A 72,089-nucleotide genomic window follows, 5' to 3' on the forward strand; every position below is an offset into this window, starting at 1 on the left:
CACGATAAACTCAACTTTTTATAGTGGCTAGATTCGAAAAGCAAGAATTTCCAGAGAAACCGGGTCTGGTATAGGAGCACATACTAAGTCTTTGCTTGCTTCATTCTTGCTAGTGTTTTACGACATGAATACTGAGAAGCACAGCCCATTAGGAGACATGAAGTAATAACCCATCTCTTGGGAGTTCTACAATATCCTTGTGAATCAGCAGAGCAACATTGGTTGTTTTTGATTCTTGGAAAGATGTTGGATTGCAAACATCATGAAGCCTCAGCTGGGCATTGGAGTGAATGCAGGTGCAGGCAATCTCAGCCTCAGAAGGCAGGGGTAGGAAGTTCACTAGTTCACACCCAGCCTGGGCTATATAGTGAGACCTTTTCCCAGAAAACAATAATAAAACGAAAGAATACTGCAGAGGGACTGGGCAGATTGCTCAGCAGTTAAGAGCACTTGCTGAAGATCTGGGTGTGGTTTTCAGCACCCATATCAAGCAGTTCAGAACTGCTCCTAACTCCAGTTCCAGGGGTTCTTAGAAGCTCTTCTGCCCTCCAAGGCCACTAGGCAATGGATACACAGACATATCTGCAAGCACTCACACATACACAGAAAATTTCACTTTTTTATTTTTATTTTTTTTATTTTTTGGAGACTGGGTCTTTCTTTGTAACCCTGGCTGTCCTGAAACTGGCTGTGTAGATTTTTTTTTCTTTTAAAGAATGCTACAGTTCTAAATACCGTGGCATTAGATTTTTTTTTTGAGACAGGATTTCATGTAGTACAGGCTTACCTCAAACTTACTATTTAACAAAAAATGACCTTGAACTTAACCCTCTTACTAGCCTCCTAAGTGCTGTGGTTACAAGCATTTTCCATGTCCCATTGCACTTGATTGTGTGGTTAAAGTGCTCGAACCCAGGGCTTTGTGCATGTTAGGCAAACACCTACTAACTAAACAGTCTATACTTTTAGAATATCAAATGGCATTAAAAAGTATAATGTGCTAAGAAAGAAAAAGTTCTAGAACAAGTATTTGTTTGGATATAAATCACCCTTTTAGTCATTGCTAATATTGATCATTTATTACATTTCTTGTCTTGGAATTTTTTTTAAAAATACGATCACTGAGTGCTGTCTTGGTTACTGTTTTATTACTGTGACGAGACATCATGAGCAAGGTGACTTAAGAAGAAGTGACTTAAGAAGGCGGGGGTGGGTGAGAACAAGCTAACATGGACTAGTAGGTGTGTGTGGGGAGAGAGAGAGAGAGAGAGAGAGAGAGAGAGAGAGAGAGAAGACAAGCTAACTGAGAATATCAGCCCACCCCCAGTGACACACCTCTTCCAACAGGGGACCAAACTTTCAAATATGTAAGTCTTTGGGGGCTGTTCTCATTCAAACCACTACAAATGCTTACTACTGAGCCGTGCATACATAGGAGACAGTTTGCTCTCCTCAGGCTTCTGCTTCACTTTGAGTCATGCACATACACACTCACACCCCTTGTAACTGTGCATCTGACAGCCTAGTGCATGTGCTGTGCACACATGTTCTCCTCCAACCAATGCCCCGAGCCACTTTCAAATCCCCCCAGCTTCCATCTACATCAGTTACATGTACTTCCATCTCTGAAAAACAGCGCTGGGACTCCATCATTTCTGGCTTTAGAAGGAACTATGGTTGTTCCTGGTTGCTCAGGATTGAAGTTTCCAGAGATACCATATTCCCACTTCTTTTTCTTTTTTTTTCTTATTGATTTTTATCTGCTCCCTTCCCTACCTCTCCCCTCCCTCTTCATCCTTTTTTTTTTTGAGACAGGGCTTCTCTGTGTAGCCCAGGCTGTCCTGGAATTCACTTTGTAGACCAGACTGGCCTCGAACTCACAGAGATTTGTCTGCCTCTGCCCTCCCCTCCACAAGTGCTGGGATTCAAGACATGCACCGCCACTGCCCTGCTCAGACTTCCAGTTCTAAGACTGAGAAAAAGTCCTAGGCAAACTAAAGTGAGTTTAATTGAGGAAGATGAAGAAGCAACTTTCTTTCTTTTTTTGTTTTTTTTTTCCGTTTATTTATTTGAGAAGCAACTTTCTATCATTGCCTAATTGGAACCATAGTCAGCAATGAGCCCAACTATTTCAGGTAAATGTAGAATGATAAAATTGCTGCAGCTGGCAACCTGTTGTGGAATATTATTTTAACTAGGCAAAGATATGTTACTTCTGTTTATGCTGTGGACTATTACCTTAACTGTGTAAAGGTGTGTTACATTTGTTTCTGCTGCATCTGCTTAATTATATAAAGATGAGCTGCATCTATTCCACCTTGCCTGCCTAAGAGCTGAATGGTCAATAGTTAGGCGAGAGAGTGAGTGATAGGCGGGGCTGCTGGGCAAAGAGAACAGGATAAATTTAGGCAGAGAAAGAAAAAAAAAGAAAGGAGAAGAGAGGGAGAAAGCGACATGCCTGGGGCCAGAAGTCAGGCAGCCACCAACCAGACATGAAGACAGTAGGAAAGTAAGAGATACAGAGAAGGGAAAAAAGTAAAAAGTCCCGAGACAAAAGTAGATAAAAAGAAACAGTAAAATAAGAGCTAAGGCCAAGCATTTAAAACTAATAATAAATCTTCATGTCATAATTTGGGAGCTCGTTGGTGGCTGAAAAGAAAAGGTCTGGTACAGTAACCATCTTCTCTTACATGAGTTTTGCAGAGACATTTAAGTCTCGCAGAAGTGCAGGAATTTATGGTGAGGTCACAATGTGCTTACAGTATGTCAGGACCAGACTCCAGATTGCCATGTTCCCGAATGAGGGCACTTCCCACTGCTTTCCATTTTGGGGCATTCTCATTTCCCATTTTATCATGCTTTTAAAATTGAAAATGAATTCAGCTGGCTTAGTTTTCGGTCACAGAACTCAACTGGGCACCACTTTCAACTCTACTTTTGATGGGCCTGTGGTGGAGGGCTGGGGCACAACCAGCTTCTACCAGACCCCAGTGGAGCAGCGTCTCGATGGCTATGAGGCAGTCATCCCTAGGTGCTATTTCTGGAGCCCACTTTAGAGCGATTCCCACATGCATCTACTTGCTCTTGCCCCAGTGCTCCCTGTGACTCAGACAGGCATGTGCAAAGAACATGTACTTACTCTTTTCACAATAGGGGGCAAGGAGGTTGTGCCCCCCTTAAGGCTGAACTCATGACTATCTCGCTTCTTCCTGTCTTATACCCAACGCACACGAACAACTTCTATGTAGCTTGTACTTGTTTAGACCACTTGATCCAAATTCAGATGGATACTACTGAATTTCACTGCTTAGATGCAGAACACGCTATAGTGATTTATGGGTCTGTGTGTGTGTGTGGGGGGGGGGATGGACGTCTGCATGCCACAGTTTGCATGTGGTGATCAGTGGACAATTCTCTCCTTCTACCATGCGAGCCCCAGGGATTGAACTCTGGTTGCTTGGTGGCACCTCCCATCCCATCTCAGCAATCTTGGTCTTCAATTGGAGATTTACTATGTAGAATGATCACTATGAGGCCTTCACACGGCAGAGGCGTCAAAATGGCGAGGAGTACATTTAATTAACTTCTGGCTTTCCTTTAGTTTTGCAAACCGGGTCTTAGTAACATGGTAACAAACATTTTCAGTGACTTCATCAACAGGTCACTTCCTCAAAAAGCAAATGATTCCAAAATAATGACACAAACTATGAAACCAAGTAGTCAGCAGGATTTTATTGAAATGTCTTAGTAAACGTCACAGGATCTCAAGATTCTCTAGTCTCTAACACCAGAGCAAGCACTGCAAAGAATATATTCCTGAACTTAGTCGTCGACATTGTAGCTCACGAAGGAAAGTTAGCCTATGAACATCTACCAGGTGAGGAGGAAAATTTTAGCTGGAGGCTAAACAACTTTGGTATATTCCTGTTTTTCTGGCTCCCCCTTTTGGCCCTTTCCATAAAGCCAGACGAAGCTGATCTGTTGGTGATTTTCCCCTTACGTTTCCTTACCACAAACAGCAAGAATCAGGAGCGTCCTGGGTTTAGACTGCTCAGGAAACAGCCTTTGTCACTTTGGTCCAACTGAAACTGTCAACTATTCAAAGTCTCTGTCTCCACTGTATAAGGCTCATTCCAGTCTAATCAGCTCCTCAGTGTATTCAGTGGTTCTCTGGATACACTAACTCGGGGCCAAGTAAAGCCAGAAAACATCCGTTCTCATTTCCGAGGTCAGCCACGCAGGTTTGGCTATAGGGGATTTACGTTTGACAATCATTATTGTAAAATCTACTGAATACATCCTTAAGCTTTGAATATCTTAGATAAAATGATGACCAATGGACTTTTGTCATGCCAACGCTTTGAGACATGTGCACACATACATTAAGCTGTCTCCATGTGGATGTGCACTGGAATGTCTTCATTCAGCACAGGCATAAACCCCCACGAAATACAGACATCACATACTTATCAAAACTAACAATTGCATAGCGTCAAACAGGACTTTAACACTTGTCTAGCCAAGACTTTACAGACAGTATGTATGACAGAGCTGAGTATCCCAGGTGATGGGACCACTTTCTTCTAAACAGTTACAAATAAGGTATTGTCAAAATGCCAGTCTCCGTATTAACATAAACGATACTTTTAACATTGATTTGACTTCTGCTGCCCTGGAGTTTGATATTCTAGAGTGCTGGCCCAGTGTGTTACTCAGATGGCTAGGATTTTTCTACCCTCAAAATTTAGGGCTAGAAATTTATCTACCAGTTTTAAGATTTACCAAGGGGGAGAGATTGTTTAGCATTCTGAATCTTTAGGTACTCAAGCAAATTATCTTCTTTGGGGGCAGGGAAATTTGGCAGGTTGTCTGCCAATATACATATAATCAGTCAGTCAATGGGTGACCTCTGCCACTTTAAATGATGCTACAGGGGACTGCCTTTTTGTTTGTTTTTATTTCCTAACACATGGGCTCAAGTCTAGCCCAGGTTGAGCTGGCACTCACTATGTAGCCGAGGCTGGCCTCAAACTTGTGTTAATCTTCCTGCTTCAGTTTAAAGGTATGAGCCTCCACACATCGCTAAAAGAGAATTTTGTCAAGAACGCAACCCTCAGTGAAATTCTCCTTCACGATGCTATTTGGACCAGTTTTTAAAGATGCTCCTAAGGGAACAACTATTTACTCTTGTATCCATTGTTTTTCAGGCCTCTCTTATCTCTACATTTTACAGCCTTAGAGATGGTAATCAGTAATTAGAGATTTAGTACTTCTGCTTACAAAGGCCAAAGAACACTTCATCCAAGCTCACTAAACAGTGCTTGAATAAATACATTTGGTGGCACTCTTAAAACTTCCCTGTTTTATGTATGTGAAAAGCAAAAATAATAATCAGTCTAAAAAATGTGAGGGGATTTCCAGAAGTTTTTCTTTTGGTGGATAACTATGCCAAGAAATTATCGTGAAAAATGCAAAGTATAGGCTAGTGCTAAAATGACGACGTCTGGGAATAAGATGATAGACAGGACATGAGGTGCATCATAAAGAATAATTCCTCTGGGATAAACAAAGGTGCACATCGATGTGATCATGAACTCACTGACTATATCCTCATCATAATTTTGGGAGTTTCAGGTAAGTTGACGGTTGTGACATATGCTCAAAGTGAAAATTAAAAGTGATAGAGCCTTATATTGTCTTCAATACGTATAATGTTTACTAAGAAAAGTCAATATGTCAGTGACCATCTTAGGCTCAATAAAATCCAATCCCAATTAAGGGCAATAATAAAATAAACCCAGCTATCAGGTTTTCCTAAAAAGCAAAAAAGTATTCAAAATGCATGACAGTATAAATTTTCTGAGGTTCCCTCCAAAGGAAAGGGTATTTAGGATTGTACCCTAATGTCCACAGGCATTATCAGGATCTATTTACACAGAAGGCTTTCATTTGAAGTCACCTTTGGCAACCTGAAAATATATATAGGACAAATTTCCACTATAGGATTTTAGGCTTAAAAGTCGCTGCCCCAACGTCCTAAAAAAGAATGAGGGAAAAGACTAGTTCTCATCGACAATGGTTCACTTAAAGACCAAATAACCACCACCTTCCCCTGCCCCCACAAAACAGAAAAGCAGTAGTCTTGAACATTAGAAAGGGAGACAAGGAATCTTAGAGTGTACATAGATCGGATGCTTTTGCCAGTGATCATCCTAGAATTGCTGAGTCCTAACGCTAAAACAGCAGGCAGACAAAGACAGTGAGACGCAGGAGGAGGCTTGCTCCACCTTCCGTATCCCATGGGACTACAGTGGTACGTGGCTGAACAAGTAGGACACAGACTCCCCATTGTGGGTTCTTCGAATGGCCTCGGCCAGGATCATTGAAATATCAATCACCTGAATAGCAAGGAGAAAACACAAAACACAAAAGGCAGGAGTGAGTTCGATTTCTTTATAAGCTGAAAAGGCAGAAAGCCTAAGAATGTTTTCTCCAGCACCCATGTGGTATGCTTTGGTTAAACCTCCTCTGGCCATTTCTTTGGGAGTGTCCACACTGAAAAATCTTCAGTTGTTTGTAGAGTTTAGCTTTAAAGACATCACAGCCAGTGGAGGTGACTACTCTCAGTTCCTGGGAAGATTTTCAGTGTTGATACTCAGGGCTGCTGTTACCCACAGATGGTCCCTTTTTGGGACACTGGTTATTTACAAACTAGTTTTCTTTCTTCATCGGGAGAGGTTTTTTCCTAGTTAGAAAAGATAGTGGCTATAATTTTTTAAAGTTGCAATTTTCATTTTATTTGTTAAGTCTTTACTATAATCCCAGTACCAATTTTTAAAACATGGCAATGTTTTTCATAAAATATTATAAAGCAAATCTTACACTACCTATCTTTCTACTTGACTATACTTCAATTTGGAATGCCAGCCCAATATGATTTTTAGAACTCTTTCATCTGTTGCTGTTGTTATTATTATTATCAGTGTGTGCATGTGTGAGTGTGTATGGGGGGGTTAGCACACATGTGCCATGACATGCACGTGGAGGTCAGAAGACAACTTTGTGGAGTCAGCTTTTCTCCATCCACCTTTGAGTGGGTCCCAGGGATAGAGCTCAGATCTCCAGATTTGTGCAGTAAGTGCTTACCTACTGAGCCATCTCCCTGACCCCAAGAATTGCTAAAAACATTGAGTGTCTGTCATGATAAAAGCACAACCATGATCATTTTAACTTGGGGGGTCAGCAAACTACTTTTCCTGAAAAATATTAGAAGGTTAAGAGTTTGGGGTTATCTGTGTACCAAACACTCAATTCTGCATTGTGGTGCAAAGGCAGTCATGGGCAACACAGGAATGAAACATGAGTATGTGTCAATAAAACTTTATTTAAAATACAGAGGTAGGCTAGATTTGGCCTTTGGGCCGCAGTTACTACACTACACTAATCACACATAAAAATGTAAGGGACCCACTACTCTGACAATTTTCAAGCTTATCTCCTTGTGTTCAAATAACAACTTTTGTCTGGTACCTATGGGCATATATATAGTCAGAAGGGACCTGAAAAAGTAGTTCCCCAAATATACTTAGTATAGCCTGCTGCCTCCCCCACCCCATTTTTAGTGGACTATATATGTAGGAATGGCGCATGCTACAAAGTCATTCTATGTTTAACCTTGTTGTTCAGGGTTGGGCAGTCCAGGCAAGTGCTACATCAAGCTACTTCCTCATTGCTCTTCCTGTTTTATATTGTGATTCTCTTTGTTTGCTACTTCTTCTGTTTCTCTCCTTCTACCTACTGAGCCATCTCATGGGTGCTATTTGTTACTTTTTTGTTGGTTTGTGAGACAAGATTGCATGCAGCTTGGGGTAGTCTCCTCGCAGTACTCCTGCTTCTACCTTCCAAGTACCATACATAGATCGTTTCCCGTTTCCGGTTAAAATCCTTGTTTGAGATACTGTCTCATCCCTTTTAGGATGGCTTTGAATTTGAAGATGACCACGAGTACTTGATCTTCTTGCACCTACCTTCTCGAGCACAGGGATTACAGGTAAGTGCCACCATGACTACTGTATTGGGTGCTGGGGCTGGAACCCCTAGACTCAGCCATGCTATGTAAGCACTCCACCTACAGCATTGCAGCCCCGGTCTCTTTTTCTCTCTTCCATTTCCTTCCTTCCTTCCTTCCTTCCTTCCTTCCTTCCTTCCTTCCTTTTTCTTTGCTATTTCCAAGTAGTGACCATTGACCTCTTGATCCTCGCCTTTCTCAGGGATCTAATATGACTGGCTAGCCCGCTGTGATGAGAAGCTTCAGTCTCTCTTAGCCTCTGTCTTAGCAAACAGAAAGCTGGCTACTATTTTAAGGGTCTGAAGCAGGTACCTTGCTGCATGGTTCTGCCTGGAGGGTAGACAGTACCTGAATCTTGGAGCAGTGTTTCATTTTGTCCTCTTGTGGGATTGTGTTGGTGACAACAATGGCTTCAAAGGCAGCATTATTTATTCTGGAAATAGCTGGCCCAGAGAAGATTCCGTGGGTAAGGATAGCATAAACTTTGGTGGCACCAGCTGAGAGCAACCTGCAAAACAGAAGAAAAAAAGTTCCTAGTGGCATTGAATCCCTGTAACCCTAACACTAGAGAGGCCAAGACAGGAAGACTGTGAGTTAAAAACAAGCCAGAGCTACCGAGCAAAGTCCTGTCTCAAAAGAATTAAGTGTCCAAAAATACTCCAATATTCTTAAAACACTGTATATTGTCTCAAATTTATTAGTGAAAAGTCTACCCTATAAAAATGAAACAAAAATCCATTTGCATTTATTTGGCCATACTATGATCTTTTAATTGTGTATGTTAGTAAAATGCTCTGAGTTCCATTAAATCAAGGATCATCAGCCCTGGCATTTGGAGCTATATAATTCTTGTCATGGTGGCCATCTTGTCCATCATGGGAAAGTTCAGTAGCACCCCTGATTCATACACTACCAACATTCCCATGTGTTTAATTGTGACAAGCAATGATATCTTTAGGGGAAAACTGTCCTGTGCTGAGAACCACTGATTTTAACCAATAGTGCAAAATACATGTGACATGTAATCAAGCGTCTCAAATTGTATTCCACAGCCATGTGTGGCGAAGGAGTTGGGGGGCTCCCACTCTGCCACGCACAGCCTTTGGAAAGCCCCATGAGCAATGAGACTAGCCCAAAGGTTGAGCTGAAAGCAGAAACGGTACAAACAAGCAAATAAAACCTCTGTCTTGCTGGACCTGATTTCTAGGGAAGCACATTCTCTGATCCTTTACAAAAATGACCTGCAAGTCCAATCTAGAAAATAAAAATGCCCATGGATGTTTGTTGCTGGTGGTGTTTGTTTTTCTTGCAGGGGGAAAAGAGGACTGAGAAAAAAATGAGCCCAGAGTCTCCCGAGGCTTAAAACTCTACTGCCAAGTCATCGGCAACAATTAAGAAACATAGGCTCAGTTTCAAATATTACATGCCTCATGGGTAAATGCATTTGCCACCAAGCCGGACAAGCTGAGTTCAATCCCTGTGACTCATAGTGGAAAGGGAGAACTGACTCACAAAGATTGTCTTCTGACCTCCACGACTGGACCATAGCATGCATCCCTCCTCAACTCGTGCGTACAAGCATGCATACGTGTAAACACACACACAAATAAACAAATAAAATACAATTTTATATGTATTTTTGTGAAGGAGATGTTTTCTTGTCTTTGCTGAACCAACCCACGTACTTATCGGCAGCATGGCAGATGGTACCACAAGTGTCAGCCATGTCGTCGACCAGGATAGCCACACGGTCCTTCACATCGCCCACCAGAACCATCCGGTCCACTTCATTTGCTTTCTTTCTCTCTTTGTGAATCAAAGCAAATTCCACATTCAGCCTGTCTGCAATTGATGTAACCCTGTGGAAAGACGGAAACGAACATGGCAACACAGCCCACCTAGGGATTTACAGCTGGGCCCTCGGCTGGGGAAATAGCTCAACTGAAAATTGTTTGCCTTGGAAGAATTAAGAACCCCAGTTCAATTCCTAGAACTCATGCTTGTGAGCTTAGCTTTTGGGAGGTAGAAATGTGCAGATCCCTGGGTCTTGTTGGCCAGTCATGCTAGCCTATTTTGTGCACTCCAGGCAGGCCCTCGGTGAGAAACCCTGCCATAGACTGTTCACTAGCATATGTGAGCCCCCCAAGTTCCATAGCCAGCACGGGAAAAAATAAAATCTGTATTTGTAAAACATATTTGAGGAACTCAGCAAGCAGCCACCCTTAAGATAATGCAAAGCGTTAGGTCACACTGGTGACGGCAAGCATAGTCGAGATTATACACCACGCAGTCCACGTGGGAAAGCGTGCTGCTGCTGAAGTCTGCCTCTGCGGTTGCTTGTCATGAATGTCAGAGCCGCCTGGCACCTGGATAAGATTGCTGGTTAAGAAACTGCTAGTCAATTTGTTAGGAGCTGGGAGTCCATTTAAAACTCACAGGCAAAACTTAAGACAAGCTACTTAGCACTTAATTATTTGCTTGGTTTCTGGAGCCAAGGTCGGGACAGAAGGCTTTGTTAGCATATTCAGGCGATTTGTAGGCTTCTGAGGAAGGGCTTCATAAAATGAGACCCTGTCCAACTGTGCTCAACCTCAAGTTGGTAGGCTGCATGCTGCCAAGGACAACGATGAATATGGCCCAACACAAGATTGTGGACTTGCTCAAAACCCGAGATTTAAAAAGAAGACTTATTGATTTTTGTTTTATACATATGGATGTTTGCCTGATGTACCGTGTGTATCCAGTGCCTATGGAGTCCAGGAGAGGGTGCTGTATCTCCTTACACTGTTATAGATGGTTGTGAATTACCGTGTGGGTGCTGGGAAAAGAACCTGGGTCCTCTAGAACAGTAACCAGTGTTCTTAACATCGAAGCCATCTCTCCAACTTGAGATATTTTTTTAATAGAGCACATGAAGTTGGGAGGAGAATGTGGTGGAGGAAATAGGGCAGGAATTGGAGGTGACGGGAGTGAGGATTGATCAAAACACATATGCACGTATAGAATTGGCAAACAATAAAAAACACGATTTAAAAATAAACTGCAATTGCAAGATGCTCAGGTGTAAACTTTCTACATGACAATAGGTTTTATAATGTCAGAAGGGTGGCCATGCCTGCCTAAATCTACTTCCTCTCCCATCCAACATGGCTGTTCATTGTTGCTAACTCAGGAGAACATGAGTACACAAGAGAAAGAGAAAGGGAAGACAGGAACAGTGAATGAGGTCACGGGATTTTGGATTCGTCTGTGAAAAACACACTTTGATGATGAAACTTCTTTTAAAACAATGCATAAATACAATGTGATAAAGGTCCTCCTATTATAATTTTAAAATAATAATCAGTCACAAGACAATTCACATTAAAAATGGAGGTACTAAAACAAATAGACCCCAACTTAGGAAGCAGGGGGATGGAAGATATCTTTTTAATATTCCATCCAGAATAGCAACCAATAAATCCTGTCCTGCTACCCCAGTCAATGGGAAGGATATTTACCCTGCCTTGTTTCTAATTCTGGGTGAAGGACAGTTTTTTCTAGAACATTCCACTATCTCCACTAGAACATACCACATTTCCACTATCCTGATGGTTGCTTATTTCAGTTCCCATTATTATGTAGCAAAAACCCTCAAGCAGAGAGTTGAAATTAAAGTGATAATTTGGGATAGTTCTCCAAGGGATTGCAAAGAAACTTTTCTGATAAAAAAAAGTGGACATAAGACATCCAAGGATAATAAGACACCCAAACTGGAAGCCAGAAACAGTTGTAACTGAAACATTAAGTCCAAAGAATGAACCACTGGAATTAGTTGAAAAAAAGGCTAAAGGAATTGTTTCATGTTTTAAAGAAATAAAATGGATACCTGGATAATAATAAAAGGGTAATGAAGAATGTTCAATCAAGACTTGAGAAAATAGAAAGTTGAGAAATAGAAAATACATTTAAACTTTATTGAAATTTAAAACACAGTGGCTAACAAAATGAAAATATCTAATATAGAGTAGATTAAAGATGAGATGAAGTTATAGTTCAGAATGTAACATAAGAAGAGAAAGAGAAAGTTCACGAGCTCAAAGTCACGAATGGCAGAGTGACAATATGGCAGGAGTAGCTGTAGTCTGTCAAGAGAAAAAAAAGAGACCAGAGGGATGTCATAGCTGGTAAAGCACTTGCCAGGTATACACAGAGACCCGAGTTGAAGCCCCAGCATCTGCCTAAAAGTTGGATGTGGTCATGTGTACTTCTTATTCCAGTTCTGGAGGATGTAGAGATAGGAGGATCCCTGGCACTCACTGGCCAGCCAGGTTGACTATCTGGGAACTCCAGGTCAGAGTGAAAAAGCCCATCTCAAAACAAAACAAAACAAAAAACAAGCAGATAGCTGCTACAGAATGACACCCAAGGCTGACCTCTGGCCACACACACACACACACACACACACACACACACACCCCACTTAAAAAAAATAAAAAACAATGCCTGAGAATTTTCCAGAATGACTAGAAGACATGCTACTTTGACCACTAAATGCAATGAAAGAATTCCCAAGCAATTTCATGAACAGAAGACCAGACATCTTAAAAGAGATGAAAGAGGTCCCATAGAAAGGAACAGCTGTCGGATTAGCAGTCAAATTCTCAGCATCCACCATGAAGTCAGGCTATGAGTCTACAGACACCAAAATTGTACTTCCGCAGTGAAGGCAGCATGAAGATATGTTCAAACTATACAACCTGAAAGCTCAACTCTAAAAATCCACAGTAGGAGTCAAAACTCTAGCCATTCGAGCAGACATCCTTCCTTCTGAAGGTGTCTGTCTACCAACAGCTGCCTTGCTTTAACAGTTAATTGAAAGAAGAAACCTGTAATTTGAAGGCAGGCAAAAAAAATTTTGCCCCATAATCATCTTCAAGTATATACTACATAGATGCCAATTTCATGTTAAACCTTTTAAACTTGGATTAGGGAAAGGAGGTCTCTCAGAACATCAGACAGCATTTTTGTTTTTGTTTTTCAAAAAAAGGTACTTGGGCAGATTATGTAAAAGGTAGATACCAAAGAATTCGTATTTATTTTGAGGAACGGGAAGGGCCCTAGTCTGCAGCACTGCAATGGGAGACACTACCATTTGTGGCTCAGGTTTTAAGTCCATGAAGTCGAGGCTGAAGATCATAATCCCCCTGCAAACAGGCAGGTACAAAGGCACAGAGGCCAGGGAAAGAAAGGTGAACTATGTGGCTCTTGGCACTGAGGCGCTTGGACATCTGACCTGGGTAAAAGCTCCGGCCACATCAGTTACTTGCTGGTTCATGTAGCATAAGAGAAAGGGATAGATTCTGGACCCCAACCCCCTGGGTCACTGTAAAATTATCATTTCCTGAGACAGCTGCATGGACCTAATTCCATATACACACTGGAGACTAACATGTGCTTCTCAGAAGTGAGGTATCCCAGAAATCTTAGATGGGAAGAAAATAGACATTAGGTTTGATTGGTGCATGGCTGTGGGGAGGTCAGAGGTTGGTGCTGGGTGTCTTCCTCTGTCACTCTTCACATTATGACTGCACATAGGGTCTCCCACTGAACCTGGAGTGAGTTCACTGCTTTGGTTAGACCGCCTGACCAGCAAAGCCTTGGAATCTGTGTGTCTCTGCCTCATTGGTGTTAGAGACACACACTGCCACACCTAAGCATTTCTGTTGATGCTGGGGGTACAGATTCAGGGCAACATGCTTAGACAGCGAGCACTCTGCTCACTGAGCAATCTCTCCATCTACACATTATGATTTAAATGTTATTTATTAGTAGAATGGGGGTGTGAGTGCAGGGTGCCCAGACCACTCTATGCCCATGGAAGTCAGAGGACAACTCTTGTAAGTGGTGGATTCTGGGGATTGAACTCGGGTCATTAGGCTTGTGTCGCAAGCATCTTGATCTGCTGAGCAATTTCACTACTATTGCCAGGTCCCTATGTGTGATTTTGGTTTCCACTCTTTTCTCTTTGTGTGTGAATATGACTTCTCAGGACATCTAATACACCAAATTTTTCCTACTGGTGTCCCTAATGTTATAAGACAGTTATATATATTTTTTCTTTCCAGCTCTTAAATTTTTATAGCATATGAGCAAAGAGCATAATAAGAAAAAGTTTATATATTAAGAAACCAGTTTCATTCACTTCCCACATCACTTTATAGTTAGCTGCTACACACACACACACACACACACACACACACACACGTGTGTATATATATTTACTATAGGGTTGCTTCTTTCTTATTGGTCTATGTTCCTCATCAGTTCAATTAAGCTTCAAAGACTACCCAAGAGTGACCTCCTGTGGCAAGACAAAGCTTTACTTAAAAAGATGTCACCCCAAAGTTTTTTCTAAAACATCAGTCTTAGATTTCCCAGATAGATGATAAGATGATATTTTTTTCTAGTGAAATATGACTTTTTGCGTTAAGCAAAAGAAACCAAAGATATCCACTGTATAGATCACATACTACCTGCCAGGGTGTTCCAGCAGGACTGTCAGTCGGAGAATACCTCATTCCAAAATAGGACGATGACAAAGAAGTATAGAAGACACTTAAGGTAAAGAAAAAGGAGGTGACACAAATTCCTACATGTATACCCTTAAAAAGCCAGTCTTTCCCAGCAGAGGGAGCAGGGGTGGCTAGAAGAGAGTGTTCTGAGGAGTCGCACACAAAAGAGCATTTTAAACTTGCTCACTTACTTACTCTGGTCTAGTCTCTGTATTTCTGTCTGTCTGCCTGTCTCTGCATGTGTGATGCAGTATACCTACGCACCCGTGTTGTAGGTACATATGTCTAGAGGCTAGAGAAAGCCACCAAATTTCTTGACTATCAGTTCCTACCTTATATTTTGAGGCAGGGTCTCTCTCTGAACCTGGAGCTCGACTGGCAATTAGCAAGCGCCAGTGATCATTCTGTCTCTTCCCCTCACATGCTAAGGTTACAGGGGTATGGGGCCATGCCTGGCTTTGGGGAACTTCAATGCAAGTCCTAACGCTTGAGCAGAAAGAACGCTTTACCCACTGCTCATCTCCCAAGTCCTCTTCTGTGATTTTTCAAAGTAGGAACCAGCAAGTAGATAGAGGAACTTGGCATATAATAAATGATGTTGTTTCAAACCAGTAGAGAGAGGATGGGTGTTTTAATAGTTCTTGAATGACTAGATAGCTGGTGGAGGAGAGGGGGAATTGGACTTTTATTTTACTTTTTATTTCCCAATAAATGTCAAATGCAAGAAAAATCAGAACATTAAAAAGAGAAAAAGAGGCCTTTAAAATATCTAAAATCGCAAGAGAAGAAACATTTTAGGAGAAAGCCAAGTGCTTCATAAGTCTAGAAGACAGAATGTGAAGAAAGCAGGACTGTAAGATGGTTTTCCAGGTTCTTCAGGGAATACGAATATAAAAGGGGGAGGACATTAAAATTCTGAGAAAATGGCCGAGACACTCATGAAAAGCAGAGCTGGGATTTCCTACCTTTGCCAATCCACAGGTCAGAGTCTCCGCAAGAAAACACCAGCACTCATGGAAAACCCGTCATGCCAGAAAGGATGCTGGACCTCGCGCCTAACAACCTGAGCTCACAGGAAGAAATACCACAGGTAACCTGCCTGATATGTTAACTGAAACTAATCATGTGCTATGTGAGCAGAGCCGGGTACCAAGATACTGGCAGCCATACTGGATAATGCCATCCAGAATATCATTCTGAAAGAGCTACTTTTGGCATTGTCCACCAAAACACAAATGCCTTGCCCCTTTGGATTGGCAGTTCTATTTCTAAGAATCTACCTTACTTAGACAAGTATGTAAAATGTCAAAGCAAGTCTGCTGCCTCTGGACTACACAAACTACAGGGCCTATGTATGAGTGAGTGGCAAGAAATCACAGAAATGAGGACACACGCACACACACACAAGGGACTATTATATAGCTGTAAAAACAACCACGTAACTGAATGCAGGCAGTACCACACCCTGGAATGGTTTCTTGCACTGAATAAACAGAGAAGTAATATTAGGAACCAGCATTTATTTATGCCTGCTCTACGACCAAGAATACAATGTGACTAGCTGCTGCCACCCTGGCCATGATAGGCTGTACCTTCAAATCACAAGCCAGACCAGATCCTTCCTCCCTTAAAAAAATGATCAAGGACCACTGTTACATAACCATGAGATTACTGCTAAACTATAGCAAGTACATCTTTTAAAAATCTCAGTGGCGAAGTGTGCACAGCATCTACGCTACTTTTACTGGTGTTCAAACACCCAAAAGAAAAGAAACGCAGAGAGGAGAGGCTTCACTTGGGCTCATTGTTTGAGGAAATGAAGCCCATCATGGTGGGAAGTGGCTGGGAGGAGGCAGCTTCTTGGTGGCAGGAGCAGGTGGCTCATATTTGCCACATCTTAGGGGAACAGGAAGCAGAGAACCAAGAAGAAACTGATCAGGGCTATAAACTACAGGGCCCACCCCACAGTGACCCACTTCTAGCCACACTGTACCTCGCCAAGCAGCTGCGGAGCAAGTGTGCAGCCACAGGAGGCTGTGGGAACCGTTCCATGCTCAAACCGTAGCGCATTATCTGCTGTGTTTATGAAAAAGGGGCCATCTGTGTTTGCACACTATCCTAACATCAGAAAGAACAGCAGTGCTTAGCAAAGCCGAGTCACTTTTTGTACGATTCTTCAATTTCTTTTAATATTTTTACTACTGTGCGCTTGTGTGCGTGTACGTGTGTGCATGTATGTGTGTGTGCGTGTGTGTGTGTATGTGTGTGAACATGTATAAATACCAGGGCAAAAGTGTGGCCATCAAATAATAAGTTGCGGAAGTCAGGTCTCTCCTCCTACCACGAGGCTCCCAGGTATCAAACTCTGCTAGTCAGGCTTCGATGCAGGTACCTGTAGCTGCTGGGCCATCTCCCTTGTCCCTACTTCAATTTGTCTTTCTGAAAGCATGAATGCTATTTTTGTCTGTACATAGAGATAGTTGTGATAAGAAAAAGGAAAAGGCCAAAAGAACTCCAGGGAATCTATTATTCTTTAGACTTTACTTGGACCAAAGTTCTATTTTGTTCTTAATGCTAGACAAGATGGTCAGTTACTGCATGATCAATTGACATGAAAATGTCTCTGAGTGCAGTCCCAGGCAGGTGAGCTGGTATAGCTAGAGGCTGAGTCAGGGACATGGCTGGCAACTGCCAATGGGCATGGGGTTTCTTTCCTCTTGATGTGATGGAAGTATCCTAGGGATGGACAATGGTGGCAATTGCACAAATATGAGAATATACTGAAAAGCACTTAGCTTTATATTTACATGGGGAGCTATAGGCATATGAATTCCAACCTGCACCTGATATTATAACCCAAGGTATCTAATACTCCTGGACCCTTTGGCCTAGGAGGGATCTGATAGATGTGAATAGATATTCTACCTCGTGACTTTGGGAAGCTTCCATAGCAACTGCAAGCATTTCCAGGAGAAATGACGCTGCAAAGTCACTCACACTGCTAAAAAGACCCAGGCAAACCTCAACGTATTGACCAAGGTCACAATTGGTCCCATCATGCTCTGGGTACCAAGCCCAACCCATGCCTAGCTGGGGGTTAGCTACCCTAACTGCTGCTGACTTTTATGTATCTCCTTCCTGTGTAGAGGCACTTCCGGCCAGTGTCAGAGGTCCCTCTCGAGTAACTGGCCCTCTTTCCTTCTCCTCTTTTGTGCAGGGAACCAAAGTGGCTACTGGACACCAGTTGTGAGCACAATTGTGCTCTCCTGAGAATCAGGGCCTACACTGTACTGGATGGGCCCTGAGACTGCTTTGTAGGCCATTCCTAAGTTCCTAAGTGTCATTCTAGGTCTGCGGCTGGGCTGTAGGTGGATGAAGATATCAACACTGGGGAGAAGCTGCATGCATGTGTGTGTGTGTGTGTGCGCATGTGTGTGCATATGTGTATGTACTCCAGTGTGTCCGTGTAGTGCTGTGGATGGAACCCGGGGCAATGGGCATGCCTAGCAATGTTCCACCACTGGGCCACACATAAGGTCATTTCACTTTTGAGTCCTTCAGAAGTCCAATGGCAATTCTTGACCCTGGATTCCAACACTAGACTCACATTTCTGGGCCTCTTTACTTTAGCTGGTGGGTAGAGGTCTCTCCTACCTTTCCCTACTTTGGCAATAGACTCTTGCCATGTTTTATCTTCCCAGAGAGCGGCTGGTAAGTTCTGCAAGGTTCAGGGTGTTTAGCTTCACTTTGCAGTAAGCAGTGTGTCCGAGCAGCACTACCTTCTTATTATTCTTGTTGCAACCTCATCCCCGTGCGCTCTAATGGCTCACACATTCCTGGAAGCTCGTCCATGGAGCTGATTGACTTGGCCACTCAGTGCTACTTTCTTAGGCTGCCATGATGGCGCTGGCTAGCTTGTCCGTGAACTTGCTCATTTGACAATCATTCTAGCACCTAAGCACTGGCTGGCTGTGCCTGAAGGCTATACACAACTGAGTCCAGGCACATCAGGCCCTCAGGGCTAGCTGGCTTTAGATAATCAGATGGCAGGTCACATTGTTCAGTAACTGCTCCTTGACCAACTCAAACTTTCTCCTTAGGGCTGCTACAGCCTGGGACTAACGTTTGCATTAATTTTCTTAGCCCAGGGAGTCGGGTACCCCAGGGAGACGCTGCATTCACCTGCCTATGGCATAGGCTTGGGGCTGGATTTCTCGTGGGTGGCTACTTTCTCCCTTATCCAAAGGCTCTGCTTATTGGCCTGGGTCTGGCTTTCAGCACCCTGCTTTATGGAGATCCCTGCATAGGTGGGAGAGGCCAAGCTGACTGCCCTTTCCCATCTCAGTCCTACCCGCCAGGCCACCCAAGTACAGCCCCCAGTACCATCTGTATACGGGCAGGCAGTAGCTATTTCCCACTCTTGTTGCTCCTCAGACATACATTTCTCTGCAATTCTATTTCGGGTTCTATTCTGGCTACTCTAGTCATGTGTTGGGGTTTAGAAGAGACATACATAGATCTAATCTACATGGGAAGTAGAAAAAGACAAGATCTCCTGAGTAAACTGGGAGCGTGGGGACCCTGAGGGAGGGTTGAAGGGGAGGGGTGAGACAGGGAATGGAGCAAAGAAAAGTGTAGAGCTCAATAACAATCAATAAAAAAGGACTAATTCAGTCAACTGTTAACTAAAACCCTTTTGATAGAGAGTATATATGTGTTCATTGTATTTTCATAAATGCTGTGAAATGTGGAGAGAGTGACGGGCTTCTGTGCTAGGCAAAGCCTAAGGCCTATTTAGTGGCTCATTTATAGGATAGAGTGTTATATAATTAAAAGCAAGCTTCCTGGGGAAAGGGATATAGCTCAATGGTACTTGCTTACCATCTATGAGGCATTGAGTATTATCTGTCTTCAGCAACACACATACACACACACACACACACACACACACACACACACACAGAGAGAGAGAGAGAAGAGAGAGAGAGAGAGAGAGAGAGAGAGAGCACTTTTATAAAATGTTCTTCATGTAGTTTTGTGTGGTGTGTACACATACATGGAGGTCCCAGGCTAATGTCAGAAATGTTCCTTGAGTGTTCTTTTATCTTCTTCATTGAGGCAGTGTCTCTCAATTAAAGCCCAAGCCAGTCAGACAGCTCTGGGGATTCCCCTCTCTCTGCATTCCGAGGCTGAACTCAGAGGCAGATCATTAAACACACCCAGCATTTATGTAAGTTCTGCAGAGTCAACTCCAGCCGTCAAGCTTGCAGGGCAATAGCTTAAAGCAGCGAACTATGTCTCCAGGACACAAAGCAGGCCTTCTAACTTAAGACACAGAGAAATACAGAAAGCAGGGAAGCAGCAGGTAGAAACAGAAATCTGCATGGCATCGCTTGCGTGGTACCTTTTGGCTCCTCCAGCATCGGGGGAAACAATAATACAGTTTCTCCATTCAGTGATGTTCTCCCGAATCCATTGAAGAACTGCAGGCTCTGCATATAAATTATCCACAGGGATATCAAAGAATCCCTAAGGAGAGAAATCAATGTCACTTTGCAGGCTTGTTTTCGGATTGAGTATGAGGTTTATTAGAGTACATGGTTGGTGGTGTCAGTGGTTCAGCACAGTGGAAACCCTCAGGAGTACAGGGCCTATCTCATGTCTAAGGGACCATGATTGGAGATGTATTTGGCCCACATTCACTGGGGAAAAGCTGCTTCTCAGCTACTATGCCTTCCAACTCATCTGCATTAAACTTGGTGAAGTCTCAATTCTTTGAGATGTGGATTTACTAGCAGTCAGGGGACCTTGAACTTGATTGTGCAGGGTCTCAATCACGTTCCTTTTTCTGCAGGTTTGTACAGATCAACATGATGGCCTGGCTACTGTGCTCTGGAGCTTCTCAAGCGTGTTCCATATACCTATCTGAAGTCTAAACTAGAGACAGCATGAGAAAAGAGACACGACTATCTAGCAGAAAATTCTGTTTCTGTGGTCTCTTAGAGAAACCCATACAAGCAGCGTCCCAAGTAGGCTGCTATTCGCTGCTACTGCACACCAGGCCCCAGGAGGAAAGGAACATAGGCAGCATAATTGGATAAAGGTTTTTTAAAAGAAAAAAAAAAGATTTTTTTAAAAAGATAACTGCTATCTCTAAATCATATTTGAATTACTTATCCAAATGTTACCTTTATATAACTCTCTCCCTTTGGCTAATTGTAACAGAATTAAATCTAACGGTAGAGATGTTACAAGCCATCTTTTGGTCCATCCCTTTTCTGGGCATGCTCCGATATTTATGTGATGGTCAGTGCACCAAGGGAAAGAACAGCACTGCAGGGCAGAGGGGAAAGCAGGTGGCTTTTTGTCATTGCTGTAGTCCTAGCACTTACCACAAATCAAATACTTCACAGTCATTACATACCATAAGCAGGCACTGTGAAATGTGACCTGTTTTAATGATAGAAGAAGGAAGGTATGAAGAACTTAAAAATGTGTATGGCAGGACTGGGGAGATGGCTCAGAGCGTAGATGTGTAAAGTACTTGTTGTACAAGCATCATGTCCTGAATTGGAATCCCCAGAAACCATAAAACAGCTGGCCATGATAGTGCATATCCTATAGCAGCAGTGCTGGGGAAGCAGAGGCGGGAAGAGCCCTGGAGCTCATTGGTTAGCCAATCTATCAGAATTGATGAGCTCTGGGTCCAGTGAAAGATCCCGTCATAAAAAACAAGATGGAGAGTGATAGCAGAGAACATCTGGTGTTGACCCCTTGCCTTCATGTGTATGCGCACACAAGTGCACACAAATACACACAGTGCATACTACAGTGCTATCATTTTAACTATCTTACAGATGTTTAGGTGGAATCGCAAAGCACATGAAAGGTATTCCTTGCTCCTCCAAAAGGAGTTGGAGGAAAGGTGTGACAGGGATGGCAGCAAAAACAGGAAAGACAAACAGCCCAGAGAATAGCTGTGCAAACTCTTAAACCTTTCAAAATTAAGTACAGAGAACTAGGACCTGACCATGGGCAGAAAGACAATGCTGGTACCTGGATCTGAGAGGCATGCAGGTCCATGGTGATGATGTGATCGTCCCCAGCAACTGACAGCATGTTGGCCACAAGTTTAGCAGAAATTGGAGCACGACTCTAAAAAATAGAAACAGGGATTTAATATCAGACAAAGATGGAAACTGTTAGAGTCCTTTTGCAAAGATATTCATGAGGAAACCAAATGGGTGGTTTGGCATGGATGTAACCAAGGAGAATTACAAGCTATGATAACAAAAGATACATTTAACACATTGCATTTGGTTACTAAATATTGACCATTGGTTGCCACTGTTGGTTTTTGAGCCTGGATCTTATATAGCCCAGGTTGATCTCCAGCTCACTAATGCAACCAAGGATGACCACGATCTAGGCATGTGCTACCATGCTCGGTTTCTGTGGTTGTGGGGCTGGGACCCAAGGTTTCCTGTATCCCGGGCAAGCACTCTACCATCTAAACTACATCTCCGGCCTTCTGTATCCTACTATGAGGCTATGCACCTGACACTACAGTAGAATACAAATATCTAAGGAATAAAGTCAAACTGAATATACTTGACATTACAGTTTCTATAATTCAAATAGTAAGGAAGCATGAGGAGGTTCAACAAGACGGCTTAAGAGATCACTTTAAAGGGAAGGCCAGCCAGTGCTAGGCTAAGAGTGTTCTAGAAGGAAACAACGAAATATATGAAGTCTCCCAAGCCAAAACAACATCAAAGAGCTTATCCAAGGCCCCAAAGTCCAGTTATGAAAGAAGTACCATGCCCTGAGAGATGAAAGCTAACCCTACTACAAATTCAGCAGCAACAACAACAACAAACAAAAAACACTTATAGGCAATTGAGAACTCAACGTTCAGAGAAACAAGTTCATTGTCATCACTGTCCTTATGCCTTTTCTAAAGTTATCTAACTTCTTTATAGCTTTTGTTTCTACATCATAAATCATTGGCAATAAAAATGCCCACATCAAATCAACCAAAGAGTCCACACAGTTATCACTAGACATAGTCCAGACATGATGTAGGTGGAGATAGTTATTAATAGCATTGCATGCCCATAAACAAGCCACACACAAAAATACAACCTGAAAATTATATGAAAATGTTAATAATATGTTTATTTCCTTTCAAACACAATCCTGTTGTTTCAAAAAGAACTACATATCCCCTTATAATAAAATATATCTATAAAATGTATATATTTATAAGTATAATCAATAAAATTAATAGTATACAATCAACATTATTAATATATAAACATACTCATTTATATATTAATTTTACATTAATTACACACACATAAGGAATCGGAGGAAATACCCCTAACATTACCAACAGATTTTCTGGAAACGATGGGGATGGCTTTCCTGTTTTTCCTTTTCTGAGACAGACTCTGTAAGATCCCTAGATGTACTGGAGTATGCTTTGTACAACCAGCTGGCCTCGAACTAACAGAAATCCACCTGAAGCTGCCTCCAGAGTGCTGAGGTTAGAGGGGGAGTGCTTTTCTTTAAAGTTTTTAAAATTAATTTTAGGTGTGTGGCTTTTTTGCCTGTATGTATGCATGCAGTGCCCTCAGAGGCCAAAAGAGGGTGTTCGATCCCCTGGAACTAGAGTTCCAGATGCCCGTGAACCACCATGTGTGTGCTGGGAACTGAAAGAAAGGACTTCCGGAACAGCAGCCTGTGCTGGTTATCACGAACTCATCTATCCAGCATCTCTTTTCCTTATTTTCAAAAGGTGGGTTTTGTTTTGGTTTAGTCTTCTCTATACTAACTATTCATCATTACTTACATTCTCTTTTTCTTGTTTGTTTTTTTTTAACTCTTCTGTATAGTATTCCATGTTGCCTTTGGGAAAGAATCAAATTTTCTCAGTTTTAATATCCAAAGGACTGAGGTCAGCCTGGCTGTAGCTAACTCCAAACTGCTCTCCCTTGCCTCTGCTCCTGTGCCCTTCCCTGTTTGCTCTAGAGAATGCCATGTCTTGTCTCACATATTCAACTGCCCCTTCTCACCCCAGATCTATACCTGTGTGACTGATCCTTCAAGGCCTGGCTCAAATATTGCAATTTAAAGTACCTATAAGAACTTCGGAAATAATCCCTCTCTTCTAAGGTGAAACTTAGTTGACCAAGAAACTTTGACTATATAGCCCAAGGACCTAGGGTGAAACCAAATAATACTGGTATAAAAATTGAAAACTGTGTAGTGATTAAAATAACTCGTAATGACATTCTGCTATACTCATAGATCACTGCCTTGCTCAGCCGTCATCAGAGATGCTTCCTCCTACAGCAGATGGGAACAAATACAGAGACCCACAGGCAGATAATATGCCAAGAGGGAGACACCTTGAAACACTGAACCCTAAATGCAACGCCTCCATCAAATCTGTCCCTTTAGAGCTCAGGGAACCCTGTGGAAGAGGGGGTAGAAAGAGTGTAGGAGTCAGAGGAGACACCAAGAAAACAAGACCCTTTAAGTCAACATGAGCAAAGCTCCTATGAATTCGCAGAGACCTAAGCAGCGATTATAGGGCCAACGTGGGTCTGTACCACGTCCTCAGTGTATATATTACAGCTTCCAAGGGAACTTCCAAAAGAAATCATTTAATTGGAAGATTACTAGCAATTTCAGAGGTGAATCTAAGACCATCACGGTGAGGAGCACGGTAGCAGGTGGGAGGCGTGGTACTAGAGCAGTGCTGAGAGCTTGCCTTACCCATAACCAGGAGGTGTGGAGAGAGACTGGGCCTGGCCTGATGTGGGCTTTTAAAACATCAAAGTCCACACTCAGTGACACACCTCTTGCTCCAAGGCCACATTTCCCAATCCTTTCCCAACAGTTCCACCAAGTGCAGACCAAGAATTCAGACATAAGAGCCTACAGGGGCCATTCTTATTTAAGTCATCACAAGTCTACAGAGAGAAAAATCAGTGTGGCATTTAAAGAGCAGGTAAAGAAAGCGCTTACCTTGCAAATGTGAGTATCTGAGTTCAAGCCCCAGAGTCCACATCAAAAGGCTGTGGTGTGGTGACAAGTGCTTCCAATCCCTGTGCTGGGGAGGTGGAGACTGACATATACCCTGCGACTCACTGGCCGTCCTAGCATACCTGACAAGTTTTAGGCTGCTGAGAAACCTCATCGAAACAAAAACAAACAAACCCCCAAAGACAGACAGCACTGAACACCAGAAGAATGACGTCTGAGCTTGTGTTTTTATTCATGCACACAGATGTATACAGGACTCGTGCACATACGTGTTCCCCCAAAGACAAACACACACATGTATGCAGACTCCAAGATTCCAGAGATTTGTGTCGATCACTTTATCATTGAAATATGAAGCTGACCTTACAAATTATTTGGAAAAAAAGAAGAAAAAAATCCAAGTTGACAGCCCTTTACTCTCTCAGAAGTAATTATCCCCTGCCCGGCTCACAACCTGCTGTTCTCTCAAAAGCAGAAAACCAGTAATTACTGAGTGTCTCCTACAAGAGCCAGCAAACGTCAGCTCACAGGCTAGACTTGCCTGATGCCTTGGTTGGGGCTAGGGATGGTCTCCACACTTAGAAAAGCACTGGAAAACAGTCAAAAATAAGATTTTGTAGCATTTGAATGTGACATAAAATCCAGACTTTACCAGGCATACATAAAGTACCTTTGGAACACAGTCGCACCCGTTTATTTGCATATTGGCTATGTCAGTTTCTGCACTAAAATAGAAGTTGAGCTGTCACAAGAACCATTCGAATCTCAACACAGCCCTGAATCTCAACACTTGGTTTTTTTTCAGAAAGCTCGTCTGCTTGTGTACGATAGGACAGGATCTTCATCCATAGTAGCTAAGACGGTCCTTAGCATACAGGTGAGGGCCTGAAGTTGCAGAGTGTAAGTGACCTTCAGAAAGGGAAAACTGGTGTTGGAATTCAAAGCTGAGCTGGTTCACTGCTAAACTGGCAAGTCTAGGACTTACGTCATGCCTTTGACAATGACTATGACATCATTGCCGTTTTCCTGTGGGAATATTCCATTGTCTTAAGTGGTCATTTATGAAACAGTTTCTTTCCTGCGAGAAGCTGCCCTTAGGTTCTGGTGCTTAGAAATCAAAGCTAAATAAACTGTTCCACATACACAGGACGAAGGGTCAAAATACACGAAACAAGTTTGGAAGATGGTTTAAAACCCCAAGATTTTCTGGGCATTTCCAGCAAGTACTTCTTGGTAGAAGCAATTACACAGAATTTCTCTGTGCCGTTAGAGGTTATGGGCAATGCAGTCCCAAAGGAAGAGAAAAAAACAAAAAACAATAGGCGGCCTGGGAGGGCTGCCCAGAGCTCCTCCCATAGCCAACAAGAATGTTCTGTTTCGGGCCAGAGATTAAGTGTAGCATATGGCTTTCTGCGATATTCAAACACCACCTGGCTTTCTGCCTCCTTAAGTGAAGAAAAAAAATAGAAGTACCTTCCTTCATCCCAAATCATGGTTGGTGTCCTCACGGTTCCTAGACACTGGGAAACGGCTACAGTAGGCTAAGAAAGGAAGTACAGTACTAGGTTCTAGTCGTTTCTTATTTTTCCTTCTAAATCTTCATTGCCATCACCCAGCAGCTTCCCACCAGCATGCTAGGCTGCATGGTTCAAGGGAAGAAGTGAATTGTGAGAACTTTCCAGAATGCCAGGGGTACAGCTTGAATGGCGGGTTGACCGATGAAACCGAACGGGAGAATGAGTTTCCTCACTGTTGTTTGGGTCATACTGACTACACAGACCCATCCGAAGTCATGGATGGAGGTTCCAGCCAGGGAGCTCAGTGGATGAAGGAGCTTGCTCTGCGAGCCTGAGCCGGACCCACAGAAAGGTGGAAGGAGAAAACAGACTCCACCAAGGTGCCCTCTGACCTCCACATGTGTGGCATGGGGCACACCCATGCACACACACACACACACAGACACACACAAAGACACACATACACACTAAAAAAGTAAGATTAAAAGTAAAAGAAGCCATGGCCCCAGAACAGTCCACGGGTCCTGGCCTCCTTACAGGTCCCTTTAGCTTACATAGCTATATAAGAGTGGCCATGAATCAGACTTGCTGAGAACAGTGCGAAGAGCGGATACTTGGTTCCAGGAAAATCATCCTTGGCTGGTCTTTTAAATCGCTGGAGCAGTGGTTCTCAACCTGTGGGTCCTGACTCCCTGGGGCCAAATGATCCTTTCACAGGGGTCACTGAGACCATCCTGCATATCAGATATCTATATTATGATTTATAACTGTAGCAACATGACAGTTATGAAGCAGCAGTGAAAATAATTTTATGGTTAGGGGGTCACCACAATATGAGGAGCTGTATTAAAGGGTCACAGCATTAGGAAGGTTGAGAACCCCTGCTCTAGAGTGTCCTGCGGGAAGTGATCAATGATAGGAAACCTACACTATGTCAAAGTGTAACTAAGCCCGAGAAATGTTCACCCCATCCATCAACGACTGCATGTACTACTCATCGGCGCAGCTGCAATGTTGGTGCCTGGTTTGGGACTGTTGAGCTTCAGAGTTAGAAGAGAAGACACTGCTGCTTTCTAAAGCCATTCCCGTTTGCAGTAATCTGTTGCAGGGGTGCTAAAAAAAATACAACACCGCTCTGGTTGCTTCCCTACCAGAAAGTGTCAGTTTCCTGAGCTGCACCCAGTGTTTCTCCAATGTCATCATATCCTCCCCTCTGAATGATGGTCTTATTTGCCACTAGGTTTGGAAAGGCATGGGACACATGTTCAAAAAGGATCCCATATAGAAAACATATCTAAACATCTAACAGCAGGGAAACTGGTGGATAGCTGGTCATACAATGCAGTTCTGAGAAACAGAGCCACTGGGGGCGAGAGAAGATGGGGTGAGATGATTCGGTTGGTAAGGGTGCTTGTCACTAAACCTGATGACATATGTTCGTTTCATGCCTGGTACTCACATGCTGGAAAAGACAAAGCCTTCCCAGGTGTACCCAAACACTCAAAGACCCCCACCCCCACCCCCACCCCCACACTAAATGTAATAAAAACGTAACAAATAAAGTTCCTGATGTTTTGAGAAACCCATCGAGTTCTTTTTGTAGGCACAGCAGATGCCATCTGTCAGGGGACAGAGACCAAAAGACCAACAGATTTTCTGCAATGCAAGGGGCAGAGCTAGTTTATCTATCAAAGAACTGGGAATAAAAACAAGAAAAGAAATGAGCAAATACGACTTTCGAAAATGTTACCATGTATCAGTGATGTCAACAGCCACCACCAAATGTGTCCCAATATTTGTGTTCCTTAAAGAAGAATCTGCAGTTCCAACAAATGCCACCCTTTTCCCCCCAAGCTGACAGGCCACCTGTAAGGAAAACAATTTACTGAAGACACAATGTAATTTTATCTTCTGCGTGAAAAACAAAATATAAAACCTACAAGAAATACACTTGATTCAAATTAATCATACCAGCAAACCCCTTGCCAATCCGTTTCATTTGGGTTGCTGTAATAAAACAAAGAGAACTTAAAGAAAAAGGGGCTGAATTGCCTCCTGATTCTAGGATACAGCTCATCATCCTGGGAAACACGATGGGGAAGGGACTTCAAGCAGCTAGTCACATCCACTGTCGGGAACAGAGAGAATGAATGCATAAACGCTTATCCTCAGCTCGCATTTCTTTTATTCAAGCCAGAACCCAAGCCAGAGAGGGCTGGTGTTGCCCATTTTCTCCCTGGGTCTTCCGACATGAATTCCTGATAATTTGCAAAGACAAGCCCAGAACAGAACCCGACCAAGCCAATCCCTCATGAGGTTTTTCTTCTCTCAGGTGATTCTGGGCTGTGTCACATTGACAAATAAAATTAACCATCTCAGTGAGCAACTTCCTCCAAGAGTGTGTTATGAAAAGAAAGAAGCTGGTCCATTCCTACTCTCTTCTTCCTTGCTCACACATATCCCTTCTACACGTGGCTAGCTCTTTTCTCTGCCACATTGTAAACACCTGGCAGGATGCTAGAGTCGAGTTTGGCTTTTCCAGCTCTGCTAAATAAACCCCTTTATTTTATAAGTCATTCAGCATAAATCCTTTAGTCTCAGTAACATAAAAGTCAGTGTAAAGTTCCGCAGTACCCTAATGCAGTGTGGCTTGTAGACGGAACCTAACCTGCTACATGTTTGCCACTGCTTGTGAGCTCTTAAGTTTAACTGAGTAGGGGGAAATGAAAATAGTACTTTATGGCGTATGAAATAGAGAGTCAGATGTGTCCATAAATAAATGTGGATTCTGATTTGTTTTACAGTTTCACACACGCATGCATGCCACAGTGACCACTGTCATCTTGAACCTACCCTGCCACGTCTGTCCATCCTCCTCCTCCCCCTATACCTGCCAGTTATATATGGTCCTCTAGCTCTGTTTGCGAGATACACAGTTGGGGAGGTGCAATAAAAATGAGCCGTTTATAGAAGAAACTGGCTGACTCTTTCTATCCATATACACTAAATCGTATCTTGAGTGCTGAGTGGACTTCTTCATGTCACATTTTAGTGAAACCCGGAGTGACTGCCTGGGTGCGGCACATACTCTGGAAACTGGTCCTGAAGATGCTGGGATTAAAATTCAAGGAGATCTTAGGACATGGACTCATGTTTATACAGGTTATTTTGCTTTTCAAATCTAGGGGAATCTTGAGTGCTCTTCTGAAACAAGAGCTTCAAGTAATCACTGTTGAAAAGTGAATGCTGTCATCCCAAATTCATACCTGCCTACAAGTCTGGAATGGGATCTCACTGTAGAAAGGTGCTATTGTGTAAAGATATGGAGATGTGGTCATTTTGGATAAGAGTGGCCCAAATCCGATTATAGTGTCCTAATATAGGATAGAAGTGTGTTGTAAGTGTGTTGTTAGTTCCCGGCTGCTCAGCCCCAAAATAATTACTCAGAAAACATAGTATTTGTAATTCTGTTTGGCCAATAGCTTAAGCATATTTCTGGCTAATATTTTAATTTAACCCATTTCTAGTAATCTGTGTATTGCCACATGGCTGTGGCTTACTGGGTAAAGTTCCGTCTGGTTCCAGCGGGTGCATGGCTTCTGACTCCGCCTCCTTTCTTCCAGCATTCAGTTTAGTTTTCCCCACCTAGCTCTACTTTACCCTATCACAGACCTAAGACAATTTATTAACCAATGGTATTCACAGCATACAGAGGGGAATCCCACATCAAAAGTGGAGACACAGAACTTAAGAAGCCATGTCATAGAAGACAGAAGCAGAGACTGAAAGAGTATAGCCAGAATGAAGGGATATCTGAAGCCCCTAGGAGCTGGGCAAGGCAGGGAAGATTTTTCCCTAGGGTCTTAGAGGAAGCTGGAAGAAATTACAAAGAATTGAATGGAGACCTCCAAAAAGATAGGTCCATGTCCTGAGCACCAGAACCTACTAATGCCTCTTGGAAGTAGCATCTCTGCAAATGGAATTAGTGAAGGATCATGAGATGCGATCACCCTGAATAAGGATGGCCTTAAATTTAGTGACAGTGTCTTGAAGACAAAGGCAGAGATTGAAACAATGGGGCCACGGGCCAAGAGAAGCCTGAGTGTCTGGGGACTTGGAAGAGTCAGGAAGGATTCTCCCCTAGAATAAGCATGGTACTGACATCCTTCGACCTCAGACATCTGGTCTATGAACTAAAGAATAATTGCCTGTTCTGTAAATCTGCCCAGCTCCTGGTAATTTATGATAGTGACCCTAACCAACCAAGAGAAGCTCCTTCAATGTTTGCTTCAATTCCAACTTTTCTCATGTTTTATAAAGCTTAAGAACAACTATATTTTCTCCAACTTCTGCAAACTTACAGAGCCTCTACTAATGGGTAAGGAAACGGTGGTGAGCACAGCGGGTTTCTAGGGCAAGACACACCTCGCCTACCTTGTCCTTTTTATCTTGCCGGGCGTATGGGAAGCAGGGTATCACAGCAGTTACCCTGGATGAGGATGCAATCTTGCACGCGTTGATCATGATGAGCAGCTCCATCAGGTTGTCGTTAATTTCCCCACAGCCGCTCTGGATGATATAGACATCTTCCCCTCTCACACTTTCACCAATCTCAACGCTACAAAAGAACAACGCCATCTTAGTTTTCTTTGCCTGTTGTTGTTTAAAAACACTCTAGAGAAGTGACAGTGTGTGTGTGGGGGGGGCACTTATTTCGACTCACATTTCAAGGTACATCCCATAATGGCTGGGGAGTTAAAGCGGCGGGACCTCAAAGCAGCTGTGCACATTGCACTCTCGGTTGGAAAGCAGAGACTATGAACTTAGGTTGTTTTTCAGCTCCCTTCCCACTCACAGAGTTTAGGGTCCAGTCCGGGGAATGGGGCTACACACAGTGGATGGGCCTTTCTGCATCCATGAACACAATTAAGATAATAATTTCCCACAGGCTGGCTCACAGGCCCATCTCCCAGGTGACCCAAGGTTCTGTCAAGTTGACAATTAACAATAAGCCATCGCAACATTGGGTAATATCAAGGTTCTATGACTCCCTGAGACCACCTCCAACTTCAGCAATCCAGCAGGTACAATCATGGGACTCAGCACAGAGTCACAATCCTGCCTGTGACTTATGAGATGGATTGAACACAGGACAAAATCAGCAAAGGGAAAAGTACACCAGGCAATCTCGGTGGGAACTTACAAGCATTCTTCCCGAGGGGAGTCACAGAAGCCCACCTCAAAGTGTCCAGTAGCGAGCTGTGACAAGTGGCAAGTGTTACCTTCTAGGGTAGACACAGAGACTTAGGGCCCAGGCTTTGTATTGGAAGCTGAACGGTGTAGTCACCCACTGCCTAGTGCATACCAAAATGCTAGCTTTGCAACAGGCTGGTGGGAGCTCAGTGTAAGCCACATTGTTTTCTGGCCATTAATAGTTCACACACAACAGGCTATTCTTATGAAAGAATGGTGTGGGAATCCCTGTGAGAGCTAAGTTCCCATAGGCCAGTCAAGAGCTGACCGTACAAAGAACCTTTCTAAGTTCTAGGCCTTCTCTGTTAATTCCTTGTGGTAATTCTTCTGTTATTAAAGTTAAGCATGGATATTGTCTTAAAAATTCAAATCATGGGAGCTGGGGAGATGACTCATTTGGTAATGTGTCTTCCAGCACATGCATAGAGGGCCTGAGTTTGGCTCCCCAAAACCAACCTTTTAAAAAAAAAAAGGCCAGGTGCAATGGCCTCCTTAACCCCAGCTCTGGGAGAGCAGAGACAGCAGATCCCTGGAACTCATTGGCTGACCAGCCAGCCAGTTGAATAAATGAGCTCCAGGTTGAGTGAGAGTCCTGTCTCAAAAAGTAAAGCAGAGATGGATGGAGGAAGACATCTGGAACTGACCTCTGACCTCTACATGTACATGACCAAAGAAGCATGTATACATACCACATGCACACAATCAAATCATGATCAAAGTGTGCTAGTTCAGCCTGTAATCTCAGTACTCAGGAGGCTGAGATAAGAGGATTCCTGAGTTCCAGGCGCTCTCTCTCTCTCTCTCTCTCTCTCTCTCTCTCTCTCTCAGCAGCCTGGAGACAACCAATTTCAATCTTTGATGGCTTTTTAGAGAGAGATTTATTTTCAATTCTCCAGCTACCATGAGAGACTTGAGTTGATTTTTCCTGAGGTGTCCATCAGGTATTGACTTCTCACTACGGAAGACGAGAGTTTAACATCTATCTCTTCCTCTCTGCTCCACGACACGGATGGATTCTTCCGACCTCATCATCATGGCAATACAGATCAGTATTCAAGCTAAAGATTGCCTGCTGCATTTGAACTCTCCATGATGATCAGAGCTGAGCTGTGAAGTAAACTAAAACCAACATTTGTATTTTTCTTTCACGCACAAGCTTAAGCTTCGACATGTGTGTGTTTGTGTGCGTCTTTTCTCTTAGCCTTTCTCTGGTGACTTTTCTATTGACTACACATTAACATCCCACCCCCACCCCCCATGAATAATTGCAATCTCCTAGTGCTAGTCTTCAAGTCCATCTCCACTTTCCCATTCTGCCCATATCTTCCCCACATTTGGCTGACATGGATGGCCAAGCTGCCATAGGGATTCTCACCACCTCTTTGTTGCACTCCATCGGTAATTTTCTGTATCCCTTTACGGTATACTTCCTTGTTTTGCTAGCTGTCATCCTGTAGCTCCTAGAGACTTAGTAGTAGCCAATATTTTGAAAATCATGTGTCTAAAAATATCTGTATGTGAAGTTAGAGACTATGGGGTACTCAGCATTGGAAAGTCGGCCCATTCGTGTTATATGACTGCTGCACAGAGAAGAAAACATCACACACTCTGGCATGTCCTTCACAGAGTATCAGACAACAAAGAATCAGATCGGCGCTGATAGAACTCTCATTTTAAAATGGCGACCCTATTCCAATAGCTGGGAGCTTTGCTGTTTTGGGGACACTATGGACTTCAGGTGAATTTTGCTTCTAGGTAACTTAGCTTGAGACAAGAGGCAGAAACCTGGGGCTATGAATGGAGCTCAGTGGGAGGGCATTAGCATAAACAAACAGGAAACCCTGGGGGTCCATCCCCCATACTAGAAAGTGAATAGAGAAAACTGAATATAGCTACTTAAAAATCCATCTTCAGAATCTGGTGTGAGGGCACACACTCGGAGTCCCAGCCAGACTTTGAACTTCTCTTCCTTTTGCCTCCATCTTCTTAGTCAAAGAATTACAGCTAAATAAGAAGGTGAACCCAAAGAAAAACATATATTTATCCTCCTGGAAATTGGAAGTCGACAAGACCGCCGGGCAAAACTTGGGAGCATGGGGGTGGGGGTGGGGTGGGAAGAAGGGGAGATGAGGAGAAAGGAGAGAGATGGGAGAAAGGGAGGACTGGGGAGAGCTTGAGGGAACAGGATGGTTGAGATGGAGGAAGGGTGGATATGGGAGCAGGGCAGAAGATATCTTAATTAAGGGAGCCATTTTAGGGTTGGCAAGAGACTTGGCTCTAGAGGGGTTCCCAGGTGTCCAAGGAGATGTCCCCAGCTAGGTCCTTGGGCAGCAGAGGAGAGGATACCTGAACTGGCCTTCTCCCATAGCCAAACTGATGAATATCTTGCTTATCACCATAGAACCTTTATCTGGCAAAGATTGGAGATAGAGACAGAGACCCACATTGGAGCACTTGACTGAGCTACCAAGGTCCAGATGAAGAGCAGAAGGAGGGAGAAGATAAGCAAGGAAGTCAGGACTGCGAGGGGTTGGTCAACCCACTGAGACAGTGTGCCTGATATAATGGGAGCTCACCAAAGCCAGCTGGACTGGGACTGAATGAGCATGTGATCAAATGGGACTCTCTGAATGTGGCTGACAATGGGGGCTGACTGAGAAGCCAATGATAATGGCACTGGGTTTTGATTCTACAGCATGTACTGGCTTTTTGGGAGCCTAGTCTGTTTGGATGCTCACCTTCCTAGACCTGGATGGAGGGGGAGAAGGTCTTGGACTTCCCACAGGGCAGGGCACCCTGACTTCTCTTAGGACTGGAGAGGGAGGGGGAGTGGGAGGGAAATGGGAGGAGGTGGAAATTTTTAATAAATAAATAAATTTTAAAAAAGTAATAAAAACCAAAGTGTTTTCAAAAAAAATGAAAAACCTCATGGAGATCACCCCTTGTCCTTCTCCTTCTTGCTACTTTTTTGTGCAAAGGAATAAAGAACACGTAGCAGTAAAAAAAAAAGAATTACAGGCATGTGCCACCATGCTGGGCTCTGAAAATGGGTTTTAATATTCGATCCCACTCCTGCATAAGGCTCTCTGTTATGGATGTTGACAGTACACTGTAAATCCAGGATGAAAAGAACAGAAAGAAACTGAAATCTATCTCCTTATTTTGAGTGCTAAAGAATGAATACAATGCTTGGGCTAACGAGGTGGCTTAGCAGATAAAAGCAGATGCTTGCTGCACAAGCCTGAGAACCTGTGTTCAGTCCCTGGAATCCACAGAAGAAGCTGGATGTACCAACTATTGGATTCACACAATTACATCAAGTAGAAGGATAATTTAATTGGGCATGTATCTGCAACCCCAGAACTCCTACAATAGGGTACAAGGATTGGGCAGGACAAACAGCCTCGAGTTTGGGAGTCAGCTAGTCTGAAGCCTGAAGCAGGGCAGAAACACCCAAAAGCTTGGCGGCTCGCCTGGAGAACATAGCATTGCAGGAAGGAGAAAAATCCTACTTCTACAAGTAGCAAGGAGAGAGCTGATTCCCAAGTTGTCTACGTGTGTCGTAGCGTTCATGTGCACATACGTACAAATAACTTACGTAGCACAATTACATCAAGTATTGGGCTGATTTAATTTGGAAAGCAAGTATTGCATAGTTCAGGGCTGACAAAATACAGCACACAGCCTCTTTTTGTATAGCCCCCTCCCCACCCAATAAGAATGGTGTGGTAGTCCCAGTAATGAATACCCCCCATCTATACCCTAATCCTTTGAATATGTTACATTATATGGCAAGGGGGATGTATACATTCAGATGGAATCAAGCCTGCCAATCAATTGATCGATCATAAACCAGGATGGTCAGCCATAACCATTTAAATTTGTCCCATGGGAGCCGGGTGGTGGTGGCGTACGCCTTTAATCCCAGCACTCGGGAGGCAGAGGCAGGCGGATCTCTGTGAGTTTGACACCAGCCTGTTCTACAGAGCTAGTCCCAGGACAGGCTCCAAAGCCACAGAGAAACCCTGTCTCGAAAAACCAAAAAAAAAAAAAATGGAAAAGGGGACTGGGACTCCAGCTTGTCCAATATGTAGGAAGTTTTGAGTTTGATCCCTATCAGTCTATCAGTAGGGAACAACCAGGTATGGTGACACCCACCTGTGGTTCTGATACTTGGCAGGTGGAGACAGGAAGATCTGAAGTCCAAGGTCATCATCAGCCATACTCAGAGTTCAAGGCTAGCCTAGGCTACCTGAGTGAGACTGCCTGTAAGCAAAAGACTAGAAAGCTGGAAAAGGCAAGGGCATAGAGTTCTCCATGAAGCTTCGGGAGGAAAGGCAGTCCCTGCTGACCTATACGGCACTTGTTCTGTATAGGTATAGATATGTAACGCAGCAGTAACACGGACGGCATGTGGCTGGCAATGCCTAAAATATTTATGATCGGGCTCTTTATGAAAAGTTTCCCAACTCCTGATCTTATGACTGCTTATCCCCACAAGATCACATTCTTTGGCCTGCCTTTCCTCACCAAGGAACTGCAATCTTCCTATGACTAGCAGTCCAGGGGAGCACAGGAAACACCATGGTAACATTTCTTCCAAGTCAGTTCTGCTTCTCCTTATAAAGGAGACATCCCTACCGAAATTTGTGGTGTCCGTCTTTAATAGGCTGCGTGGATCAGCTCAAGGACAAGAGACCCTCAGACAAGAAGACTGAAGCAATGCTGAGTGGCTAGGGCAACGTAAAAGATGGCTGCATATTTGATAACACTTATCTCTATTGTGGCATAGGATCTAAGTCTCTTCCCTAGACTCTTGATCTCTTCCCTAAGAGGGTTTTGACCAATACAAAGTTCTAGAAGTGATGATATGCCAGCTTCTAAGCTCAGGCCTTAACAGACTAATACTTAACTACTTCCTGTCTTTTGAAACACTCCCTCTTGGAAAACTGCTTCTATGCTAGAAGGCAACCCAAGCAGCCCTGTGAAGTGGTTCTTAGCCAAGCATCCAGGCGAAAGCTAGCCAAACTTATCAGCCACATGAGTGAGCTATCTTCAAAACTGGGTCTGGAGGTCCCACTACCCACCCTAGCTGACAACAGTGCAAACAGAAATAAACCTTCCTTGCTTTGACCTATACACATTTTGGGGCTGGGAGCCCCATAAACAGATTGTTTAAAGCCATCGAGTTCTGGGTGACCTGGCAAATGGCAGTCACCAGAATACTGGGTCCCCCGGCACAGCAGTAAATTAACCAGGGTAAAACCCTACAAGAGACCTGGGATGCCATTATGAACAGTGCCCTGCAAGTTATGGAGGGTTCACTGGGGTGAGAAGAGAAGCTGGAATATACTGCTCCCTGAAAAATGGAAAGAATTTGGAGAAGGTAAAAGTGGAAGCATGCCTGTCTCATGAACTAGCAGTTGAGAAAACTAGGAACCAAGGCGCTGAGGGCTAGGGTGCAGCATCCGGACTTCTCCTCACTACACAAGAGACACTGAGGAAACAGGACCTTACATAAACTGAATCCACTTTTTCTTGTTTCTGCTCTTTGTTTTCTCATTTCTACAGCCAAACAGGAACAGCCAATTTGAGGACTATATGTAAAAATCAACATCTGTCCCCGTGTAGCGCACAAGAAAAGTTAGCACATTAGCCCTGCAAACTCTTTGAGGCGACAGAAATGTGAGCTGTAGCTAGATGCTGTGCGTGTTGGCACTTCCAGCAAGCACTGGGGAGGTGAAGGCAGGAGGATCATGATTTCAGGGCTAGACTTAGTGACACAGTAAACTTTGGAACAGGCTAGACTACATGAGATCCTGACTCAAAGGAAGGAAAAGCAAACAAAACAAAATCCCAACCCAATTAGCAAAACACAAGAAACATAACACGGGCCTGAGGAGTCTTGACCATCTTACGATCTCTAATGGTCAAACGTGGGTAAAAGAGGACCCAAACTAAATAAAAACAAGTCTGCTTTCTATTTCAAATAAGTGTATGAATAATTACTCTTGAAGATCCCAGTGAGTTTCACCCAACAGCCCATATAGGACTGGTAGCAGAAATCCAATACTAACCGAGCAATGAATTCATCTAGATTAGCTATGCTCTGCAGCAAAGGATAGCGCTGCCCTGGGAAAATAAGGAAGAGTTGCTTTACTTACTTTCAAAACCCACTCAGCCCAGAAATGTCTCCTCTATTTACATGACAACACCTTCCGAACAAAGACTCTTATTCTATTAGAGTTCCCAGAGCTGCTGAAACTTGGACGGGACTGAGAAAATCCTGCAATATTCAAACCTAGCTCAATTCACCAAAGTCCTAGAGAACCCTCCAGATATTAAACTCTTTGTACAAAGGGAGCTGTGGATGTAGCTCAGCAGTTGTCTTCTTGCCCAGCATCCACAAGGACCTGGGATCCATCCTCAGTACTGAAAAACAACCAACCAACAAAGGCAAAGTGTTTTATATTTAGCTAAGCAGGTCTCAAATCTCCTAGGTAGCCAAGGATGCTCTTGAATTCCCGCTTCTCTTGCTTCTTCCACCCAAGTGCTGGGATTGTAGTGTATGCTACCACATCCTGTTTTGATGTGGTACAGGGAACCAAATCCAGGGCTTCATGCATACTTGGCAAGCAACTCTACCAACTGAGCTACATCCTCAAGTCCAAAGGGGCATTCTTAGGCTGAACTGTCTACAGGGCAACACCACCAGCCGTCCAGAGTTCCTCCTATTCTCATGCAAGGGATGTAAATGGAGTTTACCATCTGGGAAAGGTCACACGGGATGCATAGAGCCTTTAGAGAAATAATCTTTGTCATTGATATTCATCTAACTCTTAGCTGGGTTTGGTGAGACTCATATACTTGTAATTCTAATACTTGGGAGGTGTGTGTGGGGGTTTCTCCTGTGAGTTTGAGGCCTGCTAGGGCAACACACTCAATTCAATACAATCCTACATACCACAGACAAATCCTGTCTCAGAAAACCAAAAATAAAACAACAAAAAGGAAAAAAATGCCCTTAATTTCACAAATTCTCGATTGACTCAAAGTCATCAAGATTTTCTGATTTCTTCTGGAAATTTCAAAGTTCTAGATTTGAGATTTCTGTCTACGATCCATTTCAAGTTAATTTTTGTAAATACGAAGAATGGTCTTTCTCTATATGTTTTTTTTTTCCGTAAACTTGTTGGATGAAATGCAACTTTGCCAAGTGTACAACGGGTTATCTGTCACTGTATAGTTGGTTAACTGAACTAAACAGAAGGAGGAAAAGAAATTGGCCTCGGGCAAGTGGGACAAGGAGCCCCCAGTTCAACTTCGGAGGAGGGCTACCGTCTGCCTGATTGCACTGAATACTGGTGACCACCTCTTGCTCACGTGAGAAAGGGGTGTAATTTTTGCCAGACTGGCTGTGCGCAGCTGAGGTCCATAAACACAAAGAACCTATTAGTTCGCAACATTCGTTGCAGCAGAGTTAAAGGAAGCCCAGGGGCTTTCAACACGTGCGTCCTATGTTCTCAGGCTCTTTCCAACTCCCACACAAACGCACCCTTCTGGATAAGACGGCTCAACACCTAGGCTACTCGGAAGAGTCACCTGAGCAGCTGGCAGCACTCTGATCGCCAGCCGCTGGAAGAAGCGTTCGAAAGTTCCCCAGGTAAACCCAGTGCCGGGGACCTGTGCAGAACCTTTTCGACCACGCTCTAGTCTGGGGTGCCGTCTGGCAGAGACTCGGAAACTGGGGCGGGCAGATCCACAGATGTCTCCCTGCCCCCACCATTCCCGGCACTGATGTGATGCCCACACGCTGCGCCCACTCTCAGACGCTCTGTGACTGCACCGATGTCGCCCTTCCGGACTGAGAATACCAGGCTAGGCGGCGCAAAAGAGGGGCCTGGGGTGCCTAGGGGACGACTGGTCGCCAAAGTCCGGGTGCTGGAGGTCTGGCCACTAGAGGGACAACAGCGCGCAAAGACTCCAGGGTGGCGGGGTGTGTGTGAGGGGATGGAAGGGGGGGCTCCCTGGCTGGACTTCTTTTTCCCCGGGCGCAGACGCGGTGGCACTGAAGACGCGTTGCTGCCGTCCCGCCCCGGAAGGGAGAGCACAGCGCCCTCGGAGGTGCCCCGGGCATGCGTTGGCTCCTGCCTCAGCCCTGGTGTGACTCCCACCTGGTCTCCTGGTTGCTGAACTTCTTGGTGACCACCTTGCCCAGCTCCAGGCCCAGGCGATCTGCCACGCGCTGCGACAGGTCCTGGTGAGAGCTCCCGCTGAAGAGCACGATGTTGGGCATGGTGACGCTCCGGGGGTGAGGGGCGCTCTGTGAAGGAGAAAGCAACAGCGACACAGACTGCTACTGCTGCTGCCCCTGCTACTGCCGCTGCCCCTATTGCTGCTACTTGCCGCTGCCGCTGTTGCTGCTGCGGTGCCCAGGGCTGCTGGTGGAGCGGGAAAACGCGGCGGGACCTAGGGGAGGGGAGGAGCTGGGGGAGGAACCAGAGAGAGGGGAGGAGCAACGGACTAGTCACTGGAGGGTGCTGGGAAGTGGCTTCTGCCCAAGCAGGCTGGGCAGCAGGTTGTGAAGCTCTGGGTGGTCCAGAATCTCCTAGGTGCGGTTGCTCCGTCGGGGAGGTCGATGCTTCACACCTGACCTCTCTGACTTGCCTCGAAGTGAAGAGGTCAATGAACCAGACGAAGTGGGCACATAGAGCCAGCGACTGCAGGAAGGGACCATGGGGTGCCTCACATCAAAAGCCACCTTTCAACCCGGAAACTCAGAACCCAGGGGTGATACATCCAGTGTCCATGTGGGAGAGACCCACAGAGCGGCTCTGCATTTGCACCCAAGAATGAAGCATGTTTCACTTTCTGTGATGGTATACACTACCTCTGAAGCTTGACTTGCAGAAAGGTTTTCCCACCAGCGACAATTCCTTTCTCTCATTGATTTAGATATGTATATTTTGTTTTCGATTTTTCAATAATAGCTGAAAACTCGTTTCCTTCCTTGTTATATAAATGCCTACGCAGTATCTTTTCTTTTGCCTCTTGGTCCACAAAGCCTGGAAATTTTAGCGTCTAGTTCTTGATAAATCAGGTGTGATGCTCCTTAAAGGAGCCATTGATGTGAGCCACCATTTGAGCCCCAAGCCCATTGACTCTACTCAATGGGCTTGCAGTGACTTTTATGTAGATAGGCTGGTCCCCTGGCTCCCTTCACAGCACCTTCTCTTTGATTCTCTTGAGCCTGCCTCCTCCAGGATACCTCTGCTTCCGCTGATCCCAGACCTCACCTTTTCTGAGGAAGTTAATCCGGTATCGGAGCCAAACAATGTGCACAAGCGAAATATCAGTAAAGAGATTTAGCTTGAGCTCGTGGAGGAGTGGGGGCACTGGTGATCCTAGTGACATTTTTTTTTAAAAAAAAGCCTTGAGAGACAGATTAAACTTGTCAGATAAATGGTTGGGCTCTACTAATGTCCACCAAGAATCGGCTTGCCATCCACAGCCAAGGCCACTTGCAGCTGAATTCTAACCCACTCTAAAGGTACTTCCTGTGTTACTTGGATTAGGAAGAGATTGTTCATATCCTCGAGCTTTTTTTCATTCGGGTCCTTCCTTGTATTTTGCAAATTGGATGGCAACCATAGTGATGGAAGCCTTTAATCTCAGTACTCTGGAGGCAGATATGGGTGGAGCTCGGTGAGTTCAAGGCCAATTTGGTCTAGTGGAACCCTGTTTGTCAATGCTCTAAACCCAAGCAAATTGGATTTACCAAAGGGTTTCTTTTCAAACTCCAATGAGCTGATTAACAAAACGTTTTCCAAAGCACCATTCCAGTTGAATTTCTGCCCCCTTTCATTCTGCTTACAAAGGTGTATATATCCTAATGAGTTTTTTCTTACTTTATATTTTTATTGATTTTATTAAGCTATACATTTTTTCTCTGCTCCCCTCCCTTTCTTTACCCTCTCCTTCAACCCTCTCCCATGGTCCCCATGCTTCCAATTTACTCAGAAGATCTTATCTTTTTCTACTTCCCATGCAGATTAGATCCGTGTATATCTCTCTTAAGGTCCTCAGTGTTGTCTAGGTTCTCTGGGGTTGTGATTAGTAGGCTGGCTTTCTTTGCTTTATGTCTAAAAGACATTTATGAGTGAGTATATATTATATTTGTCTTTCTGGGTCTGGGTTACCTCACTCAATATGATGTTTTCTAGATCCATCCATTTGCCTGCAAATTTCAAGCTGTCATTTTTTTCTTCAGTGCAGTGCTCCATTGTATAAATGTACCACATTTTCCTTATCCATTCTTCAGTTGAGAGGTATTTAGGTTGTTTCCAGGCACTGTCTATGATAAACAATGCTGCTATGAACATAGTTGGGCACATGTCCTTGTGGCACAATTGAGCATCCTTTGGATATATACCCAAAAGTGGTATTGCTGCGTTTTGAGGAGGTTGTTCCCTAATTTTCTGAGAAATCACCACACTGACATCCAAAGGCCTGTACCGTCTTGCACTCTCACCAGCAATGAAGGAGTGTTCCCTTTACCCCACAAATTCTCCAACATAAGTTGTCATCAGTATTTTTGATCTTGGCCATTCTTACAGGTGTAAGATGGAATCTTAGAGTTGTTTTGATTTGTATTTCTCTAATGACTAAGGATGTTGAGCATTTCCTTAAGTGTTTTTTAGCCATTTTAGATTCCTCTGTTGAGAGTTCTCTGTTTAGGTCTGTACACCATTTTTTATTGGATTATTTGTTCTTTTAATGGCCAATTTCTTGAGTTCTTTGTGTATTTTGGAGATCAGCCCTCTGTCCAATGTGGGGTTGGTGAAGATCTCCCATTCTGTAGCCTGTCATTTTGTCTTGTTGACCTTGTCCATTGCTTTGCAGAAGCTTTTCAGTTTCAGGAGGTCCCATTTATTAATTGTTTCTCTCAGTGTCTGTGCTGCTGGGAATATATTTAGAAAGTGGTTTCCTGTGCCAATGTGTTCAAGTGTACTTCCCACTTTCTCTTCTATAAGGTTCAGTGTGGCTGGCTTTATGTTGAGGTCTTTGATCCTTTTGGACTTGAGTTTTGTGTATGGTGATAGATATGGGTCTATTTTCATTCTTCTACATGTTGATATCCAGTTATGCCAGCACCACTTGTTAAATATACTTTCTTTTCTCCACTATAAATGTTTTGCTTCTTTGTCAAAAATCAAGTGTTTATAGATTTGTGGATTGATATGTGGGTCTTTGTTTAATTTCCATTGGTCCTCTTGTCTGTTTTTATGTCAGTACTAGTCTGTTTTCAGTACTGTAGCTTCCAGAAGTTCTTTTATTATACAGGATTGTTTTGACTTTCCTGGGTTTTTTTGTTTTGATTTTCTTTGTTTTGTTGTTTGCTTTTCCATATGAAGTTAAATACTGTTATTTCAAGGTCTGTGAAGAATTTTCCTGTGATTTTGACTGAAATCAGGAACAAGACAAGGTTGTCCACTCTCTCCATATCTATACAATATAGTTCTTGAGGTCCTAGCTAGAGCATTAAGAGAACAAAAGGAGATCAAAAGGATACAAATCAGAAAAGAAGAAGCCAAACTCTCACTATTTGCTGATGATATGATAATTTACATAAGTGACCCCAAAAATTCTATCAAGAAACTTTTACAACTTATAAACAATTTCAGTAATATAGTAGCTCAAAAAAGCAGTAGCCCTCCTGTACACAGATGATAAATTGGCTGATAAAGAAATCAGAGAAACATCACCCTTCACAATAGCCACAAATAGCATTTTATGCTATTTTTATCTCAGAGTAACTCTAACCAAACAAGTAGAAGACTTGCATGACTAAATCTTTGAAGAGAGAAATTGAAGAAGACACCAGAAAGTGGAAAGATCTCCCATGCTCTTGGGTAGGTAGAATTAACATAGTAAAAATGGCAATCTTACTAATGATTTTTTTTAAAGTCAAGGAGATGATGATGTAAATAATCTCCTCAGTTAGGAGGTTGAGATGGGGATCAAGAATCCCAGGCTAGCCTGTGCTACATAGTGAGACTTTGTCTCAAAAACAACTCCAGCAACAACAATCTACCTCCAGTGGGTTTTCAGCTACACCTAGTCATGTGTTGCATAAAGATTCAGATGACAAACCACACCATCAAGAATATATTGTTTAATGTTGTTACACTGTCTTGGTTCATTTATGTGCACTCTACAGTCTTTGCAGGAGCATGAATTCACCTCATGATGTATTTCTCAAAACATACCACATGGTAAGTGGCATATGACTGTATCTCACAATTAAATTTGCATAATAAATTACCATAGAGATGAGATTTATACTCATACCCAACCGTATGTCTAAAAATTTTATTGAATGAATCTGCTAACATAATTATGCTTAAACTCATCTAATAAAATTTACTAGCAGTAATGTTACTGTAATTTTTTCTGTCCTTAAATATTTGTCTCATAGATGAAATTTATTAATCATGACATTTCTCTAAGTATATACATGCTTTTATTAGGGGGAAAGAAGTTGCTGATCTGTGTGGGGTCCTAGGATTCTTTGATAACAAAACCAATGGAGCATAAAATAATATTTTAAAGTTCCTGATCTCTAGGTTAATTCTAGATGAGATTCTAGAAGCTAAGATTAAATGTGACCTTGATAGTAGCATGAGATGAAATCTCTGTGGCGGCACGACAAGGAAAATGCTTGTTGAGGGATGTTACTTGAGTATTGAGTCTACAAGGGGCAAACTGCACTTACAATTGATGAGGATCCCAATGGGAGTCAGCAAAAATTAATCCTAAGAAGGAGGCTTGCACCAAGCTATCACTGAGAAATAAACAAGCTTCAGAAAGCAGCTATAGATTTTGGGTGAACGCTTTCTCTCCCAAGCACCTTTTTTCTTTGATCCACAGGAGACAGATTGTGGAAAACCCTTATCTACAACTGTCTCTCAAGTTTAGCACAACTGATGAACTGGGTGATTCTTTGTTGTGGGGCTCCCCTCAATATATAGGATACTCAGAAACATCCCGCCCTGGTTTCAACCCATAAGAAACCAGTAGTCCTTCTCCACTTGTTGTGACTACCAAAAGTGTCTCCAGGCACAATTAACTATCTCCTGGCCAGGCAAAATGACCCTGGCCCTTTCCTCCTCCATGCAGACTTTTTCTGGTGGCCATTGAGGCTCCCCCACATCGTAGCTTGAGAGTTCCAAAAAAAGAATCTTCCAAAAAGACAAACCTCAATGATAAATAAATACATGAACAGAAACGTAGTGAAATTCATCTTGTACACTCCTAACAAACTAATTAAAAACAAGAAATGCCTGGTGAGCAAACACCAACACTCTGCTTGTATCTTGCTTGCTAGTATCCTGCTGCCCAAAGCAAGTCACATGGTCAAGATCAGAATCAATGTGCCATGGATGAATGAGAGAGTTGCACCTTATGTCTTACAAAGTTCTGTCCCAGGGAACTTCATTGCTCAGCGGGGAGAGGGACTCTAGAAAAGCACAGTCTCTGCTCACTGTTTAAATTCAGAGGAAGCAAAAATCAAATTCTCTGTGCATATGGGTTTTCAGTCCGTACCCATATTGCACAATGTCCAGTATTTTAAGATTGATATATTTGTGGGAAAAGCTAAAATGGTGAGAATTCCCGTTGTTAATATGTGACTTCACTTATGAACAAAGAGGAGTGAAATGGGCAAAGAAAGGTTCAAAGTTGGGGGCAGGTTTATATCTTGTATTTTCTACTTCATATTTCTAATTTCTTTTCATGTAGTGAGATTTCTACATGTTAGCTGAATGAATTTATTTCTTATCTAGGACTAACGTATAGAATAAATATCTCAAAGTTGTATGGCTATTCAAAAGTAGCAAAGGAATCAGAATGTGATTGTTCCAGCACATTCTTTGTTACTTTAGGACAGCGTTGCCCCAAGTACATATGTGACAAGTTTCATAGATAATTCACATTTTGAAAATAGCACAAAGAAAGTGGTGTAGTTATTTTAATAGTGCGCATTATTTAATACAAAATATTCAAACTAGTATTACTCCAACATGTAATCAACAAGGAGGGATTAATGAGAAGTTCATTGTCTTGTTGGTAGCAATCCCTCAAATTCTGGTGTACATTTTATACCTACAAATTATACACTACAATTTGGAATGTGACTTTGCAACACTTGAAGTGCCAGACAGCCAGGGATGGCTAGTAGCTGCTGCCTTTCAGTTATGGTTTCTAAGAACCCTCAAAGCCAAGGACCCCTATCAAGGCCATTCTCTTAGAAAGTACTATAGAGACAGCTATAAAGCACTGAAGCATATCTACAATTACTTTTCAAAATAACCGATAGAGGGACCTCAGAAGGTGGCCCAGCTGCTAAGAGAGTTTGCTGAGTATGCTTGAAGACATGTATTTAGATCCCCAATACCCCAGATAAGGGCCAGGTAAAAGTCTAATGTAACCACATGGCTGCTACCCAGTTCTGGGAGTTGGGTCACTGGAGACAAGAGTAGCTCTGGATCTTGTTGGCTGCCAGTCAAGCTCCAGATCCGGTTAGAATCAGGTTCAGGTTCTCAAGGGGAGAAAGAGAAGGTGACAGACAAGGATACCTTAAGCTCTCATCTGTACACATATCTGTACATCACATATGAGCATTTGCACACACCCCTCCATACCCCCTGCATATCCTAAAGTGAGTTCAACTTTATTCCTCTATTAGTGACATTTTCATTTGGAGTCTATTACAACAGTCCATTAATTTCTTATTTTAATTTCTACATGTTTACTTCTTACTTACTGCTTAAAACAAAAATTTGAGTGGAGTTTTAAAATCTCTCCACCACATATAGGTGTTGGAACTGTTAAAGTTGTTGCCATATTTTCTTCTAGCTGCTTCAGATGTTCATCTAGTTCTCCTATTCTTTAGTTAGTATCTGTCAAAAGAATAAGAACATCAAACCATACATACTCATCCCAAATAGATAAAAGACCCCAAGGGAGGAGGTAAAATTATAAAACTCTTGGAAGAAGACCTGTACGAGTCTTCATGACTGTGGCTCTAGCTAGGGTTTTGTTGATATGACATGACAATTATAAGCAGCTGCCACTGTAAAAATGTATGAGCTGGACATCATAACTGAAATAAAGAACTTCAAAAGATAGCATCAAGAAAGCACAGGAGAGCTCAAAGAGTGATAGAAAATGTTTGCCAATTCATTATTCATGAGAATTTATATCTAGAATATGGTATGGAAAAACGACCACAACTCAGTGCGGAAAGAGAAGTCAGTTTAAAAGTGGGCAAAGGCACCTACCTACACATGGATTTTTAAAGAAGTTTTCTTCTTTTGTTTCTACTTGCTAAAACTCAGAAACATCTAAAATAGTCTTCAGTAGGTAAAAGGCCAGGTGAATTATGATATGTCCAGGTGATGGAATACCATCTGTGGATAAAAGGAAATAGATCATCAAGCTATGAAAGGACATGGAGAATAGGGTTGAAGATGCAGCTCACTTGGTGGAGTGCTTTTCTGGCCAGCTTGAAGCACTGAGTTCTCTCCCCAGCATCCCACAAACAGGGCATGGTAAGGCATACCTATGTTCCCAACACTTGAGAGATGGAGGCAAGACCAGAAGTTTCACTGTCTGGTTTGGCTACATAGTGAAACGGTGGTCAGCATAGAATGCATGATGAACTGTATTGAAAAATTAGTCACGAAGGAAACTCAAATGCTTATTACCAAGTGAATATCTCCAATCTGCAACTGCAGGACAATCTGAAAATGACAAAACTCTAAATCCAGTAAGAGAGAAATCAGTATCTGCCTGTGGTTTGAAGGAAAGGAAGGATGGATAAACAGAAGATTTTTGCTTAGGGTGCAGAAACTATTTTTTACAGCAGGTATGCATCTTTGTACATTTATTAAATCCACAGACGCTAGAGCATCAGGAGTGGATCCTAACATCAACTCTGACATGCTGTCCCACAGAAACTCATGGACTACACGTAGTGTGGAGCTACAGTGTGGTGAAGGCTGTGCCCATGTGAGAGTAAGGGTCTACCTTTCCTTTTTACTTCATTTTGGTGTGGACATAAAACGTCTCTAAAAATAAGCTCTATTAAACAATGGGAAGATACATTCAAGAAAGACCTGATTATATATATCTTCAAAAAAAACCCCCACAAGTGACTACTAAGCCACCCAGGGTAGCAATCATCAAAAAGACAGTTAATGTCAAATGTTGATGAGAATGTTGAACAACTGGAGTCCTGCTATACAGCTGGTAGGGATGTGAAAAGGTTCATCTGCTTTGGGAAACAGTCTTAATGCTTCTTCAGCTTTGTGCACAGAGTTACTTTACGAGCCAGAAATCCCATCTATTGGGATATTCTTAGAATAACTGAAGGCAGGCACACCACCACTTTACATGAATACTCTCAGCAGCAAGATTCAAAACACAAAAAACTAGGAAAGCAACCCAATTGACCACAATGAGCATATAAATTAAATGCCATGTAATCATTTCTTATAGTTTGAATGTAATTATCCCCCTTAATCTCATAAAGAGTGGCACTATTAAGGGGTGTGCCTTTGTTGGAGTTGGGTATGACCTTGTTGGAGGAAGTGTGTCACTGCAGGGAACAGACTTTGAGGTTTCCTATGCTCAGGATACTGCCCAGTGTCTTGTTGATTTTCTGTTCCTAGCAAGATGTAGCGCTCTCAGCTTCAGCACCATGTCTGCTCGTGTGCTGCTGTGCTTTCTGTCATGACAATGGACTAAACCTCTGAAACTGTAAGCCAGTCACCACAATTAAATGCTCTCATTAATAACAGTTGTTGTGGTCATAGTGTCTCTTCACAGCAATAGAAACTCCAATTAAGACACCGTTCAGTAGACTGGTCTTCAGCAATACAGAAAAGGGAAAAGCTAGCTGGACAAGTAAGTGAATGGGTTGCTGAGTAAGCATGAGGACCAAAGTTGAAATCAACCTAGATTTCCATCACTTGGTGAATGAGGATGTGGTACATATATACAGTCAATTTCATTAAGCCCTTAAAAAAATTACTGACTCAGCAGGGAAATGGATGGGAAAATACAAGATTAAGTGAGATAACTCATGCTCAGAAAGTAGTGCTGGTTCTTTCTCGTATGCAGATCCTAGTTTTCTATTTTCTTTGCATTTGTATTTTTGTATGGGCAGATGTGTAGAGAACCCCAGAAACTAAACAGGGATTCATGAAAGGAGAAGAAAGATGCTTCCAGGGAGAGTGCTAGGGACAATAGAATCCTTGTGACATAAAATTGCAAGAGGAATAGGATAGAAAGTATTTAAACAGGGATGAGGAGTAGGGGGGATGGGAGGAGAAGCCTGGACAGGAGTGAGGGGCAATAAAAGCTATGTATATATGAGAATGACATAAGGAAATCTGCTACTTTGCAGACCAGCTTTAAAAAAATGTTCTGCATGGTGACACATGTTTATAGCCCCAACACTGGGGAGGTGGAGACAGGCAGATTCCCTAGGCATGACTGGCCAGCCAACCAGACCAACTGGCACATTCCAGGCCAAGCTGACAAAAACAAAAACATCCAAGTTGGATGGCACCTCAAGAAGACACTAGAGGTTGTCAAGGTAACATCTGGTGCTTCCATGTTCATAGGTGCAAACAAGTACACATGTCCGATAAAGTAATGAAGTTCCAATACATGTTACAGTATGGGTTAATCCCAAAAACAAGTGAGTAAAAAAGATCCAGACACCAAAGACTACCTTCTGCCTGATCTTATGTATGTCGAATGTTTAAAATTTATAGATCTATGGAGAGAGAGTAAATAAGACGTTATCTAGGGTTGGGAGGCTGGCATGATGGAGGGAGGTGGAGCTATGGCTAGGGGTTGTGAGTACTTGGTAAGATGTAAAGAGAGTGTTCGGACATCGACCATCGTGCCAACTCTGCATATAGGCTAACAGCCATCAAATTTTATACTTTAGTTAGGCACATTGGGTAATAAATAGTATCTCAGTAAAGTTGTTCAAAGCAAAGATACTTGTGGTAAATTTGAATGACAATAGTCCCCATAAGCTCATCTGTTTGAATATGTGGTCCCCAGTTGATGGAAGTGTTTTGGAGAGATGACAAGGTGTGGCCATTGAGGAAGTGTGTCACTAGAGGTGGGGAAAGCCCACACCATTTACTGTTAGTTGTCTTCTACTGTGCTTGGAGGTCAAGATGTACGCTCTCAGCCAGCACGTCCATGCCATGCCTGCTGCCATACTCCCAGCCATGGTAGTCATGGGCTCCAATCCTATGGAACTATGGACCTCCAATTAACCTGTTTCTTTTATAAGTTACCATGGTCATGGTGTCTTATCATAGCAATGGAAAAGTAACTAAAACAGAATAAACATCACTTTTGTCTCCAGCACCATGATCACACAGAGAGTATTACACATCAAAGTCTCCTACAGTTACAGTGAAATCCATTGCTGGTTTTCATGTAACAAGAACCAGTTTCTTTCCATTGTGAAGCTATTTTTGAAACCCCTCCCCCCAAGCAAACATTCTAATCCTGCCATCCCTTCCTATCTACAGGAATTAGTTGGAATTGCTCAGTAAGGCGCTTCCCTTTCTCTTCTGGTGACAGTTGATTACCCTAATATTTGGTTTGGATTAGAAAGGCACAATACAGGTTTATATTTTAACCTAGCAAGGTTTGTTTGCTATCTTTAAAGGCATTTGCTCTCTTTGGAAGCCTGGTCCATTCAAGTTCTGGGGCAGGAATGGATGGGATGTGAAACAGGACATAGTTTGTTTGGTATCTCAAAGAAAAAGAAGCCGGGAGGGGTGGCGTACACCTTTAATCTCACCATTGTGGAGGAGGCAGAGACGGGTGGATCTCTGTGAGTTCAAGGCCAGCCTGGTCTACAGATCGAGTTCTAAGACAGGCTCCAAAGCTATATAGAGAAACCCTGTCGTGAAAAACCAAAAAAAAAAAAAAAGAAAGAAAGAAAAAGAATAGGTCAGAAGGATGAAAATGCCAGTTTATGTCAGTTACTATGATTCAAAAGTAAGACAATGTGAGCAAAAATTAATTCAACTGTATACATATATAAATTTTTATAAGAATAAAAAATTAATGAAATTGTAATGGCTTAAAACATAACAAATATATAAAAACCAATAAGGCCAAAATGCAATTACTCAAACAAAAACCTGAATGAACTAAGTGAAAATTTTTTATTAAATTCAAGTTATATCTATCTTTGTTGCTTTGCAACTAACTGGTTTTTATGAAAATTGTTCATAAAGTTTCTTGAGAGGCAAGGTGAAGGTGGAATGACACCAATATCTCCGGTTATTCCATGAAATTTGATGGTGTTAATGAGACTGTCATTTTCATGTGAGCTGTGTCAGGCACTTCTGGAAATCAGGTCAAATACAAGGAGTCTGCTGGCCTCTTTGGACTGCAGATAACTGGATACAGGAGGGCAGTATGCATAATTCACACAGAGTACGCGTGGAGGCAAGACAGCTAGTGTGGAAATTCCCAACCTGCATACAGATGGGAGTTTATGGCTGTTATGTGTGTAACAGCCAAGGTAGAAGGGTCATACGGGGAGTCTCTCCACAATTCATGTGTTGGAAGTTTGGTCCCCAGCACGGCGGTGTTGGGAGACTGTGTGGGAATGCGAAGAGGCAGAACCCTGTGCTTGGTCAGTGTAGCAATGTTCTGGGAAGAGGAAGGTAGCACTTGATAGACCCTGAGCTGGCTCTTAGGAGAAAGTTATACAACGAAGCAAAACAATCCCACAAAAAGGCTCTTTGCTTTCCTGACACATGGGCTCACTTCCATTTGATGCCATCTGCCATGAACTTAGTGCAGACAACCTGGCCAAATTTAACTTTAGTAGGAGGCAAACGCATAGAGAAGTGGAAAGTTTAAAGTGAATAAGGACCAATAAAAACAAGTTGCCTCGAATCTTTCCCAGAATAAAGTGGATTTTAAGAGAAGGAGAAATTATGCTGCGCATGCTTTTATTAGAGGGCTGACTTTCAAAGAGCCCCGTGAGGTCAGAGAGCTCTGTGTCGTGGCTCTCTGTCTCCTTCCTCACTTCATGTAAGCACAAGCGACAGAAGCCATTTGACATTGTTCAGATACAAAAAGAGGAGTTCTCATTTCTTGGGACAGTGGATTCAGCTTCTAAATAATACTAATGTGTGTGTATGTGTGTGTGTGTGTGTGTGTGTGTGTGTGTGTGTGTGTTGTGTTTGGATGCTCATGTGGATGCATGTGCTTGTGTATGCACATGCGTGGAGGGCAGAGGTCAAACTTGAATATTTTTTCCCAGGCTTCATTCATTGTTTTTCTATTTTTTTGAGACAGTCTCTTACTGGCCTGGGCCTTGACATTTAGATGATCAGTCTGAGCTGGTCTGCCACGGGTGGGTAGGGATCCACCCGTCTCAGCTTCCCAGCCCCCACAGTGGACTTCTTTATATGAGTTCTGCGGTTAGAACTCAGGTCCCTATGCTTATATTCCAAGCACTTTACCTACTGAGACATCTCCCCAGTCCTCAGTGATGCAGTTTGGATGAAGATTGACCCACAAGTCAAGAAATGCTGAAAAGTGTTTTAACATGCTTCTCCTCCGCTCCCTCCTTTTACCGCCCCCTCCCAAGTTCTGCTCATGGAATCCAGACCAGATTATGTATGCGAGGCAAGTGCTCCACTAACAAGCTATCCACCCTGCCAGTGAGCCTTGGCTGTTTAAATTTTGCTCCTTTGCACTCCCTTGGATGTCAACAATGCCCATTACTTAATCCTTCATATCCCTAGCTTACACCTTTTCTCTGAAGGCCACAGTTGAACATACAACGATACGCACAAGGGTTAGCAAACTGTGGCCCAAGAGCTAGATCCTGTCTCTACCTTAGTTTTTGTAACACAAGCTTTGGTAGCCCACATGTTTTCTTTGAGTATGCTCATGCCACCAGGTGGGTTGAATACATAATCTTGCTGGCCTGGAATCTCCCAATCTGTGCTTCCTCTCCCTGGCTCCTCTACCACTTTTTAATCTTGTCATCTTGGCTTAGTTAATGTTACATCCTTACTCTCCCTGAACACAATTCTCTTTCCTTCATGTTCCTTCCCCCGGTTTTTTAATTTCATTGTTCTCTGTGTGTATTGCCTTTGTAACAGTTATCTTAGTTTATCAATATCTTGACTCTAGTCCCATGCTGATTGTCTTCAACGTTGTGACTAAAATGTAGCGGAGATTAGTCCGGGGCTCACATACATCTGAAGTACAGTTTGATCTTCAGACTCCCCCACACAGTGGTAGTTGAGACAGTAAATATGCTTGGCTTTGTAGGCCATGGAGTCTCTTGTCATTACCCAAGTCTCCAGTTTTAGCACAGATAAAGCAATGGGCGTGGTGGTGTAACTATAAAACATTATTTATGGATACCCATATTTTAATTTTATTTTATTCTTAATATGCCATGAAATCTTTTTTTAAATGTATTATTCCTGTGGATTTAAAAATCCACAAACCATTCTTAGCTACAGGACCATATGGAAGTGGAACACGCAGAATTTGGCCAGTAAGCCATAAGGAGCTTATTGGTCCCTCACCTAGCACACTGGCAGTCAGATTCACATAAAGAAGACTCTGTTTTAAATAAAGAAGGCATACAAAGCTGGACAGGCTGGTACATGTCTGTAATCTCAACTTTCTGGAGGCTGAAGCAGGAACTGAATTTTAGGGAAGCCCCAGCTGTATAGCAAAACCAGTTTTCTGAATAAGTAAAGAGCGAATGTAAAATAAAGAATTGTGTAGTCAGCTTATAGATTGGACATGGTCTCCATCAGAGTCTCCTTAAGCTTGCTTTTCTGAGAAAGCATAGTGCATGTTTATACGAAAGCATGATTCCTTTGCAATTGATGTGATGTAGGCAACACCCAGGAGTTTGCTAGGTCTTTGGAACCTTTGAGACCCCCTCTCCTTATCCCATGCAGGTGCAGCCAAACTCATAAACAGTTTAACTGTAAAACATCATTTGGAACTGTGAGTGATCCCTAGAAACTTCTTAGAGTAGTAGGTGCTAATAGCAGCAAGACACCTTTCTGATCAACATGTAAAAAGGCACATGCCGCTAAGAGAGCGGGGACCTGCTAAGTTCTACCACAGGTGTTTGGTCCCTCCAGATCCCGAATTGTCTGTTCTCTGTTTTCTCATGTATACAGGGAAGGGGATGGGTGGGTGTTGAACATTACCTCATCTAAGGGGGTTTGAGCTCGACATCATGACTCAGATGTTTAGACTGCCCTTGTTGCTTTCTACCGTCATCGGGTGGTGAGGACTGAGATTATAGTGTTGTTTCTCTTTATTAACCCGTGTACAGGATTCTTTGTAACTTAAAAGGCCATAAATGGCAGCTAAAAAAAATAGACATTAACTAGTCAGGCGGTGGTGGCATATGCCTATATTACCAGCATTTGGGAGGCAGAGGCAGGTGGATCTCTGTGAGTTCAAGGCCAGTCAGATCTACAAAGACAGTTCGAGGACAACCAGGGCTACACAGCGAAACCCTGTCTCAAAAAATGGCTGAGAATGGTGGTGCATGCCCCTTAATCCCAGTACTCAGGAGGCAGAGGCAGGTGGATCTTTCATTTCAAAGCCAGCTTGGTCTACGGAGTGAGTTTCAGGACAGCCAGTGCTGTTATACAGAGAAACCCTGTCTTACAAAAAAAAAGGAAAGAAAAAAAGACATCAACAATAACTAAAGTTGGTGACACATGTCTCTAATCTCATTCAGGAGACTAAAACAGGAGGATCATGAGTTTGTGTCTGAGTTAAACAGTGGGACCTTGTATCAAGAAAAATAAGATAGCAATTTTTTATGCTAATATTTTTCTCCAGGCATAGAGGAAACACTAAAATCAAGGCTTCCTTAACTTTTAACTGTTTGTATAAAAATACTATTTTTTAAAAGGTAAATATTTTCTAAACATTTCATTTTTCCCAAAGAGAACTCAGAACGAGGAAGGGAGTTCAGTGCGTACTCTCTCTGAAGCTTCAGCATCATACCAGAATTGGATTGTACCCACAGTTTGGAAACAACAAAAAAAATATGTTTTCCCATGAATGCCAACTTATGTTAAAAACTGTCTCCAAAAAAAAACTGAAAAAAACATGATGTGGTTTTGTTTTAGAGCTTTTCAAAGAAGGATTAATGTGACCTTATTCAGACTTGAAAAGCTTCAGCTCAAGTGTCTTTGGGGAAAAAGCCCTGCTTAGTAAATGATTAACTTCCCTGGCATGACTTCAAGGTCACCCTGTCGCGGGTAAGAGAAAAAATGGCCAGCCACTACCAGGGATTTTCGATTCGGCAGTCTCCTCTCTGCTGCTGTGCAGACCCTCAACACCAGATGCTTCGGACAAAGCCATTACAGCATATTGTGTGAAATACAAAAGCTAGAAATCATATCAATCAACTACAGGAAAAGGCTGATTCATTTGCTCAAGGATGGGACTCCAAGAAGGGCTTGTGAGTCTAATGATGAGCTAAGTTTGCTTTCTTATGCATATGGGAGTCTCACAACAGCCTTGCTGGGCATTGCTCCACCAGTTCAAATGAAGAAAATCCCTGGTAGTGGCTGGCCATTTTTTCTCTTACCCGCGACAGGGTGACCTTGAAGTCATGCCAGGGAAGTTAATCATTTACTAAGCAGGGCTTTTTCCCCAAAGACACTTGAGCTGAAGCTTTTCAAGTCTGAATAAACCACACATGAGAACACATCCAAGGGTATCTAGTATTAGAGAGGGCAGGCTGACCCTAGGGGGCTAGAGGAATTCAAGTTACCTTTAGATATCTTGGGTAGCGCTACTTTACCAGCTGTGAGTCCTTTTCTGTTCCAGGATCTAATCCAGGTTACCATATTATAAGTAGTAGGTACTTTTTGTCGCTTACATTTCTTAATTTTGTTTTATTTTACATGTCTTCATTTGTGTGTGTGTGTGTGTGTGTGTGTGTGTGTGTGTGTGTGAGAGAGAGAGAGAGAGAGAGAGAGAGAGAGAGAGAGAGAGAGAGAGAGAGGTGTACCATGGCATGGCTGTGAAGATCAGAGGACAACTCTTAAGAGTTGATTTTCTTCTCCCACCATGTGGGCCCCAGGGATGGAACTCAGGTCATCAGACTTTATGGTAAGCGCCTTTATTCGTCCAGCCATCTCACCATGCCTGCTTTGTTTTTCTAGCCCAGGCTAGCCTTAAATTCATCTTCCTGGCATACCCACACTAGGAATTGGGGATGTTGCTTGTTTGTTTTTACTTCCTTCCTATTTGTCTTTTTTTTTTTTGAGCTGAGGTTTCCATGTCACTCAGGTTGACTCTGAAGCTACCATACAGATATGGATGATCTTCACCTTGTTATCCTCCTGACTCCATGCCCCAAATGCTAAAATTGTATATGGGCCTGCACTGCTATGCTCAGATATTTGTAAACCATTTTTTTTTTTTTTGGTTTTTCGAGACAGGGTTTCTCTGTGGTTTTGGAGCCTGTCCTGGAACTAGCCCTTGTAGACCAGGCTGGTCTTGAACTCACAGAGATCCGCCTGCCTCTGCCTCCCAAGTTCTGGGATTAAAGGCCTGCGCCACCACCGCCCGGCTGTAAACCAATTTTTGAGGCGGGATTTTACACATTTTCGACTGGTCTGGAACTGGGTATGTAGGTTAGGAAAACCTTTAGCTTTGACCCTCCTATCTATGTGAAGATCATCTCGGACCTCTAATCCTCCCGCTTCCATTTAGCCTGTGCTGGAGATAAGTGAAGAGGTACTGATCACACCTGGCTGGCATTTCCCCCTTAGTATGTCTTCTAGAGAAAGAGAAAAGGAGCTCCGCGTTCGCCTCAGTGTTTACTTTTTGAAGAATTCATGCCCCTATGCCACAGTCAGGAAACCGACTTCCTACTCGTCTCTCTTCCAGGTCTGCAAAGACGTGTTTTGCCGTTGCCTTGCATGGGAGCTACAGGCCAATCAACTGTAAAAATGTGAAAGACTCCGATAAACATCAGATCTGTGACTTCTCTTAAAGAGCAAACCGTCTGGCAACGCTGATACTGTCTATCTTGCCCTGCAGCCACGGTAGTCTGCCTGTTCTACAGCTGGGACTGACGCCTTTGCCCAGGGTAGCATCCTTCCCCCTAGCATCTGGACCAGCAGTCTCTCCGCTAGTTCCACCAAGCCTAAATGGTCATTGTACTTGTCTGATTCGACGGTGCTTGAGTTTGCCATTGAGCCAGGGATTACCTCTCTGCATGATTTGTAAGCTGTTGTAGGCATCTGCTCTGGCCTGTGTGCCTATAAGCCTCGGGACCCGTTTAAATTAGAGGGCAAATAGCTGCCTGTCTCCAATTATGCTGGGCCTGCACTGCAGCTCGGGACGTGCACCAGGCTGCAGAAATATAATTATCTTCCTGGAAGAGAGGGCACATTCCCTATGCAGTGAAATACAACCAAACAACAACCCCAAACCAACCAAACAAAAAGGGAAAAAACAAACAACCAACAAACAACCAAGGAACCCACTAAGCAGATTGAACTAGCTGCTGTCTTACCACAGTGGTTGTACCTAAGTTCTGGATCATGTACTGTCCATACTAGAACACTGCAGCAAAGGCCAGGATCCCAGGGGATGGGGACCCACTCTTCCTCACCGCAGAGGATCTGCTGCCTGACTTGTATTCTTCGATAAATAAAATTTTCATCCTAAAATAAATAATGTAGCCTCCAGAAAGCAGGTAACAACAGAACTGTGGGCCTTCTGATTGGTCTTTCAGACGCTGCTTCTTGAGAACTTCTTGAGGTGTTAGCTATCGGGAGCTGGAGAGTTGCGGGTTTAGCTTAGGGTCCCGAAGAGTACTTATTTTAGAACATATGTCTCTTTTCATTGCATTCCAGTAAAAGGATTTATTGAATAATCATGGTTTGAATATTGTCTGTATGACTGGGAAGAATTTAAATGGGGAAAATAATTGCTATGTATGGTAAAACGTTTAGTGAGAATGAAAACACACCATTTTACCTTTCCAGAAGAAACTTCTGAGGAATTTGTTTCTTGAAAAGTAAAGAAAATTTAAGAAAATATCACCTCTTAGCTATATGAGCTCATGTATTGTAAACTTGCATTTTTGGAGGCAAAGAAATGAGATGGCTTGTCATGGATCATGTATTATATTACACAAATAAGACAACAAACTGCCCTAATAAATTAGCACTTGAGGACAGCTACCCTTCAAAGACATGGGTATACATATAAAGACACACACACACACACACACACACACACACACACACACAGGCTTTCTTTTAAGTGAGTCAGCTTTTGAAAAGGAAAATAACTTTATTAAAACCTTTTCATAAAAGAAAATAATTATAATTATGCCTATTATTCATAATGATGAAAAATAAAATATTTCTTTAATTTTCTTCTTGAGAGCTTTCTTGGAGGCTCTAACAGTGGAACACAGGTACATGTCCAGTCCTCATCTAGTCTTCAAAACAGTGAGTGGGTAGCTTCAGGGGGGACATGCATGAAAGAGTACATGAGGAAGGAGACACTGTCTAGCCAGATCGCCCTCGTATCCCAATTTTCTCCTTGAAGTAAATCATTGAACTGTACTCTATTCAGCTCTAACATATAAAGAGACCACATTGTGAATTTTCAAACATTCCAGTATTTTCATTCTTTTATTAATTAATTTTCATGAAACCCAAAGAGGAATAAACATTTTTTAGATGAACGAACTAAAGAATAGAGAAAAAAACACCAGCCTGGTGGACTTCTATGGGATGGCAGAGCTGAGATTTCAGGAGTTTCTAATCTCCCAATCTGTCTGCTGAATCCTCACACCCACTCTCCCAACTTACTGTAACGACCTTATAGCTTGTGATTCCTGTGGTAAGCAAAAGAAAAGCAGCACCTTTCTTTCTCCATCCAATCCCCACCCACCCCGTTGCCACGGCTGTGAGCAAAAAACAGGGCTCAGAAGTTTCTGGCCTCCAGTCGTCTGGACACCTGCTTCTTGATCAGATATCAAAAGTCTGGATCTAAAATTATGAAGTGTGTGTGTGTGTGTGTGTGTGTGTGCGCGCGCGCGTGTGCGTGAGCGTCTGTTTTAATTTTATTTCCATTCCTAAAGGGATTTGGACCAGTTTCAAGACAAACAGCACATAATAACCAGACTAAACCCTACTAACACAGATTAAAAATGACCAAGTTGATTTGGAGGAATTATGTTGGAAAGCCGAGTTACAAAAAAACATCTGAAATGCCAAGCAGCTATAAGCTTCCAGGAACCCATGGGAGACCTAGAAAGAAACAAATGTCTTCATGATGCATTGCTGGTGACAGAGAGATGAGCCCACAGGCTGGGGCCTTCCTTCCAATGATGCCTTGGGTGGTGTCTACTTGCAGGAAGAAATGAAACCCACAAGCCATGATAAATTTAGTGCCTATATTCTTAATCTATCCATTTGTTGAGTTCTTTACTCTGTTAGAGGATAAACCCCCAAACCAGTGGGCAAGATTGAGTCCATTTAATGTTTCTCATATATGTATGGGTTTAAGGCTGACTGCCTTGGATTGGTTCATGGTTCAGTGGTCTCAACCATGGAGGAAAATGAGCTCTCTTTACAGGAGTCAGAGAGACATTTGTACTTACTAGCCAACCCTCCAAAGACCTTTAGAAATAGACTGACCCAACATAAGTGAAAAGGATCAAGCTGAATGCAAGCGAAACTAATTTTTGCAAAGAGCAAAACTGGTGAGTATGACATTGAAGGTCACTTAAAGTTCATGGTGTACAGTCAGATAAGTCAACAGTACATTTTGTTAGTGGGACTCTAACATGAAGTTCTAATATGAACTGGAAGAAATCACTCCCCCATATTGTCCAAGATCCACTCCCACCTCTCCACACATTCAGCTTCCTGTTGTGTCTCTTTTTAAAAAAATATTGAGTCTAATTTTTGTTGCTCAAATACTCCTGGGTTTAGGTCCTGCCTTTGACTGTGGTTAACCTACCAGGGGTCACACCTTTTAAAAGCCACGACTCTCTCTCTCCCTCAACAACCAGATGCTGTTATCTCCTCAGCTGGGGGGTGCTACTTTGTTCCTGCATCCCTAGCTCGACGCTAAGACGCTAAGATTTTATCTAGAGCAGGACCTTGAGTAGGTATTGTTTGTGCTGTTGCAGCCACTGTGAGGTGAGTTCAGGTACACATCTGTCCTGCTGTATCCGGAAAACACTGGTTCCTTGGAGTCATCCATCACATCTGACTCTCCCAATCTTTCTGCTCCTTCTTTCTTGAGAATTCTTGAACCTTGGGGGGGGAGGGGGTGATACAGATGTTCCACAGTGACAATTTGGCTTTTGAATGGGATAATAAAACTATATAGACAAGGAGTCAGTCATCAAAAGAATGCTGTGGTGATTTAGTCCTAAAAAAACATTTCATAGAATAATAATTTCTAATGATTAATTTAGATTTTTCTTCTGTATTGAACTTGGTCCAGGGGAACACTGGTAGAATGCCTAGATCCCAAGTCTACAGAAGAAATTGCATGCCCAGTTCCTAGGTCTGGCCTCTCGTTGCTGCCATGGGTCACTCTGCCTCCTTTAGAAAGCTAATTTATTCAATGGAGGAGATTTTAGGCTTACACATTCTTCATCAATTTCCCATCCCTGTCATCCTGGGACCATGCACTCGGCATGCCTATACAGAAATTTAAGAGCCGCCCAGGAGCCTTGGATGCATGCACACTACAGGAACTGTACTCCTGTGCTTACAGCGGATGTTAGAGAAAGATCATCTGTTCCAAATGGTTCTGGTGAACTGGGCAGTTCCAGGCTCATGCTTGATCCCAAAGCTTAGAAATAAGTGCTAAACACTAAGGATCCAGTGATTCCCAGTGATGGTAGCATCTGGAACTTCAAAATATAAATGCATGGGTCATTAGGATATTGGGATTTAATTAGTTAGAAATGTGACCTAGACTTCGGGAGTTTTAACAGACAGCGGGTGGTTATGGTATGTAGATATATTTCGGGAGCACTGCAAACTGACTTCGGGTCTTTTTTCTTTGGATGGTGACTATGGTGACTGAGCTCATTAGCATACACGGAAAAACTCATGGTACTTGTACTTGTCAGACTTCTCTTACCATCAGGCACGGTCATCCACTCCTTTAATCCCAGCATTCAAAAGTCAGAGGCAGATGGAATTCTATGAGTTCCAGGCCAGCCTGAGCTACAGAGCCCCCAAAAGAGGAGGAGGGAGCAAGGGAAAGGGGAAAGGGAAAGAGGAGGGAGGAGAGGAGGAGAAGGAAGGAGGGAATAGGGAGAAGGAGGTGGAGGAGAATTTTTGTTTGGCTAGATGCATACTGGATTGTCGTGCCCTGATAAAATAATTTAGATATAAATTTTGTCAGATGTCTTTTTAAAACATCTCCTCGTGTCTGTCATATGTCACATCTTAAAACTTTTGGTTGAACCAGATGCCATTTATGCATCCAACATCTTTGAACAAATGCTCTGCATTAGTTCAAGTTCTCTCTGCATTACTTTCAAGTTTCAAGGAAAAGATACTTGAGCCCTCTGCATAGACTGGCAACGTCAAATGAGATATCACTAATTTGGCCACTAGATGGCAGGACTTTATAAATTAAAATAAACCCACAGTCTGTAATAAATCAAGCATTCTTTTCTCTAAAGCAAATGCCTGTTGGTGAGGATGACATGATCTTAAGTAGTATTTTAAATGCAATTGACACATAGAATTTTACAATTTTCTTTCTCTTTTATCTGCTTGTTACTTTGTTTATTAATTCTAGCAATGGAGCACGCATGCTCCCTCTTCCACAGTTTTCTCTGGTAGTCTCAGTGCTCCGGCAAACTGAGAAGACCCAGGAGAGCGAATCAAATGGCCCATTAAACAAATTAGCCAACCTCGGGCTCTTTTATGCAAGGCCCGGGCAAATGTTTGCTTGTTTTTGCATTCCCTGTCTTTTTTCAATTCATGCTTCTCCCAGGCAACAACACAACCAGTAATGCCAGGAAGGAAAGATGGGCTTGCTGCCACGGGATGCATTCTGTGTCCACATGTTGGTGAAGGAAGCCAAAGGTCTGTGGGATGGGAGTCCAGTAGGCGCACTGGTCTGGGCACATAGACCACAAAAGGGAGACTGGAATTACCTTCAGGCTTAGGCATTACAGAGAGGGAAAGTAAGGATAGTTTGAGTAATCCTAAATTATTACCTGTCTGTACTTGCAGGGAGATGTAGCTGCTTTGCTTCTTTTAAAAATTATTTTCTAGCCTCAAGTAAGGTAGTTTTTTTCTCAATAGGCCTGAATTCTTAGAGACACTACGCCTCTTTATGTCTACCCTTGCTTTTGCTCGTGAGCCTAGCACTTCTGTTAGTAGTCTTGTTTCTTTTACCAGTGACAGCTCTAACCAGTTTTCTGCAACTGTGTTTTTCCTTCTTTTGGAGTCTCTTGTTTGAGTGGGGGGAAGTCCTGATATTCAGTGGTAAATGGTGGACAAGAAATACATTTTTGAACTCCTGAAAGTCTGAACGATGCCTTGAGCACACTTAACAATTTGATTGACTGTAGAATTCTTGATTGGACACCACTTTGCTTCAAAATTTTATACTTGCAGCTTCCATTGTGTCTGCTAAGAGGTTCAAAATTAGTTTTCTTTCTGTTGTTTCTCACATCTAGAATCACCTGTGTGCTTCTCTCTCTTCCTAGCATGTGTCTTAGTGTGGGAACATTTTCCTCCTGCAGACTAGATGACTCTCACAGACCCTTTCAATCATGTTTTTCAATTCTGGGGTAATTTCTTGAATGATGTATCCTCCCGTCCCATTTTTTCCTGTTATTTCTTTCCAGAATTTCTCTTAATTTAGGAGTCAGAGCTCCTAGAAAAGAGATTTTCAATGTGAGTTTCAACCCCTTTGGGGGTTGCATACCATATGTCCTGCATATCACAAATTTACATTGCAACTTATAACAGTAACAAAATTACAGTTATGAGGCAGCAATGAAAACAATTTTATGGTTGGGGGTCACTACAACATGAGGAACTGTATTAAAGGGTAGCAGCATTAGGAAGGTTGAGAACCCCTGCTCTAGAAAGACAGATCTTATATTATTTCTAATTTTTCATTTACTCTTCTCTTCCCTCTATTTCCTGAGAAATCCCTTCAACTTTGTGTGTGTGTGTGTGTATGTGTGTGTGTGTAAGCGTATACATGTGTATGCACATGAGTGAGTAGGTGCACATGTGGAGGCCAGATGTTGACATCAGACATCTTCCCACCTTAGTTTTGACAGAGTTTCTGCAGAACCGGAACCTCCAAGGATCTCCCTGTCTCTGCCCTGCCCCAGCCACAGTCCCTGTTTTAGAAGCCGGTAAACTTGCTCAGCTTTAGGTGGGTGCTCTGGCTCTGTCTGATCCGTGGTTCCCAGGAATCCTCAACAAGCGCTTTACCCAATGAACCATCCCCTCATCCTCCTCAATGTTTTATTCTCTTGAGTTTTTCATTTCTGAGTTCATATGATGCTGAAGCATGAAATTGCCAATATTTGAAGATTGTCATCTTAAGAATGGCAATTTCATATACTTCTATACTGATATTTTTAATTTCCAAAAGCGTGTTCCTGCTTTCCAATGTTCTTCTGTTTTGACAGCATCCTAATTCTGATTGCAGGATGAAGTCTCTTCTGTTATCTCTCTGAGAAGTTCTTAATGGCAGGCACTCTTGTGCATTTTTGTCTTCCCGTGTTGTCTTTCAGTGGCATGCTCCTGCCTAATCATATTGTTCTCTTTCACTTTTAAAAGTTTCCTCAAATGATGATAAAAGCAGGTAGTCTGAAGTCTTTTCTCTATATTAACTCAATTCATCTTAAGAATAGTCCTCCGTGGTAGGGGTTTTTACAGGTGAGTGAAGCTATGACACATATGTAGAAGCTGGATGCTTCTGGTCACAATGTGTATCCAAAGAAAGGGTGCCAATAAATGGAGTTGTGAACTCTGAGGACTTGCTGAGAGTCAGGTAGATCTTCATGCTTGGCAGAATAATGATCCCGAGGATGTCCACACTCCAGTCTCTGGAACCCAAGGATATAATATCTCATATGGTAAAAAGGGACTTTACACAGGTGATTAAGTGAAGGACTTTGAGATGGGGATCATTTCCTGTATTACTCAGATGAACCCCATATAATCAAAAGAGCCCTTTGACGTAAAAGAGTCAGTCTGGCAAATAGAAGTCAAAGAGAACATGACAATAGAAGCAGGGGTTGAGGTGAGATGGATCTATGAGTCAAGGAATGCAGAAAGCCTCTTAATACTGGAAAAAAGAAATGAAGGGAGAAAAGGAATTCTTCCCACTCTAGGTTTTTGTGGATATAATAAAATATTTCAAGCTAGGCACTTTATAAAAAGAAAAAGTTTATTTAGAAGGTTCAGGTTAGGGTTAGAGTCAGAATTTGGGTTCCTCACAAAGGCAGGAGTGTGTGTCAAAGAGAGTACATGATAAAACCAGAAGCCAGAGATTGCAGGTCACCTAGGCTCTCTCTGTAGTAGTCTGATCTCACAGAGTGTCACGTAAGAGGAAGAACACACTAGTATAAGAACAGCATCAGTCTCTTTTACATACACAATCTCCTCCCTGGTTGGGTGTGGCTCATGGTTAGTGTCTTGGCTTAGCCTTCCCCAAGCTTTTGTTTCCAGACACTGCAAAACAGAGACCTGAGTACTTTTCTCTAAGCTCCTCCCCTTTAAAGTTCCAGCTGTGTCTCACTGGGGACCAAGCAGAAGCACAGGAGCTGCAAATCACATTTAAATTACGGCACTCAGTTCCATTGACATCTTGATTTTAGTTCAGTGTCACTCATTGTGCACTTCTGTCCTTCAAAGCTATAAGACAACAGAGACAACAGATTTGTTCATTTTGAACTACTTAATCTGTAGTTACAGCAGCAACTGACAACTCCTAGGTTGTAAGCAGCGTAAGCAACCAGGCTAGCTTAATATGAAACAGCACATTTTAATGGAGGGATAGCTTACAACACCAGGGATCCAGCGATGAGCAGGAGATACAAAAAAGAGAGCGGCGGGGCTCACTCCTTCTAGATTTATGCGTAAACAGTATCCCAAGGCGAACACGCCCCCCCCCAATGGGCTGGGCTATCCCTACATCAGGTGGTACATTCTTTCACAAAACCCCTAATACTGTTTGCAGTTTTGTTTGCGGTTAGTTCTCCCTCCCTCCCTCCCTCCCTCCCTCCTTTCTTTCTTTCTTTCTTTCTTTTTTTCTGTGAGGTAGGATCTGGTTGTGTAGTCCAGGCTGATCCAGAATTAATGGTTCCTCTACTTCAGTTTCCAAAGTGTCAGGATCACAGACATCAGTATCATTTCTTTTGGGTTAGTGCAATTTTCCAGGGAAGAATTTTGAATTTTCTGACTGAATGTACATAAAAGAATTTAACATAGTTCTGTTGTTGATCTGGTTCCTTTATCCTTAACCACAGCTTGTTTCTGTAAGGGCAGGGGATCTTTTAATTTTCTTAGTTAAGAGTATAGAGCTGGTTCTTTTCCTAGGGCAGACGAGAGGATGCTTCCTGGTGGGGACAATCACTTGCTTCTGTCTTTCATTAGTATTCTAGGGCTGCTGTCATAAAGAACCATAGAGCTGTGACTCATGGAACCAAAAATGTATTTTATAACCATTCTGGAGGCTCAAACTCTGTGGGCAAGGTGCTGGCACCTTCACCCAGGTATTACTTCTGAGTTCTAAAATGGGTGGTTCCATTATAAGTCTTTCTCTGTGGCATACAGTCTTCTTGTCTTTTCTTATTGTCCACCCTCTGTCTATGCCTATGCTCAACTCATCTCTTCATATAAACCCAACAGTTGTACAGCCATGCTAACTTAATCGTCTCTTTAAGGACCCTAACACTAAATAGGGTCATCATCTTGGGGACTAGGGGAAAAGCTTTTAACGGGTAAATTATACAGCATAACTCATTAATGTTCTTTTATTTCTGCTTCAATAGGAATCTGGGGTTACCAGTTTCTGAGCCTTCTTGGGGACCAGCTTCTTGACATCTGCATCATGGAGTTAGGATTTGGCTGTCTCCAACTATCAAATCAGTTACTATTTATTTTCTCATTTTCTCTCTTTCAGTGTTGTTTTATTATACCCTCTTCTCCAATTTCCTGTGTGTGGGTGTATGCCTAACAATGCACTCCAATATTCTGCTTGAGGAGACTTTTGAATGGAGCAGAATTATTTCATTTTAATGGTCGTTTTTCACTGAAAGTTCTGGTTATTAAATTGGTATCGGTGTGTCTAGACAGGAACCAAAATAAATTGAAAATCTGATTTTAAAAACTCATGTGGCATCCCTTGAAGATGAGCCAAATTAGCTAGATCAATGTCTGTTCTGCCTACGTTTTTACTTGTTCCCATCCTTCTTTCTTCACTCACTCTTCCTTCCTCCCTCTGTCCATCCTTCCCTCCCTCCTTCTTTCCATCTTTCCTTGCTTTCCAGGTAAGGTTTTACTGTGTAGTGAGGTTGGCCTTGGACTCTTGGTAATTGTGCCATTCCGTTTCTACAGTACATGGATTATAAGCATATGCTAGCATTCCTGGTTTTCCATTTTCTTTAAATAGTTGGATAAAACTCCTAGAAGAGTTTTTGAGTCAACCTCAAATTTTTGTTATCTTTAAATGGTAAAAAAAAAAGATGGGTGATAATTACCTGGAAAACAGGAAGCAGGAAACTATTGTCATATCTTAACATATTTTTAAATAACTACTTCTCTTAGTCTCTAAGAAGTGTAGATTTTGTCATTTACCTTTTAGTTTAACTTTTGTGTTTTTTAAAAAGCAAATCACCAGATACACATTCACTCCCTCCTCTCCAATTCCTTATATCTCCTCTGCCATGATATCTTCCCAACTTCATGTGCTTTTATGATAAGAGAGCTTGGTCCACTTAGTGCTGCCAGTGTGTGGATGTGTATGAAACTGAAGCGTGGCATAGCCTCTTAGAGGGACACATCCTTTAAGACTACTTTCTCTCCCCGAGAAGCCATCAGTTGTCATTAGCTCCTCAGCTATGGGTGGGATCTGTGACCCCCTCATCTGTCCATACATGTATGGCTTGATCTTGTGCAGGTCTTGTAATACATTCATAGTTCATGTGTGCGGCAGTCGTCTCAAATCCAGAAAACATGATTTTACTGCAGTCATCTTCTATCTCCTATCATTTTTCCATACCTCTTCTGCAATGACCCCTGAGCCTTGGGAGGAAGGGGTTTAATGTAGATGCTCCATTTAGGTCTGAGCACTCCAAGTTTCTTCTTCTCTCTTCAATGGCTAGTTGTGAATCTCTGTATTAACAGCCCTCTATTACACAAAGAAGCTTCTCTGATAAGAGTTGAGAGAACTAATGGATGGGCATAAAGATAACTATTTTGAGGCAGTTTAATGCAGTTTATTTATACTAATTGTTTGTTTAGCAAATAGTGACAGGCTTTCCCTTCAGGCCCATGATTCACCCAACCATACGTCTTCCGTTTAGTTATTGATATAAGACCTGAGTTTTATCTTGTGGACCAGGCCTTAAATCCAGTTATAAAATGGTTGTTTACTCCCATCCTCTATTGCAGCAGTAAGCATATTCCTGTCAGGCCAGTAGTTAATGCTAACTCTCAGAGTTTACAATGGGGTAAGACTGATGATGTGAAATATATTCTTGATTCAATAGATTCTCACATGTCTATGAAGATCTTAGGCTCCATAGAGATGGATATTGTTGGGAATAATCCTGGGACTCTTTTATGAATGAAGCTGTGGGAAAGAAACAAATGCTTACAATTTCCAGTGATCTTTCAGCACACATATCATCTTTTCATAGCATCTCGATTATGGTCATTGTATCTTTTCCTCAAAAGATCCTAAGTTCTTGACAGAAAATAATTACACATATTACAATTGACCCCATTATATGAACATTCATGAAAGAAATTAATATTCTGTATAGTTGGAAATCAAAATGATTTAATCTTCCTTGGGTGCGTTTATCTTTTACCATTCTCCCTTCTTCTTGAATCTTACATCCAAAGCACGCAACACTCTTGAAAAGCCATGCTTTAGGATAACTACTTTTTATTTTGCATGTATATGTGTATGTGGTATGCAAATTCACCTGTGTGGGGGAACACATATGTGGGGGTGCATTTGCGTCCGTGTTAGGTATAGGCCAGAGGCTGAAGTTAGATACCTTCCTCCATTGCTCTCAACTTTACCTTTTAATTTTTCTTTTTATTTCTTTTTATTTCATACAATACATCCCAACCACAACCTACCCTCCTCCCACTCCTCCCAACCCCCCCCATTTCACCCCTTTTCCAAATCCATTGCTTCTCTATTTCCCTTGAGAAAAGAGCAAGTCTTTCAGTGATTGCAACTGAATATGATATAATAAGGTGAAATAAATCTAGACACAAACCTTTATGTCAAGGCTGGGCAAGGCAACCCAGTAGGAGGGAAAGGATCCCAAGAGCATACCAAAGAGTCAGAGATACTCCCACTTCCACTGTTAGGAGACCCACCAACACCCCAAGCTAACCAACCACAGCAGTTACGCAGAGAACCTAGCAGCAGACCTATGTAGACTCCATGGTTGGCTATTCAGTTTTTGTGAGCTTCTATGAGTCCTGCTCAGTTGATTCTGGGGGCTTTGTTCATCTGGGTATCTTCAACCCCTCTGGCTCCTACAAACCTTCTTCCCCCTCTTCTTCAGGCTTCACTGAACTCTGCTTTGTTTTTGGGCATGAGTCTCAGTATCTAATTCCATCTGCTACTGGAGGAAGCCTCTCTGAGGGCTATTGAGCTAGGCACCAATCTATGATTATAGCAGAATATCATTAGGAATAATTTCATTGACCTTTTTGGTCAGTTGTATTTGGTTCTATCCTAGTTCTCTGATCCATCCAGCTTCTGGTTCTGGGCCATCCAGGTAGTATCAGGCATCGGCTTCCTCTGGTGGCTTGGGCCACTTTATTTACTGGAGCTTCATAGTCTAGCTAGAGACCTTGCCTTGGCGATCACCTGTTTCTGCCTCCCTAGCACTAAGATAACAGGTAGCCTTCATGCCTTGAATCTTTTTTTAAAAATATGGATACAAGGGACCTGAATGGTGGCCCTTAAACATGTACAGCAAGTGCTTTGCCCACTTAGTCATCTCTCGGCCTGCAGAATGTCTACCTTTTCAGACTGCTATTGGAGCAGTGGTTCTCAAAGTGGGTTCCACGAAACAGCAACTTCACTGGTACCCTGGAACTTGTTAGAAATGCAAAATTTCCTTCCACTTCTGCCCCACACAGACAGTTTAGAACCTTGGGATTTGATTGTAGCGAGAGCTCTGGGAAGCTCTCCAGGAGACATGTTAAACAGCCAGGCATCTCTTTGAGGACTCAAGAATAATCTATGTCAACAGCTGACATCGTGCCTGACATCATGAAGGTACTCAGTGCCTTCTTCAGAGAAGGACTCCTAAGAAGCAGTCACTGGAGACACGAGCTGTTGGAAGAGAGGCAGCCTATTGGGCACAGCTTGTCTTTCATCATTGTGCAGAATCAATAGTCGACTCCTTCATGCAGACAGTCAATGAGTATTGCTTAAGCATATTTAAAGATATTGTATCCATTTCGCTTATTTAGTACCATGTTGTGATAAATGAGCTTGCTTTGAAGAAAATGTTTGTCTCCGAAGAGGAATGAAAACAAAATTTGTAACCCAAAATTGCCAGGAAATTTACCGCTGTGCAATAATTTTCCACTTCCTTTGTCCTCTTCACATGGGCCATTTTATTCGGAACTATCACCTCATGCCTTTTTTCTTGACCATGTGAGCAGCCTCAAAGCCATTGGGAATAAGTAGGTTACAGATTTTCAATAAAAAGTTGCATGAAGGATTCAAGGCAGCTGGGAAGGCAGAGGCAGGTGGAAGACGCTGAGGCCGGAAAAGTGACCTTTGATCACTAAGTTTCGCAGTCAACACTAATGAAAAAGCAACATGTAGGGTTGTGATCAATGGCTCGCCCTTCAGAGCAGGTCAACTGGGGTAGAGCTTCAGAGCTCTTGCTGAAGTGGTGGTGACATGCACATGAGGAGAATACGTGATAGAGACTAGAGAACTAACCAACCAACCAAAACAACAGCGCACATGGACAAACAGCCACCACCAGCTTCTGAACAGATTCTGTTCATCCGAATCTGGGGTCTTGAACTCGTGGCCTTCTTGCTTAGCCTCCCAAGGCCTGGAATCACAGGCATCTGCCACCATATCTAGTTTATGTAGTGCTGAGGATTGAACCCTGGCCTTTATGTATGCCAGGTGTCTTAGGGCTTCTATTGCTGGGAAGAGACACCATGAGCACAACCACTCTTATAAAGGAAAGCATTTAATTGGGGGTAGCTTACAGTTTAGCGGTTTAGTCCATTATCGTCATGGCAGGAAGCATGGCAGTATACAGATAGACATAGTTCTGGAGAAGGAGCTGAGACAGTTCTATTTATAGATCAATAGGCATCAGGAAGAGAGAGTGATGCTGGTTCTGCCTTGCGGATTTGAGACTTCAAAGCCTACCCTCAGTAACACACTTTCTCCAAAAAGGTCACAGTCACTCCAACAAGGCCACACCTTCTAATAGTGCCACTCTCTTTGGGCCTATGGGGCCATTTTCATCCAAACTATTCCAGTAGGCAAACACTCTACATTAAATTAGGAGCATTTTAAGCCACAAAATTAGTGTTTTGCTATGGTGATAGACAGCTGTCACAGGAGCTGACTGTATGTGTCCCTTAGATCTCAGAATGTCACGTTCTTATCCTATGTACTGTAGCTCCTTTCTTACCCCTGCCAGTCCCTTAGATTAGATAGCTGGATTTTCTATACTCCTATCCTCTTCGCTTTCCATTCTTTGCTCTTTGCTGAGATTACATGGTTCCATTCATAATCAATATAGTTCAGATAGTCACTCAGCAGCCCAGTCTTCAAACAGACAGTGACTTGTTCATGTTATGGTGGCATCCCTCTGCTTCCAGGAGAGTGGGCTTCTGTCCCAGCCCCAGAGATCTAATGAGAATCAATGTAAACCAGTCATTTGGTTTGAGGGCATTTCCTGGTGGTCTGCCTGAGGAGATGAAAAGGGAGGTTTTCTTACAAGTTTCTCCTCTCAAAACAAGACATTTCAAAGTATTGGTAGGGAAGTTCTTTTGACTTTGGCCTTTTCCATTCATTCCTGTGTGGAGCAGGAATTGTTCTGACTGGATGTTTCAATGCTGAAGACAACATGTCCAAGTGATACAGGAGCTTGCTCTCTGCTGGCGCTAAGTGAAAAGGAACCGTGATGAAGATGGCAAGTTGCTTACAGATGCTTCCATGAGAACAGAAGCTATTGTACAAATGAAAAGGTTAAAACGGACTAAGGGTTAGCATGGCAAAGTCTAGAATAAGAGGAAGATAAAAGGAGGACTTGTGGGTGGATGTGAGATAACTGAGATAGATAAGAGGCACAGAAGGCCTCTGGGTCGGTGACAGATGCCCCATCCCCCTTGAGGGACATACCTTGGCACTGTTGTCCTTTATTTTTAAAACAACTAATTAATGATATTACACAGGCAGACAGACAGACAGACAGACACACACACACACACACACACACACATTACAAGGGAGCATCCCATGGAACACATGTGAAGGTCTGAGGACAAAATTTAGGAGACAGTTCTCTCCATCCACCATGAGTCCTGGAGATGGAACTGAGGTTGTCAGGCTCTGGAACAAGGTCCCTTACCTGCTGAGCCATCTTTTCTAATATCCTTGTTTCTACTGCAGCTAATTTTGACAGACTACATTGAAAAAGGACTACCTTAAAACACTTCACAGAGAAGAAGTTAAATATGAGGTAACTATGATATGGGCATTCCACGGTCTTGGGTCCTGTTGGAACAACAACAACAAAAAGGTGAAGCAGAATGAGTACCAGCATTCCCTTCTCTCTGCTTTCTCACTGTGGCTGCCATGTGCCTCAGTGGCCTTGTTCTCCTGCTCTCACATCTTCTCCACCATGACAGGTCCTACCTTCAAACTGGGAGACAAAATAAAGCTCCCTCCCTTTAGTAGCTTTTTCGTTATTTGGTCATGGCAATGAGAAAAGTAGCTAATAACTAGAAGGAACAATTTAAAAAGATACTGCAAAGTTCTCCCCAAATTTAGGGGCTATCCTTTACGGATTCTGAAGGCTCCTTCCCCAATTTCGGTGCATTTTACTCCTGATTTCGAATATCTATCACTTTCATTGAAGATCCGCCATTGGTTCCATGCGGTTCTGGAACTAGAGCAGCAAGACCATATGATCCATGACAGCATCTATTCTTTTTTTTAAATATTTATTTATTTATTATGTATACAATATTCTGTCTGTGTGTATGCCTGCAGGCCAGAAGAGGGCACCAGACCCCATAC

General features: G+C 42.7%; 1 protein-coding gene and 1 pseudogene across 3 annotated transcripts; both read right to left on the minus strand.

Annotated features, from left to right (window-relative positions):
- Positions 1-3,729: 3,729 nt before the first annotated feature.
- Positions 3,730-39,874, minus strand: Prps2 (phosphoribosyl pyrophosphate synthetase 2). 3 transcript variants are annotated; one of them, XM_041640011.1, is made up of 8 exons: positions 39,620-39,874; positions 30,616-30,810; positions 27,776-27,785; positions 21,679-21,777; positions 20,027-20,151; positions 9,754-9,927; positions 8,417-8,576; positions 3,730-6,398 (listed from the first exon to the last, which is right to left on the minus strand). In XM_041640011.1, exons 1-8 carry the CDS (start codon positions 39,739-39,741, stop codon positions 6,306-6,308), a joined length of 978 nt encoding a protein of 325 aa, XP_041495945.1. In that variant the 5' UTR covers positions 39,742-39,874; the 3' UTR covers positions 3,730-6,305. The 3 variants fall into 3 exon arrangements, with proteins under 3 accessions (XP_041495945.1, XP_041495944.1, XP_041495943.1); XM_041640010.1 differs by lacking the exon at positions 27,776-27,785 and having other exon boundaries at positions 30,627-30,810; XM_041640009.1 differs by lacking the exon at positions 27,776-27,785 and having other exon boundaries at positions 30,618-30,810.
- Positions 20,604-20,725, minus strand: LOC121439534 (annotated as a pseudogene).
- Positions 39,875-72,089: the final 32,215 nt, after the last annotated feature.

Source organism: Microtus oregoni, unplaced genomic scaffold (genome assembly GCF_018167655.1).
Source record: "Microtus oregoni isolate MIOR12 unplaced genomic scaffold, Mior012 000061F_ref0000440, whole genome shotgun sequence".
NCBI classification, from domain to species: Eukaryota; Metazoa; Chordata; class Mammalia; order Rodentia; family Cricetidae; genus Microtus; species Microtus oregoni.

What these genes read in the sequence shown, in the direction of transcription:
- Prps2 (XM_041640011.1), bottom strand. Translation starts at nt 39,741, where the DNA reads ATGCCCAACATCGTGCTCTTCAGCGGGAGCTCTCACCAGGACCTGTCG. An exon ending in TGCATGCCTCTCAGATCCAG is followed by an intron (nt 20,152 to 21,678) that starts GTACCAGCATTG and finishes TTCTCTCCTTAG; the next exon opens with GGATTCTTTGATATCCCTGT. An exon ending in ATCTGCCATGCTGCCGATAA is followed by an intron (nt 8,577 to 9,753) that starts GTACGTGGGTTG and finishes TCTGTTTTGCAG; the next exon opens with GTTGCTCTCAGCTGGTGCCA.